Below are 72089 nucleotides of genomic sequence, written 5' to 3' on the forward strand. Positions count from 1 at the left end.
GGCAGCTGGAATTCTGGGCTGGAAAAGGAGAAAATATTAGAGACCTATTCTACACAACTCCAAAAGTCCTGAAACTCCACGAAAGTTATTTTTGGAAATAATAAAAAATACTGAGCGGAAGAAATACCAGAGGGGGCCCACACCCTGGCCACGAGAGTGGGGGGCACGCCCCCTGCCTCATGCGCCCCCTGTTGGCCCTCCGGTGCCCATCTTCTGCTATGTGAAGTCTTTCGTCCGAAGAAAAATCAGAAGAAAGCTTTCGGGACGAGACTCCGCCGCCAAGAGGTGGAGCCTTGGCGGAACCAATCTAGGGATCCGGCAGAGCTGTTCTGCCGGGGACACTTCCCTCCGGGTGGGGGAAATCATCGCCATCGTCATCACCAATGCTCCTCTCATCGGGAGAGGGCAATCTCTATCAACATCTTCACCAGCACCATCTCCTCTCAAACCCTAGTTCATCTCTTGTATCCAATTCTTGTTCCAAGTCTGGGATTGGTACCTGTAGGTTACTAGTAGTGTTGATTACTCCTTGTAGTTGATGCTAGTTGGTTTATTTGGTGGAAGATCATATGTTCAGATCCTATATGCATATTAATACTCCTCTGATTATGAACATGAATATGCTTTGTGAGTAGTTACGTTTGTTCCTGAGGACATGGGAGAAGTTTTGCTATTAGTAGTCATGTGAATTTGGTATTCGTTCGATATTTTGATGAGATGTATGTTGTCTCTCCTCTAGTGATGTTATGTGAACGTCGACTACATGACACTTCACCATTATTTGGGCCTAGAGGAAGGCATTGGGAAGTAATAAGTAGATGATGTGTTGCTAGAGTGACAGAAGCTTAAACCCTAGTTTATGCGTTGCTTCGTAAGGGGCTGATTTGGATCCATATGTTTCATGCTATGGTTAGGTTTACCTTAATACTTCTTTTGTAGTTGCGGATGCTTGCAATAGGGGTTAATCATAAGTGGGATGCTTGTCCAAGTAAGGACAGCACCCAAGCACTGGTCCACCCACATATCAAATTATCAATGTACCGAACGCGAATCATATGAACGTGATGAAAACTAGCTTGATGATAATTCCCATGTGTCCTCGGGAGCACTTTTCCCCATATAAGAAATTGTCCAGGCTTGTCCTTTGCTACAAAAAGGATTGGGACAAATTGCTGCACTTTATTTACTTTTGTTACTTGTTTCTCGTTACAAATTATCTTATCACAAAACTATCTGTTACCTATAATTTCAGGGCTTGCAGAGAATACCTGGCTGAAAACCGCTTATCATTTCCTTCTGCTCCTCGTTGGGATCGACACTCTTACTTATCGAAAGGACTACGACAGATCCCCTATACTTGTGGGTCATCAAGACTCTTTTCTGGCGCCGTTGCCGGGGAGTGAAGCGCCTTTGGTAGGTGGAATTTGGTAAGGAAACATTTATATAGTATGCTGAAATTTACTGTCACTTGTTACTATGGAAAGTAATCCTCCGAGGGGCTTGTTCGGGGTATATTCACCCCAACCAGTAGAGCAAAGAGTTGCTCCTCAACCTACTGAACCTACTGAAAGTGAAAATGTCTACTTTGAAATTCCTTCGGGTATGATAGAAAAACTGCTAGCTAATCCTTTTGCAGGAGATGGAACATTACATCCTGATGAGCACCTAATATATGTGGATGAAGTTTGTGGATTATTTAAGCTTGCAGGTGTGCCCGATGATGTTGTTAAGAAGAAGGTCTTCCCTTTATCTTTGAAGGGAGATGCATTGACATGGTATAGGCTATGTGATGATATGGGATCATGGAACTACAAATGATTGAAATTGGAATTTCATCAGAAGTTTTATCCTATGCATCTTGTTCATCATGATCGCAATTATATATATAATTTTTGGCCTCGCGAAGGAGAAAGCATCGCTCAAGCTTGGGGGAGGCTTAAATCAATGTTATATTCGTGCCCCAATCATGAGCTCTCAAGAGAAATGATTATTCAGAATTTTTATGCTCGGCTTTCTGATAACAATCGCACCATGCTCGATATTTCTTGTGCTGGCTCTTTTATGATGAAGACTATTGAATTCAAATGGGATTTATTGGAAATAATTAAACGCAACTCTGAAGATTGGGACCTCGACGAAGGTAAGGAGTCAGGTATGACACCTAAGTTTGATTGTGTTAAATCTTTTATTGATACCGATGTTTTTCGTAAGTTTAGCACTAAATATGGACTTGACTCTGAGATAGTAGCTTCCTTTTGTGAATCTTTTGCTACTCTTGTTGATCTCCCTAAGGAGAAGTGGTTTAAATATCATCCTCCCATAGAAGTAAAAGTAGCTGCACCTATTAAAGTTGAAGAAAAGACTATTACTTATAATGATCCTATTGTTCCTACTACTTATGTTGAGAAACCACCTTTTCCTGTTAGGATAAAAGATCATGCTAAAGCTTCAACTGTGGTTCGTAAAAGTAATATTAGAACCTATACACCTCCTGAGCAAGTTAAAGTTGAACCTAATATTGCTATGGTTAAAGATCTCTTGGCTGATAATATTGATGGGCATGTTATTTATTTTTGCGATGAAACTGCTAGAATTGCTAAACCATGTGCTAAAGATAAACATAGACCTGTGGTAGGCATGCCTGTTATTTCTTTTAAAATAGGAGATCATTGTTATCATGGCTTGTGTGATATGGGTGCTAGTGCTAGTGCTATACCTATTGACTTATACAAAGAAATTATGCATGATATTGCACCTACTGAGTTAGAAGAATTGATGTCACAATTAAACTTGCCAATAGAGATACTATATCACCAATGGGAATTATTAGAGATGTTGAAGTCTTGTGTGGGAAAACTAAATATCCTGCTGATTTTCTTGTTCTTGGTTCCCCAGAAGATAGCTTTTGTCCCATTATATTTGGTAGACCCTTCTTGAACACTGTTAATGCTAGGATAGACTGCGAAAAGGATATTGTCACTATTGGTTTGGATGATATGTCTCATGAGTTTAATTTCTCTAAATTTCTTAGACAACACCGTGAAGAGGAATTGCCTAGTAAAGATAAAATTATTGGTCTTGCTTCTATTGCCGTGCCTCCTAGTGATCCTTTAGAACAATATTTGCTAGACCATGAAAATGATATGTTTATGAATGAAAGAAGGGAAATAGATGAAGTGTTCTTTAAACAGGGACCTATTCTGAAACACAACTTGCCTGTTGAAATCCTAGGGGATCCTCCTCCACCCAAGGGTGATCCCGTGTTTGAGCTTAAACCATTGCCAGATACTCTTAAATATGCTTATATTTATGAAAAGAAGATATATCCTGTTATTATTAGTGCTAACCTTTCAGAGAAGGAGGAAGAAAAATTATTGAAAACTCTGAAGAAACACCGTGCTGCTATTGGATATACTCTTGATGATCTTAAGGGCATTAGTCCTACACTATGTCAACCAAAAATAAATTTGGAGAAAGATGCCAAACCATTTATTGATCATCAACGACGGCTGAATCCTAAAATGGAAGAACTGGTAAGAAAGGAAATACTGAAGCTCCTTGAGGCAGGTATAATTTATCCCATTGCTGATAGTCAGTGGGTAAGTCATGTCCATTGTATCCCTAAGAAGGGGGTATTACTGTCGTTCCTAATGATAAAGATGAATTGATTCCGCAAAGGATTATTACACGTTATAGGATGGTAATTGATTTCCGCAAACTAAATAAAGCTACTAAAAAGGATCATTACCCCTTACCTTTTATTGATCAAATGCTAGAAAGATTATCCAAACATACACACTTTTGCTTTCTAGATGGTTATTCTGGCTTCTCTCAAATACCTGTGTCAACAGATGATCAAGCTAAGACCACTTTTACTTGCCCTTTCGGTACTTTTGCTTATAGACGTATGCCTTTTGGTTTATGTAATGCACCTGCTACCTTTCAAAGATGTATGATGGCTATATTCTCCGACTTTTGTGAAAAGATTTGCGAGGTTTTCATGGACGACTTCTCCGTCTACGGATCCTCTTTTGATGATTGCTTGAGCAACCTTGATCAAGTTTTGCAGAGATGTGAAGACACTAATCTTGTCTTGAACTGGGAAAAGTGCCACTTTATGTTTAATGAAGGCATTGTCTTGGGGCATAAAATTTCTGAAAGAGGTATTGAAGTTGATAAAGCTAAAGTTGATGCTATTGAAAAGATGCCATGTCCCAAGGACATCAAAGGTATACGAAGTTTCCTTGGTCATGTTGGATTTTATAGGAGGTTCATTAAGGACTTCTCAAAAAAATTCGGCCTCTGACTAATTTATTACAAAAAGATATACTATTTGTATTTGATGATGATTGTGTAGAAGCATTTGAAATACTTAAGGAAGCATTGATTTCTGCACCTATCGTTTAGCCACCTGATTGGAATTTACCCTTTGAAATCATGTGTGATGCTAGTGATTATGCTGTAGGTGCTGTTCTAGGGCAAAGAGTTGATCAGAAATTAAATGTTATTCAATATGCTAGTAAAACTCTAGACAATGCCCAGAAAAACTATGCTACTACTGAAAAAGAATTCTTAGCAGTTATATTTGCTTGTGATAAGTTCAGACCCTATATTGTTGATTCTAAAGTAACTATTCACACCGATCATGCTGCTATTAAATATCTTATGGAAAAGAAAGATGCTAAACCTAGACTTATTAGATGGGTTCTCTTGCTACAAGAATTTGATTTACATATTATTGATAGAAAGGGAGCTGAGAACCCCGTTGCAGACAACTTGTCTAGGTTAGAAAATGTTCTTGATGACCCGCTATCTATTGATGATAGCTTTCCTGATGAACAATTAAATGTCATAAATGCTTCTCGTACTACTCCATGGTATGCTGATTATGCTAATTACATTGGTGCTAAATTTATACCGCCTAGTTTCACATACCAACAAAAGAAAAAGTTTTTCTATGATTTGAGACATTACTTTTGGGATGACCGACATATTTACAAAGAAGGAGTAGATGGTGTTATTAGACATTGTGTACCTGAGCATGAACAGGAACAGATCCTACGCAAGTGTCACTCCGAAGCTTATGGAGGACACCACGCTGGAGATGGAACGACAGATAAGGTATTGCAATCCGGTTTTTATTGGCCCACTCTCTTCAAGGATACTCGTAAGTTTGTCTTATCTTGTGATGAATGTCAAAGAATTGGCAATATTAGTAGACGTCAAGAAATGCCTATGAATTATTCACTTGTTATCGAACCATTTGATGTTTGGGGCTTTGATTATATGGGACCGTTTCCTGCCTCTAATGGGTATACTCATATTTTAGTTGCTGTTGATTACATTACTAAGTGGGTAGAAGCTATTCCAACTAGTAGTGCTGATCATAACACCTCTATTAAGATGCTTAAAGAAGTTATTTTTCTGAGGTTTGGAGTCCCTAGATATTTAATGACTGATGGTGGTTCACATTTTATTCATGGTGCTTTTCGTAAAATACTTGCTAAGTATGATGTTAATCATAGAATTGCATCTCCTTATCACCCACAATCTAGTGGTCTAGTAGAATTGAGTAATAGAGAGCTCAAATTAATTCTGCAAAAGACTGTTAATAGATCTAGAAAGAATTGATCCAAGAAACTTGATGATGCATTATGGGCCTATAGAACTGCATATAAAAATCCTATGGGTATGTCTCCGTATAAAATGGTTTATGGAAAAGCATGTCACTTACCTCTCGAACTAGAACATAAGGCATATTGGGCTATTAAAGAGCTCAACTATGATTTCAAACTTGCCGGTGAGAAGAGGTTATTTAACATTAGCTCACTTGATGAATGGAGAACCCAAGCCTATGAGAATGCCAAGTTGTTTAAAGAAAAAGTTAAAAGATGGCATGACAAAAGGATACAAAAGCGTGAGTTTAATGTAGGCGATTATGTATTGCCATACAACTCTCGTTTAAGATTTTTTGCGGGGAAACTTCTCTCTAAATGGGAAGGTCCTTAAGTTATCGAGGAGGTCTATCGTTCCGGTGCCATAAAAATCAACAACTTCGAAGGCACAAATCCGAAGGTGGTGAACGGTCAAAGAATCAAACATTATATCTCAGGTAATCCCATAAATGTTGAAACCAATGTTATTGAAACTGTAACCCCGGAGGAATACATAAGAGACACTTTCCAGAACGTTTCAGACTCTGAAAAGGAATAGGTATGTGGTACGGTAAGTAAACCGACTCCAAAACAGTTCTAATGGCAATTTTTCTCCGTTTTAGAATATTTAGAAAAATAGAAAAATAAGAAGCAGTCCGGGAAGGATACGAGGGCTCCACGAGGGTGGAGGGTGAGCCCTACCCCCCTGGGCGCGCCCCCTGCCTCGTGGGCACCTCGTGTGCTCTCCGGACTCCATTGTCTTGCACGTTACGTATTTTGGTCGGTAAAAATTCATTATATAATCTCCCGAAGGTTTTGACTCCTGTATCACGCAAATATCCTCTGTTCTTGTTTCGAGCTGTTTTTCTGACAGATCTAGATCATCATGACGTCTCCAAGTGCCCCCAAGGACAAGTTCTTCGAGAAGGTCATCAACCCCTACCTCACGGAGGTGCTGCAACACCCTCAAACCATTGAGATGCATGAGGGGTGCTGCACATCCGCGATGTTGAGGGACCAAGGAAGACCGGAAGCGTGGAGACAAGGCTCGAGGCAATGGAGCAACGAGTTTTCAAGTGCCAGGAGATGGTGGAGCATGGACTTGACTCCAATCACATGATGATCGCGGAGTTCACCAACAACCACAAGCTGGATGCCAAGGACATTGGGGAGGCCATCTTCAAGCTCCACGAGGAAATCGAGCACCTCCAAGCCCAAATCTATGACCTGCAAAACCAAAACTGTGAGTATGAATATAGATTCAAGAGAATGAGTTTGGCTGCAGATTTGAGGATCCCGGAGACTCGATCATCCTTCTATGATGGTGAGCCCATGACTTGGAAGATGGACGACAAGCCTACTTCAGCAATAACGCCATCACCACCACTTCTGAGGAAGGAGACATAATCATATGGGTATGGGCACTCCCCTTGGCAACTGCCAAGCTTGGGGAAGGTGCCCCGGTATCGTATCACCACCACATCTCTATCTTTACCGTTTTTCTTAGTTCGATCCTTTTAGTAATATCTCGATCTAGTAGAATAAAGTTTTTGGTATGATCTAGTTTTGAGTTTTGCTTTATGATCCCTCTATGTAATCGAGTCCGTGAGCTATATAATAAAGATTAGTGTTGAGTCAAGGGCTTGATTATTTTGCCATGATCTTGAGGGAATAAAAGAAAAAGAATAAAAATAAACAACGAGATCATATTGATCTTATGGAGAGTAATGACTTCACATAGAAAGAGTATGATGATTAAAAGTTGTTCAGAGTTGACAAACATAGCTTTGGTCATCGTTGCAATTAATAGGAAGTAATAAAGAAAGAGAGGTTTCACATATAAATATACTATCTTGGACATCTTTTACGATTGGGAGCACTCATTAAAATATGACATGCTAAAGAGTTGATGTTGGACAAGGAAGACAACGTAATGGGTTATGTTTTCTTATATCTGAAATAAAGTATATTTTCATGGATCATCCAACATGTTGAGCTTGCCTTTCCCCCTCATGCTAGCCAAATTCTTTGCACCAAGTAGAGATACTACTTGTGCTTCCAAATACCCTTAAACCAGTTTTGCCATGAGAGTCCACCATATCTACCTATGGATTGAGTAAGATCCTTCAAGTAAGTTGTTATCGGTGCAAGCAATAAAAATTGCTCTCTAAATATGTATGATTGATTGTGGAGGAAATAAGCTTTATACGATCTTGTGATGTGGAAGAAATAAAAGCGACGGACTGCATAATAAAGGTCTATATCACAAGTGGCAATATAAAGTGACGTTCTTTCGCATTAAGATTTTGTGCATCCAACCCTGAAAGCGCAATGCAACCTCTGCTTACCTCTGTGAAGGGCCTATCTTTTATTATTACCTTCTACCTTATGCAAGATTCATGGTGATCTTCACCTTTCCTTTTTTACATTTTATCCTTTGGCAAGCACAGGATGTTGGAAAGATCCTGAAATATATATCTAATTGGATGTGGGTTAGCATGAACTATTATTGTTGACATTACCCCTGAGGTAAAAGGTTGGGAGGCGAAACTATAAGCCCCTATTTCTCTGTGTCCGATTAAAACTCCGTAACCACTAGTATTGCGTGAGTGTTAGCAATTGTGAAAGACTAAATGATAGTTGAGTGTGTGGACTTGCTGAAAAGCTCTGACATGGACTCTTTCCAATGTTATGATAAATTGAAATTGCTTCAATGACTGAGATTATAGTTTGTCAGTTCTCAATAAAGTTTCTGATTCATACTTTGCATTGTGAATAGATTATTACTTGAGCATAAGAAATCATATGACAATATCCATATATGTTGCTGTTATAAGATTAACCATGATGCCCTCATGTCCGTATTTTATTTTATCGACACCTCTACCTCTAAACATGTGGACATATTTATCGTTATCGGCTTCCGCTTGAGGACATGCGAGGTCTAAGCTTGGGGGAGTTGATACGTCCATTTTGCATCATGCTTTTATATCAATATTTATTGCATTATGGCCTGTTATTACACATTATGTCATAATACTTATACCTATTCTCTCGTATTTTACAAGGTTTACATAAGGAGGGAGAATGCCGGCAGCTCGAATTCTGGGCTGGAAAAGGAGCAAATATTAGAGACCTATTCTGCACAACTCCAAAAGTCCTGAAACTCCACAAAAGTTATTTTTGGAAATAATAAAAAATACTGAGCGGAAGAAATACTAGAGGGGGCCCACACCCTGGCCACGAGGGTGGGGGGCGCGCCCTACCCCCCTGGGCGCGCCCCCCTACCTCGTGGGCCCCCTGTTGGCCCTCCGGTGCCCATCTTCTGCTATATGAAGTCTCTCGTCTGAAGAAAAATCAGAAGCAAGCTTTCGGGACGAGACTCCACCGCCACGAGGCGGAACCTTGGCGGAACCAATCTAGGGCTCCGGCAGAGCTGTTCTGCCGGGGACACTTCCCTCCGGGAGGGGGAAATCATCGCCATCGTCATCACCAACGCTCCTCTCATCGGGAGAGGGCAATCTCCATCAACATCTTCACCAGCACCATCTCCTCTCAGACCCTAGTTCAGCTGTTGTATCCAATTCTTGTCTCCATGTCTGGGATTGGTACCTGTAGGTTGCTAGTAGTATTGATTACTCCTTGTAGTTGATGCTAGTTGGTTTATTTGGTGGAAGATCATATGTTCAGATCCTATATGCATATTAATACTCCTCCGATTATGAACATGAATATGCTTTGTGAGTAGTTACGTTTGTTCCTGAGGACATGGGAGAAGTCTTGCTATTAGTAGTCATGTGAATTTGGTATTCGATCGATATTTTGATGAGATGTATGTTGTCTCTCCTCTAGTGGTGTTATGTGAACGTCGACTACATGACTTCAACATTATTTGGGCCTAGAGGAAGGCATTGGGAAGTAATAAGTAGATGATGGATTGCTAGAGTGACAGAAACTTAAACCCTAGTTTATGCGTTGCTTCGTAAGGGGCTGATTTGGATCCATATGTTTCATGCTATGGTTAGGTTTACCTTAATACTTCTTTTGTAGTTGCAGATGCTTGCAATAGGGGTTAATCATAAGTGGGATGTTTGTCCAAGTAAGGACAGCACCCAAGCACCGGTCCACCCACATATCAAATTATCAAAGTACCGAACGCGAATCATATGAACGTGATGAAAACTAGCTTGACGATAATTCTCATGTGCCCTCGGGAGCGCTTTTCTCCATATAAGAAATTGTCCAGGCTTGTCCTTTGCTACAAAAAGGATTGGGCCAACACTAGTAGAAAACAGGGCTTTGGTCACAGGGCAATATTCACATTAGTCCCGGTTCAGTCACGAACCGGGACTAATGTGTGCATTCGTCCCGGTTCGTGCGGCTAAGGCATTAGTCCCGGTTCACCTGGGCCCTTTAGTCCCGGTTGGTGCCACGAACCGGGACTAAAGGGTGCGATGCCCATTAGTCCCGGCTGGTGGCACCAACCGGGACTAAAGGTTAGACCTTTAGTCCCGGTTGGTGCCACCAACCGGTACTAATGGGCTTTGAGGCATTAGTACCGGTTCATGGCACGAACCGGTACCAAAGGTCCCATTTTCAAACTCTACCCCCCCCCCCCCCCGTGGACCGCCTTTTCAGTTTTAGAAAAAACAAAAGGAAATGATGGAAATGTCAAAAAAATAAAATAAAATAAGTTTCCCATGTGATATGTGGTCTAGTTGTTGGGAAAATTAACAAATATGAATTTCGACTTTATTTGCAAAATCTCTCTGGAATTTGTAAAATGGGCATAACTTTTGCATACGAACTCGGATGAAAAAGTTTTTTATATGAAAAATCATCTACTCGAAAAGTTACATCCGAATTTAACTGGGGGAACCCCGTTAAACATTTTCAAAATCCTCAAAAACCTAACAGAAAAAAGTTACGGGGCTTTTAAGATCTAGAGTGGAAAAAATCGAAAAAATTCGAACTGTGGTCAACAATGGTCAAACTAATTATTCTAGAATATTAGTGTTACTAAATAATTATTTCAGTTATTTTGAATTTTGGTCAAATCTGGTCAAACTGTGGTCAAACAATGGTCAAACTAATTATTCAAGAAATATTAGTGTTACTAAATAATTATTGTTTTTTAAAACAATAGTTTCAAACTCAAACAGTGAAATGTGTCACTTCATGCTCAAGCAAAATTCCTGAGGGTTAATAGGATTGACATCTTACTATTGTCAGGAAAACAACAAGTGCAGACTTGGAAACGAGGGAGAATAGAACCCGGAAGTTAAGCGTGCTCAGGCTGGGGGAGTGGGAGGATGGGTGACCGTTCGGGAAGTTAGATGATTTGGAATGATGAGGGGTGATTAGAGATTAGAGGATAAACTGAGCAGTGATGAGGGGTGATGATTAGAGATTAGAGGTTAAAATAATTTAGAAATTTGAAAATCAAAAAAAATTCAAAAAAAAAATCATAAAATTTCCTTTAGTCCCGGTTGGTGGTGGAGCTCCACGTGGCCGCGGCCTTTAGTCCCGGTTCGTGTAAGAACCGGGACTAAAGGGCCTTACCAACCGGGACAAAAGCCCCTTTTTCTACTAGTGCAACTTGCTGCACTTTATTACTTTTGTTACATGTTGCTCGTTACAAATTATCTTATCACAAAACTAGCTATTACCTATAATTTCAGTGCTTGCAGAGAATACCTTGCTGAAAACCGCTTATCATTTCCTTCTGCTCCTCGTTGGGTTCGACACTCTTACTTATCGAAAGGACTACAGTAGATCCCCTATACTTGTGGGTCATCAGTACACGATATAGACGAGACTGCGTGACATGCTACGTCCGCGCCTCTACTACGACACGTGTCGCTCCTTACTTGGCCACAGTTCATCGCTGCAGAGAGACCGATCGACCAGTATGCACATACACATTCGTGACAACGCTACGTATGCTTCGACCGGGTGGGTGCCAGCTATCAGGGAGGATCAGGACACACTTCCTTGCGAGCGAAGATATAGCTGGTGGGTCCCAGTTGTGAGGGGGAAGAATCATTTTTCTTGCCCGTAGTATGGACGCACTTCCTTGCGTGCGAAGATGTAGCTGGTGGATCCCAGCTGTCAGGGGGAAATGTTTTTTATCAAAATACAGAGTCCCTTCCGGTGGGTCCTTGCTGTCTGGTGGAGGAATAATTATTTTACGCGTAATAGGAGGCACTTCCTTGCTACAGTCATGTACCCACGTGTCAGCCTCTCCACGTATAGTCATGTTCCGATGGAAGTCATTCCTTGACCACGTTGACCACGCCACGCCGAGAGCACCAAGGCGATGGACGACGGCAAGGCCTAGGAAGGGGACGACGCAGAGCCACGCACTACAAAAAAAGACACATCCGTGACATTTTGGGCCGAACGATTTTTTTTTCTGTCATACATATGACACTTCTATGACGATAATTGTGACAAAACCCGGTATCATCATAGATGTGGTGGGCTCCTACTTCTATGACAAAAAATCATGACAGAAAATGGGCTTTTCGTCCTGGGCGGGCCGGAGACGCAGCTGCATGACATTCTTTGGGCCGTCCATGACGGAAAAAACCATGGTAGAAGCGAGGGGGAGGAAAATTTCAGGGAGTTCCCGGTTACGATGGGAGGTCGGGGGCCGAGCGATGCGCATTGCTCTCATACACGTATGCGCGTGTGTGCGAGGCGTTGGGCTCTAACTGAACCCGAGCGATTGCACTGCAGGCTACGCGTTACTGAACCCGAGCGATCGATCGATGGCTGTTAACTTAACCCGATCGAGCAATTCCTTCGCTACTGCTGCTAACTGAGGCCAATCGATTGGATGAACAGTGAGCGTTGCGGGGGGGGGGGGGGGTTGGATGAACAGTGAGCGGTGGCGTTGCCTCTGGATGAACAGGACCCCGTGGTGTGGAGGGCTGGATGAACAGTAGACGGTGGAGGGGTGCCCGTGGAGGGGTGGTTGAACAGGACCCTGTGGTGTGGAGGGCTGGATGAACTGTAGACGGTGGAGGGGTGCCCGTGGAGGGGTGGTTGAACAGTAGCCGGTGGAGTAGCGCGCGGTGGAGGCTGGATGAACAGGAGCCCGTGGAGGCTGGAGGAGGTCGACGGTAGCCCGTGGAGGCTAGAGGAGGTCGACAGTGGAGATGAACAGTATCCCGTGGAGTCCCGTTTTGCGGTACGCCACACCCCTCCCGATGAACAGGACCCCCGTTTCGACCGTCGGAGGTCCGTTTCGTCTGTTTTGCGGTACGCCACACCCCTCCCGATGAACAGGACCCCCGTTTCGACCGTGGGAGGTCCGTTTCGTCCGTTTTGCGGTACGCCACACCCCTCCCGATCAACAGGACCCCCGTTTTGACCGTAGGAGGTCCGTTTCGTCCGTTTTGCGGTACGCCACACCCCTCCCGATCAACAGGACCCCCGTTTCGACCGTAGGAGGTCCGTTTCCTCCATTTTGCGGTACGCCACACCCCTCCCGATCAACAGGACCCCGTTCCGAACGTAGGAGGTCCGTTTCCTCCGTTTTGCGGTACGCCAGGCCTCGTTTCCATCGCCTGTTCCGTCCAAGCCCTCCCGATGAACACGACCACGCATTCCGTTCCGACCCAGCCGGTTGGCTCCCACGTGTTTCGTTGCCTCCCGATGAACACGACGCATTCCGTTGCCTCCCCATGAACACGACGCATTCCGTTGCCTCAACATGAACACGACACATTTCGTTGCCTCCCCATGAACACGACGACGACGCTGTTTCTCCGTTCCGACCCAGCCATGTACACGAGCCCTGGCTGTACGTATGCGCGAGTAGGCGTTCGAGACCCCGCCCGTATGTACACATACATGGCCGTATTTTCTTTCTTGCACCCTGGCCGATGTACGTACGTGTACATGCTACGTGCGCGCCTCTACTACGACGCGTGCGCGCCTCTACATCCACCAGTAGATATGTACATACACGTTCGCGGCCAGAATGACAACGCTACGTATGCTTCGACCAGGTGGGTCCCGACTGTCAGGCACTTCCTTACGTGTGAAGATGTAACTGGTGGGTCCCAGCAGTCAGGGGGGAAACGTTTTTTTCGCGAAATACGGTGGCCCGTCCGGTGGGTCCCCGCTTTCAGGTGGAGGAATAATTATTTTGCATGTAATAAGGAGGCACTTCCTTGCTGCGGCCGTGGACCCAGCTGTCAGCCTCTCCACGTACAGTCCACGTCCGATGGAAGCCGTTCCTTGACCACGTTGACCACGCCGCGCCGAGAGCACCAGGGCGGTGGACGACGGCGAGGCCTAGGAAGGGGACGACGCGGAGCCGGGGAAGACGTGACAGTGGATGCCCACGTGTAGAGGAGTATGAGGGTTCACTGGTTCGCTGCGGTGTGAGGCTGCCGTCGCCGCAGCATAACAGGGGGTGTGGGTGAGTAGAGGGATGGCCTGGCCAGCGGTGGGAGTAGTAGGGGGCGGTGAGGCCTCCGCCGCATCGCAGCCGGCCACGGGAGGCAGGAGCACGAGGCACGACCGGCGCTGCTTTGGGCGGCTGGAGCAAGAAGACCAGAGGTTGAAGAAGCACTACGGCCGTTGGATGGACATCGTATGGTCACTGGAGCTAGAATCATGCATATTGACTAAGTTGACAAAGCCCTCCGTCCCCGTCAACTTAGTAGGCCCACAAGTCAGCCTGCCACTATACTGGGTCCCAGCTAACAGGGGGAGTATTCATTTTTTTGTGCGTAATAAGGAGGCACTTCCTTGCGTGCGAAGATATAGCTGGTGGGTCTGAGCTGTCAGCGGCGGTAACGTTTTTTTCGCGAAATACAGAGGCCCTTTCAGTGGGTCCCTGATGTCAGGTGGAGTAATCATTATTTTGCACGTAATAAGGAGGCATTTCCTTGCGTGCGGCCGTGGACCCAGCTGTCCGCCTCTCCACGTACAGTCCACTTCAGATGCATGTCGGTCGTTGACCACGTTGACTAGGCCGCGCCGAGAGCACCAGGGCGGTGGACGATGGTGAGGCCTAGGAAGGGAACGACACGGAGGCAGGGAAGACTCGGCAGTTGTTTCCCACGCGGAGGGGAGTGCGACTGTACGAGGGTTTACTGGTTCGTCTGCCGTCGCCAGAGAATAGCAACAGGTGTGGGTGAGTAGAGGGATGGCTAGGGCAGCGATGGGAGTACGGTGGGGCGGTGAGGCCTGCGTGGCAGCAGAGCCGACCGCGGGGAGGAGGGAGCAGGCAGTCCCGCCGGCGCTTGTTTGAGCAGCTGGAGCAGGAAGAGCAGAGATTGAAGAAGCACGACGGCCGTTAGATGGCCATCCAACAGTCACTGCTTGTGCGTCAACCTTTTTTCTAGGAAAGCCTCAAATCTGTGGAAAACAGCATACAACCCATCTGCCATTATTTCTAATAATTTACAGCCCATTTGCTAATTATTAAGGTTTTTTTGGAGCCCATATTCTTTTTGTTAGCATTACAACCCATATTGTGGCCACGGTTAAAAAATTATAAGAAATTTTGCATATTTCGGTGCGGTCCGAACTGTTTTCAATCCCGAAATTTCGACTCACATTCAAACTGATTTTAAAAATAAATGTATATCAATATAAAATCCAACAAATTCTCCACGCATAAAAATTAATGTAATTTAAAATCTTGAAATGAAAAAAAAGATATTTGAAACTAATTGCCGGTTTGATGTGTTTTAAAAATGTACAACCCATTTCTCATTACTGATGGGCCATTTTCTCAGCCAGCCGAATGAAAGCTCTCCTCGTCTTGAAAGATTTCCAGCCCAACAGGCCTGACAAAGCGACTTACTTGGCAAATCACAAAAAAACTGGCTGTGGCCATGGACCTAGCTGTCAGCCTCTCCACGTACAGTACTCTTTCGATGGAATGTCGTTGACCACGTTGACCACGCCGCGCCAAGAGCACCAAGGCGGTGGACGATGGCGAGGCCTAGGAAGGGGACGACACGGAGCCGGGGAAGACACGGTAGTGGATGCCCACGCAGAGAGGAGTATGAGGGTTCACTGGTTCGGCTGCGGTGTGAGGTTGCCATCGCTGCAGGGCCTGGCTAGCGGTGGGAGTAGTAGGGGGCTATGAGGCCTCAACGGCAGCACAGCCGGCCACTGGAGGCGGAGCAGGCGGTCTCCCCGGCGCTGGTTTGGGCGGCTGGTGCAAGAAGAGCAGCGATTGAAGAAGCAGCAGGACCGTTCGATTCAAATCCAACGGTTACTGCCGCTAGAATCGTTTGTTGACTAAGTTGACAAGCCCTGCATACGCGTCAACTTAGTAGGCCCACAGGCCAGCCTCCCCACCGGTGCGCCCCAGATGTCAGTGGGAGGAATCATTTTTTTCGCGTAATAAGGAGGCAGTTGATTGCGTGCGGCCAGGCCAGCGGAGGGAGTAGGGTGGGCCGGGGAAGCCTGCGCGGCATCACAGCGGGCCACAAGAGGAGGGAGCAGGCAGTCCCGCCGGCGCTAGTTTAGGCGGCTGGAGCAGGAAGATCAGAGATTGAAGAAGCACGTCGGCCGTTGGATGGACATCCAACAGTCACTGCTGCTAGAATCGTGTGTTCACTGACAAAGCCTTGCGTAAACAAGTCAGCCTCGAAATCTGTGGCGTGTACAGCCCATTTGCTATTATTTTTATAATTTTTACTCATTTTCTAATTCATATGGAATTTATTGCAGCCCGTTTTCCATTTTTAGAATTGCTGGCCATTTTCTGGTCAGTACCAGGGTCAAAAAATTAACTAAATATGTGGGAAATTTTGAAAATTCTCAAATTTTTGCTGGGGAACGAAATATTCTTAATCCAAAAATTAATAGCCATGCTAAAACAAATTAGTACTATGTCATGTTAAATCCAATGAAATTCGTATAGGATATCAGTGAAGAACAAAACAAAAAAAGAAACTTATATCCCATTTGCTATAATTTTTTTGGAATTTTCAACCCCTTTTGATATTACTTTTAACAGACATTGACCATACTCTTAAGCCAGGCCGGAATGCATCACTCCTCGTCTTGAAAGATTTGCAGCCCAGTAATTCGGAGAAAACAAATAGGCCTAGCTTGGGTATTCTTCAAAAAGAAATACTGGGCTACCTATTTTCCCAAAGAACTGGTGCATGAGCATTTAGCTTTATTTATTTATTTACTTATTTATGTTTAGGGGACCATGAGCATGTACGTGGGCCGGATTCATGTGAGAGCCTCCCTTCCAGTTAATTATGGGCTTCTCTATTGGGCCTTCATCAGTGGGCTGCATGTTATCAACAAGTGGAAAATGTGTTCCGTACGAAAAATAGTATGCGCTACGTATGGTACGGGGCACTAAAGGATCGAACCGTGCAACGACTTCCAAAACATTGTGTTTGTCATTCTAACAACACATTTATTCAACCAACAGACGAAATATACTACTGATTGTACATTGAAAACAGCAGCAACAGCAACCAGGGCTGGGGGTGCAACAGAAGCAGTAAGCAGGCCAGAAGAGTGAAGACGCAGCTCTCTCTTCCAAACCAAACATCAGCCATCATTACAAAAGGGCTACCAAAAAAGAACAAGTGTATGCATCAAACTAAATAAAGATCCTACTACACCAAGTGTACGCATCTAACTAACTGGCTCAGTTAGACGTTACTATTTATTAAGCTGTGGAGATTGGCTGACGGCTTGAACCAGATGGGTGCCTGACGGGGGAAACTCCAGCCAGCAGGTCGAAGTCTGATACTTGCGACCCTCTCTCCTACTTTGGGCTGCAGAGCGTGGCGGCACATATCAGGGTATGGTGCATGCAGAGACGCATGGTACGCTGTGTACACACAGTTTTGCCTGATGAACGAAACCGCGCTGCCATCATGATCCTTGCCGTCGGTTATCTCATGGTTCATCAGATAATTCAGTCCGACAAACAAAGAGCGTGTACCAAGGCTACTTACCAGCCTCCAGTGAAAAATCCCTGAAGGCCCAGAGAAGCTGGGATCCTGCTCAAAGACCTTGCAGTGACAGTGATTGTATTCCGCGAAACAACACGTCCGGTACGTGCGAACGATCATCAATCTTTCGCCGTCGTCTGATCGAGCCAGGAACCACCTCCAACTGCCATGCCGCTTTTCTTTGAAAGGTTCTGGGATTAGGAAGGGTAGGGACACCAGGTGGCCTACAACATCATATCAAGTTGGACTCAAATAAAAAGGGCTCTTGATTTAGTCAATCTTAAGAACAACATGTTATGAGCATGAATATTTTTTCGGCAAATGTTGATAGTAATATAAGCAAGCCATCATGATATCATAGGAAAGTAACATACTGCTGTAACAGCCGTTTGTAGCGATGACTGGAGTAGGCCAGCAATACGTCCAGCCATAGAAGGAGTCGACAGCGTAAATGAAGCCCTTGTGTTCAATGGCATCAGAGAACCATGGAGGATGTATGATCCTGCGATGGACGTGCATATTTATCCACTTACCGCAGTGACCTGTCAGATAGGCGAGACCGCGGTTGAAGAACGCAATTAGCCTGAAGTCTTTATAATTCGCAGATCTTGTGGGCACTTGGTAGATTACAACCTTGAGCAAATCAAACTAGGTATCATGTTGGCTACTGTAAGATTCCGAGTATTCTGGGCCACGGTGCCAAAGCAGTGCAGTGTTAATCGAAGGAAGGGGGATCAATCGTCGGGTGTAGACCTCCACGAGCATCCAGCTGCCGCGACCGTCGACGAGCACCATCCAAGACGTGTTCATGCCGACCAAGTACATACCGTTAATGTAGTTGAGACTGACGGGGATCGGATCATAGTCAAGGGGGTTGATGCTCGCCACCCTACGATCGTTGTGCTGCGTGACACGCCGTTTCTGAAGAACAGTCGGCATCAGCAAGCAAGGAGCTGGCTTAAAAAGCTCCGGCCTGAGGGCTTTGAGTAAACGGTACAGCCCCGACGAGCACGCGGCGAGCGGCATGGTACTGAGATTGTCCACACGCGAAACAATGAGCTTGATTACCTCTGTGGGGAGCGAATTCCAGCCACTCTTTCGGCGGACGCTGCTCGGTTCTGCCATTGTTAGTTCTTGTGTTTCGGACAAGGGGGGAGGCGCCTTAGCGGGGATGGAAGATTGGACGAGATTATGTGCGGAAAAAGATGGAGAAGTGAATATGTGCTGCGGGAAGTGGACAGGTGATGATGACTACAGCATGCCGCTTGACTTACGAGACACATACCAGCAGCGTAGGGTCATGTCGATGCCAGACAACTTGCTTGAGTGATCACAGCACTGGTACTCCCTATAGTGCTATGCCCTAACTTGCTTGAGTAGAGTAGTAGAGTAGGACTCTGCTCTACTACTAGCACCGGAGGAGTAGTATATTCTAATCTAAAATAGTTACAAACTTCAATGCCCGAGCGTGGAACGACTACGAACCATGCTCAAAGACCGTGTCTACGTGGTGTTTGGACATGGGCGACAACCTCAACGCCAACGGTGCTGCTCCCGTTGCACCGTATGTGTTTCTGTCCTTCCTGTTTGAAATCGAGGTAGAATTCATGTTTCTATTCTGTATCCTACTACTATGCTAGTCCACATGATTAGTTTCATCTCTGTTATAGCCGTCATGATTTATTTTGTGCTTATTCGGATTAAATCTCGTAGTAACTTGCTCATATATTCAATTGGCGCAACGTCCCCTACAGCCACTCCCGTTTCATGGACGGCCTGGTCGATGCCTCCAAGGAGCCCTTCGTCCACTGCTATGAGTGCCCGATGCCGTTTTGTGGCTCGCCGGCGGACATGGTGCATCACCTCACGGATGCGTGCAGTGGTCACCTCATGGTGCACTCCGGCATGGTGAACGGGTAGCACGTCTTACATCTCCTCTGCCCGCTTGCAAGTCATCCTGATTTAATCCCTCCGTCTAGGTGTATAAGGGCATGGTTAATATCACTTAATAGTATAGCCAACTGTTGACTATAAGAAAGTGCCATGTCATCTGTAGCCAACATGTATAACAATCGATACTCAAAAACTAATTCTTAAAGATCATTTCTTGCAAAGCACAATAAGTGTTATTTCTTCACAAGTTTTGGATGCAGGTTGAACAGTTGAATGCTTTTGTTTGCAAAAGATACCTTTTTATCTATTTCACCCGGATGTTTGTGAGCTCTAGAGATGAAATAATATCCGAACAAACCTATCGATACCCGTTACACATGAGATGACCCCCACATCCTTTGTCAAAATAAACAACTCCCCGATCAATGCATTTCACTCTTCGGTGCAATGCACGGGCACCTTACTACTATAGATTAGTACGACCAAAAATTGAACTAACATTATATATAGTACGATAAATGCTGATGCATGTCACCTAAAATTATATCATTCAAAACTATGTTCAAATACGAATCCAACGATATTGTTTTTGTTGACATGCACTAACATTTTGTCAGTTAAATCTTCAGTCAAATTCAATGGGGGACTAATAAACCACGACCGATGTAGTACAAGTGTAGAGGACGGTGCTGCATGGGAGTCTTACCTCTCACCCCGCTCGTGGCGCGGCAGTAAAGCCGTCATATCACAAAACCCAACCACTCCCAGTAATAAGTGGCCTGGTAAAATAAACGGACAAGCAACCATCACATCCCTCCGTCTTTTTTGCATTTCATCTCTCTGCATTTACTTTCTCCGGTTCATCTCGCACACTCGATCCCTAGCTACTACTCCTAGGGCCAGTTCTTTTGGCGGCTTCCCCAGCTTTTCCCACAAGACTAGTCACAGTGGAGAGTAACAATAAGGCGCCTCACTCATTTATTTGGGCTTCTAAACTACTACTCCGTCCTGGTTTATTCCTCACCATTGTAATTTGTGCTAAATTTTGATCAAAGATTTAACTGGTTTATTCCTCACCATTGTAATCCCTCCGTCTAGGTGTGTAAGTCATCTTACGAAAACCAAATAATCCCAAAACACTTAGGCGCGGTGCATTAACTTCTACTCCGTACCTCGTTTCTTGTTTCTTGACATATCAACCAATAAGAGATAAAGAGTGTGCATGCTTTTAATGACTTGAGATGTCAAACACGACATGCAGTGGTTAGTTCATTGCATGCAATACTATTAATTAGCAAATAAACATTAACGTTTCTCATTTTCTCCTCCTCCTTGGTCACGATGCACAGCCTAAGATGACTTACTCACCTAGACGGATGGAGTAGTGCATGTGACATGCACTAACATTTCATTAGTTAGATTTATGATCAAAATTTGACACAGATTACAATGGGGACCAATAAACCAGGACGGAGGTAGTAGTTATGGGATTACTAATCTAGAAGCCTAAAAGAACTGGCCCCTGGTACTCCTACTAGTAGTAGTACTCAAGTCGGAATTCCAATTGCACGGCACAACTTGTTAGGCAAAAAATTCGATACAGGGTGTAGGAAGCGGTTTGGGAATTTGCATGCCTTTCCAACCAGTGAGATACTCCGTACAAAGTACGATAGAGAAATAACCACAGAGAAGGAAGCTAAAAGTAAAGAATCAAACAAGCATTTTTGCATTTGTTTTGCATTGAATCGTTTCACAAGCTTGACTAGTGCTATTTTTCTACTTTTACAAAAACCGCATCGTAATGTTAGAACGTGCATTTGCACGTACATAAGTAATAGTAGTACTCCCTCCGTCTAGGTGTATAAGTCTTCCCTCCTTCTTGGTCATGGTGCACAACTAAAGATGACTTATTGACCCGGACGGAGGGAGTAGCACAGTCTGCAAGCATATATCGAGAGAGACGTGTAGTGCGATAGTATATAGTAAAGTTTGTGCTATATGCACGTACTTGCAAAATGCGTACGAATACACAAGGTTTCCTGACTTTCCCTTTTACATACTTAATTAAGGACGCTAAAAATTCCTAAACGTTCGGGATTTATCATTTGCGTCCCAAAACTAATGAGATCGCCTTACGAAACAAAAATTATACTCCTCCTAAAAGCCACGGCGCTCGCAGGAGCGCTTGTGGCGCGCCACGAGTGCCCTGGCACGCGGCCGTTTCCCAGCGCGTCGACACAACACTTCTTCCTCAGCCTCGCAACTCGCAAGGTGCTGGTTGGCGGCTTGCCAGCGGGCGAGTGCGATCTCACCGGTGTGGTGATCGGTGCCAACAGGTACTCCTCCTCGCTGGAAGCGTGCACCCGGTCCACGTACCGCCAAGCGTAGATGAGGCGCTTGGGCCCGACTGCACTTAGGGCGTCGGCACGGGCGTCCTCCGCCACCCTCACGGCCCTCGCACGAGCCTTCTGCCAAAGAGCCAATTGCCTGACTCTCTCGGACGCGACATAGGCCTCCCAGGCAGCTTGTTCCGCGGTGCGCTTCTCTTCCTCGACCTTCTTCTCCGCCTCTATTTTGGCGCACTCTGCTGGAGGCAAAGCCTCCCACAAGGAGACATCCATTTCTTTACAAAGCTCCTCAAGGCTGGGGGGCTCGGCGGGCGGCGGGCATTCTCCTCGTAGCGGGGAGCCGACGCGTCCTCCGGCGCGCGTGCTGGCGAGATTGGCAACGCCGACGCGTCCACCTCGACGCGTCGCGGCGAGGAGCGGAACGCCGACGCATCCTCCTCGACTAGTGGCGGCGAGGAACGGAACAGCGACGCGTCGCGTCGTGGCGAGGAGCAGAACGCCGACGCGTCCTCCTCGACTAGTGGCGGCGAGGAACGGAACGGCGACGCGTCGCGAAGCGGCGAGGAGCGGAACACCGACGCGTCCTCCTCGACTTGTGGCGGAAAGGAACGGAACGACGACGCGTGACCGTCCGCGCGGTGCAGCGAGGGGCTCCTAGGGCTTGGGAGGGGCGATGCCATGGTGGTCGACATGAGAGGGAGGGGGAGGAGATAGCGATGAACGTGAACATGAGGGGGAGGAGATAGCGATGTCGTGGGAGGCGCAGTATTTATAGCGAGCAATGGCACACCTACGTAAGATATGGACTGAGCTGCACTGACTTAACTGCAGGTCCAGTTGCGTCACTGACATGTGGGCCAGACCCCTGTTGGGCCCATATGTCAGTGACCCAATGCACCTGCAGTTAAGTAACAGCTACGTGGGCATATTTGTTGGAGTAAATTACGGGGGAGAGAAGGGGTGGAAATATTGCTGGTCACAACGGATTGGACGAGCGTGGGGGGAGGAGAGTCATGCATGCAGATTTTTTCGCACGGGGTGGAGTGGTGGGACCGCCGGAAGGAGAAGGAGAGTTTGGCAGGCATATTGTTTCCACACATGGATAGGAAAAGATTTGGGGACGAAGGGGCTTCCTGCAGGTATGGGGAACGGTGCATAATAAGTCATCTTGCATGCCGGGCTAGGTATAGTCTCAAGTCATTAAAAACATGCATGCCCCACACATGTTCATATTTCAAGGTGCACTAAATTATTGCATGTGATGATTAAGGCTGGCCATAATGGTGGTATCTTAGCTGGTATCATGCACACAGGAATAGCAAACATGCTGATGTGGCAAAGAATTAAAGAAGAGAGGGGGGTTAGAGTAACTAGTGTTCATGCATGCATTGGTAAACACATTTTTTGTGAAGAACGACAGCACTAGTTGAGTACTTTTGCAGACTTCAAAAACTATTCCACCGCCTCTACTATCTTGTTAAGAGTAGGTGAAAATTTTGAATCGAGCCCTTTAAACTAGAAGGGAGGTAGTGGTACTATAAGGCTGGTCATAGTGGGGAGTAACTTAGACTAGTAACATGCATATGTTACTAGTCTATGTTACTACCTCTATAGTGCATAGTATCATAGATTAGTATCATAGGTGGTCTCATTTATTGCCATGCATGACACATAGTAGCATCACATTTATTATGTTACGTTATCTACCTATGTTACTATAACCATCTCTCTCTTCTTTAATTTCCTACCACATTAGCATGTTTGCGAGTCCCAAGTGCATGATACTACTTATGTTACCCCCACTATGGCCAGCCTAATAGCTAACCTTGTTGTGATGACAAGATAGGACATGGGACGCACCTGGACGGAGGAACTAGTCTGCATTGTGCATTTAAGTTTTGTATGAAGTCAATGTACCTCTACTTTCACCAGACTTATAGAAAAATGTGTCAACATTCACAATGTCAAATCAATATTTTCACACTCATTATAAAACGTAGTTCTTATACTCATTATAATCAGTATTGTAGATATTGATATTTTTAGTATAAATTTGGTCGTGGGATTTCATTGATGCCTGTCAAAGCATGGAGGAAGCGGAGCTTAGGGCTTGCATTGCCGGTCTCTACATAGGTATTTCTCTTCATAACCCTGTAATTTTAGAGACTGATTGCGCTTTTGTGGTAGCGTCTCTTGCATCGGGGGACTATGACAGGTCTGCTATGCGTGACCTGAAGATGAAAGCGTTGAGCATCTTGAAGTTGATCAACAATCTTCAATTGTCAAAGATTAGCCGTTCGGCCAATAAGGTGGCACACTTAATCGCTAAGTATAGCTTTGACAATAGATTAGATGGTATTCTTGTAAATAACGTACCGCCCTGTGTGGTGAATATTGTATCGAATGAGTGTACTGGTGTGGCTGGTTAATTAATATAAGGTGGTGTTCAAAAAAAGTATAAATTTGGTCAAACACTTTGCAAACGGTTGACGGGAGTAAAAAGGACCAGAGGGAGTATCATGCATGCGGAGTAGGCAAAAAAATTGCTTGTCTAAAAAAAGGCAAAAAAATTGCTCATTTATAGCCGGTCGAAGTCTCAAAGGGCGCGACCGCGCGAGGGAGGCGAAGGTCGTGGGAGGCGCGACGTTTGACGGAATTAAGTGAAGTTACATCCACGCGCCGGCATGGCGTGCGAACAGGCAGAAGCTATACCGTCAGGCCTACGATATGGGTCTAGTAGACATGACATCTAGTGGGTCCCGCATAGTTCTCGAGAACTCTTTGGGGGCTTGCAGCCGTTTATCCACCGGGCAAGCCAGCAACCCCACGCCGTTCGCACGCCCTACTCGTCCCCGTCTTCTACCTTACAACAGTTCGCTCCCAGTCGTCCCGTCCTTTCACATTAGTTCGCTCCCAGTTTTTTTTGCGGGGTACAACAGTTCAACTTCTCCTAACCCTCCTCCAAAATCCATGGCCTCCCAAATCTCCATGGTCGCCGCTGAGTACCAGGTTAGAGCCATCACCGGCGATCAGTTCATCGTCATCTACACACGTGGATCCGAGACGGTGAAAGCATGGCTTGCTCGCTTCCTACGCATGTTCAACAGTTCAACGGATGAGTGGGTCGCTGGGCTAGATGTTGAGTACACCACAGTCCTGGGACGAGAGAAGGATCTAAAGGACGAAGAGAGGAAGAAGCCCGCCGTGATCCAGGTTTGCGTACATAACGTTTGCTTGGTCTACCACATATGCCATGCCGACGTTGAGTGCCAGGATTTTAAGAACTTCCTCAAGGACAAAAGAGTGAAATTCGTTACTGTAGGCTTTAAGAACGACAGGGATGTCCTGCGTCGGATAGGTCTCGTTGTAGGCCAGCCCTTCGATCTCCAGAAGGCAAGCCTGGTGTCCTCCTCTCAACCTTCAATGCTGACCCTGGCAGCAGCCATGATTGATCCTTCGTACGCTAAACTGAAGAAACCTCATCACGAGTTTCATCATGCATGGGAGTCGAAGACATTAGATGAAGATCACATCCTGTACGCAGCAATGGATGCCTACCTTTGTTTAAATATCTACAAGGGTTGGATGAAGAAGCAGAGCCCAGTGTCCGGTTCAAGCAAAGAAGCGTCGGCGAAGAGGAAGAGGAAGAGGGACGAGGACGAAGTCGAGGACGTGGACTCGGACTCCGAGTAGGTGGCAGTGCCGTCGCTCATGCTGGTTCTACTGCAGTGTCAAGCGGACTAGTTGCTTAGTTTATTTTCAAGGGTGTGTTGTGCTGAGGCCCCAGCAGAACTATGTTTATGTTCTTTCTCGTTATTTGAACTCTTTAGTACGTACAGTAGTACTAGTACTATGTCTTACTACTGTTCTTCTTGCAGTTGGTACTACTGCTCGTATCTTCGTGTTCCTACTGTACTTAATACGTTCGTACTAGTAGTATAATTTGGGTCAGTCGATTTGTGAAAGAAGTTCGACGGAGCGAAGGAAGAAGACGACAGAAGAGGTGGAAGAAGCCCTTCTAGCCATCCATGTTGCATCAAACGGCTCACATGAGTCGACTGACGCAAATTGCTCCTTCAGATTGCAGGATCCACGTGGCATTAAAGGTCTCGAAGGTAGATTCCGCGTCCGCACCCGGTTTGCGGGCTCGATACACGCGCGACCGGCTTCCGCCGCGACAGCCACCATGCGCGCCTCCTCCGCACGGGCGGAGACGATAATGACACGCTAGTTCCTCCTCACCGGCGTGCTGGAGCACGCGCTCGTCCTCCTCTTCGTACGCTGCGTGCATGGACGCGGCTCCACCTGCTGCTCGCGTGCTTGGCAGTGCGGCGGCATCGCGAGGAGGGATTGCAGACGACGTGAGCGGGCGAGCCTTCGGCTTCATGGCACAGGGATGGTGCCGACACGGCGGTGATGGGCGAGAAATTGTTGGCCGGAGCAGGCGGGCGCCGGCATGCGCAACGCCGGTGGCGACATATTGATGAGTGCGCGTGTGGGAGCTTACTTTAGTTTTATATATAAGGTTGGTCAAACTTAAAAGAAAACCGTACTAGTACACGTAAACATTAGACTTAGGCAGCGCTTTTATTAGTTAGTACCACAGCCACGATACGGAATCCTGTGCAAGCGCGTGAACCGCGGCCGCGCGGTCGATCGAACGGTGCGTCACCGTGTCGCGCTCGAAGGACATTCACCGAACCTTTTTGTGTGTGTGAAAACAATCCTCGAATATTACTCAACTTTTTTTCCTGTGAAATTTCTTGACGCTGCAATATTTCCATATATTTGAATTTAGCTCCAGTTCGTGTTTATTTGGATTTGGACGTTTTAGGTGCGCCCTAGTTTTTTTTAATACTGATTTTGTGTGTGTGACTGAGAGAGAACGTGTGTATGTGTCCATATGTGTGTTGTGGCGGAAGGGCAATGTGGAGACGGTGTGCGTGTGATACAGACATAGAGAGGTGTGAATGTGCAAATGATCATGCATGAGTGAGACATAGACAGATGCCGATACGTTGTGTATACATGAGAGAACGGTCTTCTAGTTTACTTGTGTGTGTGTGTGAGAGAGAGAGAGAGGGAGAGGGAGAGAGAGACAGAGAGAGGAGCATCCGTAACACAACAACCATCTCTCTCGATTCGTCCGTCCCTCGCACGGTCGCATGCAACACATGCATCAACGCGCACATTTTGACACCCTCACCCGGCCCCTGCCCACCTCAAGGCCCGCACAATCTCTTCGTGAATACCCATTTCTCTCCTTAGGTTTGTTTTCTCTCAATATCTGACACACACACACACACACACACACACACACAGAGACACACGCAGCACAACACACACACACACTCCCCCGAGACACAATTCATCCCCATCCAAGGTTATACGGCGACCACTCTCGCTTGTGCTTCTTTGCACCCCAACATGCACAACACCTCAATCTTCAAAGAGGGCATCGAGCAGATCGAAGACGGCGACCACACTGCGCTAGAGAATGCGGGGTCATTTGGAAGCAGGGTGATGTGACGACGGCTGACTGACTCCTCCCCCCACCCTCTCTCTCTCTCTTGCACAAAATTACCAATCCCTCTCTCCCCCGCACAAAATTGTCAATCCCTCAACCCACGAGATCCTTCCCCTCTCGTCCATGTTTTTCCAGCTCTCTCATCAAACATGTTGTCTCTTCTCCTTCCACGTATACAGAATCCAGATGCACACGCATCTCATGTATATTACATGTATCCATCTTTCTCATAGACCTAACTTCTTCCTCTCTCTTTCTCTCTCTATCTCTCTCTCTGTCTCGTTAGGTTTGTCTCCTACTCTCTCGTCCACATACATACAATCTTTCCCGCCCTATCTGCTCCATCTTCAAAAGCTCTCTCTGCACGTTTCATTCACACATTGGGACAATGAAGTGACTCCCGTTGCCGACCATGACTCACAAAGGCCGCCGCGACCATCGTTCTCCTCCTCGATTGGTAATGTGTGTATTGAATCACTTAGCAGTACATGTGCAGTTACAATTTTGTTCATACCTACCCTTAAAATTTCCTGGGTGCTATTGTTCCCGTAAAAGTAATTGGTTATAACCTCCATTGTCCAACAGAATATCAGCTTGCAATTGTGCGTCGCTCCTGTATCGCGCTAGTAGAGAAGAGAGTAGAGAAAGCAAAGACATCGGGAAAGGATCGCGCGCGCAGGAAAAAGCGGCCGGGCGTGCGCTAGTTTTGGCGTGCGGCGTCCGGCGCGCTTTATAAAATCCAACGCCCTCCCACCGCTCTGTGCCTTGCCACCGCTCTCTCCCCGCTCTGTGCCTTGCCACCGCTCTCTCCCCGCTCTTTTTCGCCTCGCCGCCGCCCCCGCGCCACCATGCCGCCGCGTCGCCGGGAAACTTGGGGATACCTCGGCATCCGCGCGCGCCCCTCCGGCGGCTTCTCCGCCGAGATCCGGTTCCGCGGGATGCGCCTCGGCCTCGGCAATTTCGACACCGCCAACGAGGCCGCCCGCGCGTACGACGCGACGGTGTGGCGCCTCCGGTGGCCTCATAGAACATTGAACTTCCCCAACGTGCCGACGCGGGAGCGGGCGCAGGAGCTCGCGCCTCTGCCGCGGCTTAGGGCGCTGTGGCGCCAACACTTCCCGCAGGACATCATCAACGAGCGTGAGTTCTATGCGCAAAGGAGGGTGGAGAGGGATAAGAGGAGGGCGGAGCGAGCCGCCTATCGCGAGGACAAGCGTAGGCGAAAAGCGGACGCTCAATTCAACATGAGGCTAGGAGTAGCGTTGCCCTGGGAATCTGACGATGATCGGTATCTTCACGCCTACAGTCAGACGTCGGAGGAGGACATCACCGAGGAGGAGTCGGACGACGAGTAGTAGTTGAATTATCTTTTTTTGATCTATCTATGCTGAGAACTATCCTCTACTCTCTAGTATCTACTTCTCGATCGCAGCACTGTAAACGCTTTTTTAAAGCGCCGCGCGTTGCGATTCTGTTGGAGATGCTCTAACATGGCAGACGAGTGCTTTAATGTTGCCCACAAGATGCGCGAGTATTACTAGTAGTATATTTTTCTTGCCATGTTGAGATTTTAAAACCACGAGTGCGAACATGCAGAGGAGCAATGAAGACCAAACACGGGATATTCGGGACATCTTCAAGGAGCGTGGCAAGTTAAAGAGGAGCTGCACCGAACCTGTAAAACGAGCTTTGGTAAGTAAGACCCTTTCAATTACTTTCGTGTAGCCTCGTGTTCTTCGATGTGTATATGTTGTAGTTTCTGTTTCTCTTAAGCGTGGTGTTCTTCGATGTGTAATAAGAAGAGTCTTAATCGTCCTAATGCTTTCATTTTTAGCTTGATGTAGGAAGTGGGTGTTCTCACCTTGTAGTCTGTTTTTATTTTTTTTCCTTTGAATTCACTTCTCCGAGTTCTGTTTATCTGGCTTCTACTAAATGGATCTAGGTTGCTCTGAGTATTGATCTAAAAAAGAAGTAACCTCATGTCAGGATGCAGTTCCTGGGAGGAGGGAGAAGTATGGTCAACCTCGAGATCATGTTTCCAAAATGAGGCTGGATTACACACAAGGTGCCAGTTCCCTAATGATGCTGGATTAGACACAAGGTGCAAATTCCCAGATGATGTTGGATTACACACAAGCCAGGTGGAGTCGTCAGCTGTTCATGTCCTCATGGCATTAGTAAAGGCTGAAAGAAAGCGTGCAGCAGCCCTTGAGAATGTAGCTGAGTTCCTGAAGAAGCGAAAAGAGCAATCAGATGCTCTCTTCACCCAAGCCAAAGAAGAGATGGAAGAAGCCAGAAATAAGCTAGCAGAGGCAGAGCAGGCTAGGCGTCTCCTGCTATCTAAAACTGTTGTCAATACAAAATTTCCTTCATAATAGCTAGGTTCAAATGTTTATCCAGTCAGCATGCCTGTTGTGATGTCCGTGCATCTACTGATGTGGCACAAAATGTTTTTTTTCGGGTCATGTAATAACAGCAATTACTTTCCAAACAATAACAGATGAAGCATTGGACATGGTATAGTTCACGCGCAAGCCCGACATTCCAAGTTCAACTTCCACATCAAACTCATGTTCACAGATATCTGCACATTCATACATAATGTCCACAACCATGATTCACTTCAAAGCCAAAAAAATGTGAGGAGAGTTATAAATAAAGAAAATCCTCTACTAGTTCCTGCTACCAGTGCGAGCACAACAAGTCAAGACCATGCGTAAATTAATTATATTTTAGTCATTTTTTGTGTTCTAAAATGCCTGCCGGCTCGCGGAAGGACGTGTTGCCGGCACACGCGCGGATTCAATGAAGGCAGGCGGGGCAGTCTTAAGCTGGTTGCACGCGGCGAGGAGGCGTGCTCAGCCGGGCCTGCAGCGAGTGCGGCCCTCTTGGCCGGCGCGCCGGTTCAATGCCTGCGCTATGAGAGGTCGCGTCCGTGTCAGAGCAATCACTCCCTCCAGTCCTTTTTTGTTTGGGTATAACAAAATCTCGTTTTCCATTCACATTTTACAAGTAAAATTCGTGGACAAACTTTGACCCAAAGTACGATGGGGACTAGTAAACCAGAATGGAGGTAGTAGTTTTTTTAATCAAAGAAGGGTTTCCCCTTCCGATTTTCATTACTGAAAACCAGCATCTAAATCTAAACCATAGTATTTGCCCTAGAACTACCAGGTTCAACATCTCGCAACATAAACCCATACAACCTCCATCGCAAAAAAAACCATACAACCATACGCCAAGGAGGTACGTAGTACTATGAATTCCATTTTCGCTCCATACCAATCGTTCTAAAAACTACTTACTACTTATAACGCGCCATTGAAAATCGGAACTCTTAACCCCGCTAAAAAATGATATTTTAAACGTGGCTACTCGATCTGTGGCAACTGGCGAGCCACCGCGCTCCAAGTCGTTCACCTGTGGTCCCGACCATCAACTCCTACGGATCAAATTATCACGCGAGCTGACTATTCCTACAAAGGTGCTCCACCACGTACCCGGTACCCGCGAATGCAGCAATCGTGCACCTAGGGTTTTAGGGTTTATTTGTTAACGTCGCCTTTACGTAACACTCATGTGTGCGAGACAGCGAGAGGCCGACTGCGTGCGTGCGCCTCTTCTCTTCGTATATGTACTCCACCGTTTGTCTGGTGTCCAAAAAATTATAATAACTACTAGCAATGTGCCAATGCGTTGCCACACGATCAAAGTAGATTAATACATATTCACCGATTTGATAGAAAAAAAGTCTAGTTTTGAAATACGTATATCACTAAAAATATGTTATGTTTCACTCAAAATATATTCCTTTGGCGGTTTTGATGAGATAAGGGAGGAATGTTGTTGGTTTCAAGATTCGAGAAGTGGTATATGTCTAATTTCTACTCTTACTAGCAAGATGCCCGTGCGTTGCACGGAACATCAAGATCTTGTGGGAGAAAAGGATGAACGAGGGAAGGCCTTATCTGCAAATGTGGTGAAGAGTGCGGGTAAATTGCCATATTTTCCTTCCTATCCGTCAGATATAAATCGGACGACCTACATTGCAGGATGGCAGGCCCACCATCATCACCAACTCTATTTTTTATCCCTACTCTTATAAAAAGCATTGTCGGTGATGATCGTGTGCCTGCCATCCTGCAATATAGGCCGTCCGATCTATATCTGACGGATAGGAAGGAAACTATGGCAATTTTGCAAAAAGATACCCACACCCCTCTCCACATTTGCAAATAAGGCCTTCCCTCGTTCATCCTTTTCCCCCACAAGATAAACTACTCATACAAATGCATCTTGATGTTCCGTGCAACGCATGGGCATCTTGCTAGTTGTTGCAAAAAGCCCATGTGTGTGTGAGAGAGAGGGAGAGTGGAGGAGGACGGAGTGCATGTGTGACAAAGACACAAGGAGTGTGTGTGCGATAGGTATCAGCTTAAAATGAGGCGATAGTGTGTGTGTGCACGATCGAGAGGGCGTGTCTCAAGAAGGGAAGAAAAATCTACATAGATACAAGGAGCGGGAGAGAGACATGTATGCGATGGTGGAAGCACGAGTGTGCGGGTGTATAAACCTATCTAGAGGCTAGCTAGTCGATAAATGTTTGTGAGAGAAATACGAGTCGGGGTGCGAAAGCGAGAGTTTTGTGTGTGTGAGAGAGAGACGGTAGTCGGGAAGGGGAGTGGAAGCAGGAGTTGTGTGTGTGTGTGTCTGTGTGAGAGAGAGAGGAGACGGTAGTCGGGGTTGTCTGATCGGTAAACAAATGAATAATGTCAGTCTGGGATGGAGACGAAAAGGAGACCGCAACAAATGTTGTGTCTACAGGAGAGAGAGAGAGAGTAATTTTAGTGGTATGAGTCATATGTAGAGACATATAGGGTGTGTGAGAGAATCCCATAGAGAGAAAGACAAAGTGAAAGACGAGTGGAGACTGTGTGTGTGGCGGTGAAAAAGAAAGCTTAGGTACCGAGTGATACCAGAGAACAGTAGAGACGTGAGAGATAATGAAAACCGTGTAATGTATAATGATAGGGAGAGTGTGACACTTCTCAAGGGAGACGTCGAGAGACCATGTTTGCGAGGATAGGAGAAACATGAAGTGAGCGTGCGGGTGAGCTGGAGAAAAGAGAGTGATAGCTACCTGAAGGAGCATGCATGCGAGAGAGATGGGCGTGAAAGGAGTGAACAAAAAAGGGATTCAAATATTTGAATTCGAGATGATGATACATGTAATCCATACTCGAACCAAAATTGATCTATCAAACATGCATACTCATATGAATTCACGCACATCTATGTTATTTAATATGTAGATATTACTGATCCATACATTTTAGTAGAACATAATTTGGTTAAAAAATTTCGAATTCAACCTTAAGATTTCGAGATCGTTGTATTTGTAAATCATATTATACATATAAAGGAGCAGAATTCTTTGTTGTGCTTTTGAAAGTATATATAAAAAATGATGTATATAGAATGTAATTCCAATTGAAAATGGATCCCGCCCGAAAAAAATAGAATACAAACGGGATTCGAATTGAGTTGGCACGGTAAACGTGCACTCTGCAAAATTTGAACGAAGCGGGGAAAGTCGCAGTAACCGCCCGAAACCAAAATCTGCGAGATGGAAATCACTACTGCCTATCCCTGCCACGCAAAGCCTATCTGCTGGATTTCTATAGGTTTCGATAGGGGTAGGTTTGTAATTTCACCCAAACGTGACGTAACCGCCTCTCACCCGGATTCATACACGGTGGGCGCCAAAACACAGTGTGTCCTCGGCCGAAATCGACTCCCTCCCCGATTCATATTCATACACGGTGGGCGCCAAAAACAAACTCTCGTCGGCAAATATTCGGTGTATGCGAGATTACCGTCCTATCCCCAACCGACTAATGTTGCTGTGATGTAGTAGAAATTTGAAACGGGGGCTAAGTTTGTAAATTTCCTCGCATTTGAGACAAGCGCGCCCTGAATACATGGTTCCCCCTTCCTCTCTACCTCCCTTTTCCCCATTCGTACTCCGTGGGCGCCAAAACACCCTCTCCACCCCACCCTCCTCCGTCCGCCGCCGTCCGCCACCCCATCCACCGCCGTCCTCCTCCACCATGCCGGAGCTGATACCCCGACGCCGCCGTCCATTACAAGAGATCGACCTCTCTCATCCACGGCTTCGGACCGGGATCCTTGCATCCCGTCCTCTCGCTTCATCCCCGCCGTCGTCCACCTTGCCGGCGCCGCTCCTACGACCGTCTCGTCCACCGCGCCCCGCCGCCACCGTCTACCCTCCTAGATCTGCTTCCACGCCGCCGACAGCCATCGCTACCGCATCACCGTCAAATTCTCAGCAGATGCGTACACGGCGCCGCACCAGAGGCGGTACTCTTTCGTATCTGCTCAACTTATTTATCGCAGCAAGAAAATAGATCGCCACTGCTTTACTCTGATTTCTTGTCTTGGTTGCGAAGTTGCCTTTGTCCGGTTTGCACCTTCAGATCCGCCATGGCACGCTCAACACTATACTCCCAATGCTTATGGTTTTCCCCTTTTATATTCCACACTAGTTAAATCACAGTAGACTAAATTTCAAAATTGGGTCAGTCAATTTTTCAGAGCTCGCCGGAGTTCGCCAGTGCGATCGAAGGGGCTCGGGTGGTTTTGGGGTCTTGCCGAACGAAGAAAACTCGATACGGGGGGGGGGGGGGGGGGTGGCGGAGGAACACAGGCGGTGGGGGCCGGTGGTCCGGCCGGCGGCCCGTGCGGTGTTCTGTATGGGAAGAATCAGAGACGAGGAAGAAGAAGGGTTAGGAGACGTAGGATCTTCATCCAACCGCCTGAAATGGTCGAGAGACAGCTGGGAGTTGCATTCTTAATGCGCTCTGGTTCATCATGTGTGGGCACTGCGCAACCAACATTTTATTATCCAAAATCTGCTTGCTCTTCTTTACCATGTTCCTCTTCCGTTCTTCTTTAATATGTACTCTCTCCGTTCCTAAATACAAGTCTTTGTATAGATTCCACCATGGACTACATATGGAGCAAAATGAGTGAATCTACACTCTAAAATGTATCTGGATACATCTGTATGTGATCCATAGTGGAAATCTCTACCAAGACTTATATTTTGGAACGGAGGGAGTATGATAGTAGTACAGTATGTTCCTTGTACTGAAGATGAGCAGGGACATTTGCAGTGTAGAGGTCTATACGGTCGGTTGTGATGGACACTTTGAGCCTCTTTGATTCGTAGGATCTTGTAAACATAGGAATAGGATTTGTAGTGGCCTGCCCACTTGAATCCTATAAGAATAGCAAGGAAATGCGGGGAGCTGTGTCGCCTTTGAGAGTTACACTGATATTAACAGTACCGCACCTTCACTTGAAGAGAGCTGGTATCCGAAGCCTTTCTAGCCGTACCGGCAATACTAGCACATATATTCCAGCAAGTTCCACTTTGCTGATTTTACTCTGATGCTTAAGGTTTTCCCGTTATATCTACACTATGATCTGTGTAGCTGCTTTGTGTCGCACTAGCAGCAGTCCACTCTTGAAGCTAAACACTGCAATGACTTACAAAATTGGCACCAAGGCATTGAGTGCCATTCTGGATGCAATGAAACTCATACGCTCCCCACCTGTTGATTCTTGTTCAGAATATGATCCTAATGACTATTCTAACCTCGAGGAGTCAAAGGCAGATGGCCTGTCCTGTTCACCCATCAAGGTGCCTGTTCTAATTTGGCAATGTTTTATTGATTGCGGGTATCTTGCATATGTTGTCTTGCATTTCTTCTACTTTGTTGCACCGCCATCTGCTTAGTTTACTCATCATATATGTCGAGATGCCATGCCCATCCATTATCAATACATATTCCATCTGTCATCATACCATGTTTTTCCACTCAAATGCTGTTCTTGTGCATCAGACATCAAAAAGGAAGAGGGTGATTGCCGAACCTGAAGGAGCACCAGCAAAGTCCTTGAAAAACGTGGTGGTGCCGGAGAAATCAGACAGCACCCCACTTATATTGGCTGTACAACCAGTGACACAAAACGTAGGACCGACTCCAGCAGACTGTACCCATACTTCACTGGCCACACCACTAGCCCCACCACACAGGACCTGCACTCCAGCAAAAGGTATACCGATTTCATTTGCCATAGCACCAGCTGTACCACAGAAAAATCCCACTCCAGCAAAAAGTACAGCAAGTCCACCGGCCGAAGACCTATCCCAACTGCAGAGACGGCCAATTCCTGCAGATTGGAACCCCATTCCATTTATTCCCAGTTTAAAAGACAATGCTTTCAATGTTGTTAGGGACTACGTGCATATATTCCCATCATGGGAAGATTATTGTGAAGACAAACACCATTTTCACATCTTCCTGTCCAACTTACGTGTAAGTGCTATTATTCATGGTTATTATTTTCCTGTTTTCTGCTGATTGAACACATCAATGATTTACATTACATTGTTGTAACTAGGCGAGGGTCAATCTGGATAGTCATGACGAGCAAAGCTTGCTTGTGCTTTTCAAGGAAGCATTGCAGCAGTATCGGTGTTACCTGAGGAAATCACACTTTGATGGCAAGTCTATAAACGAATTTCCGGTGAAGTCTCCTGTGCTAAATTTAGAAGACATTGAATGGAAAAACCTTGTTATGCACTGGTCTCGTTCCCAGGATGAGGTACTGTCTATGAAATCACATGACAATTTGAACTTCTACTTTTCCGCATGTGCCTTACGGATCTTTTTTGCAGGAAATCTGCTCGAAGAAGAATTCCGGTTTGACAAGAACGACAGGATATCGCAAATATGCTGCCCGCTGCTTTGCTCTTGTTAGTACCTGTTGTCCTGTATCACTGTACTTGCATACATACCTGGTTCATTATGTGACAGCAGTATGCATGATAGCTTGCTTATCAATTGTTCGCTCCAAATTATCTGATCTGTATGAATGGTTACATTAGTGTAGAATATATCCAATGCCAATGTTTTTTTAGCTCTGCATTGTTCTTGTAAGTACATGCTGTCCTTTATCAGTGTACTTATAATGACAGGTAGTTGTTCATGTACCATCACTCTGCAGCTTATTTTCCTTTGCCCTCCATTTTCTACACATCAGATCTATATTTACTCTTACCATAAGGTTGGTACTGAAGAAGTTTAGCTGTGCATTGCTCTTGGCTGTACCTTTTGCCTGTATCGCTGCACTTACATTTATAGCTACTTGGTTATGTAGCATCACTCTTCATCTTATCTTAAATATTCTCCATTTTTTCGTATATTATCACATCTATATTTACTCTTAACAAAATGTAGAATAAAGGCAATGCTTTTGAAGAAGATTCTGTGGTAAACTTCTTGAATTGCCCCCCCCCATCAGCATGGACAAGGCCTTTATAGAGCCTGTCTTCACCAATAATGTAAGTTTGTCCATCTCAAGCCTTCAAACTTTGTTGTATATATTTGGTTAGGCATGACTGCAACAGCTGTTTATTTTTGGTGTTTGCATCAAATTGCTTGTTTAAAGTTTATTATGTAGTTCATAAACAAAAGTTTGTCCTTTCTCAATTTAAGTTTTCAGTTGTACAACCAAGTTCCTTCTTCATACCATGTAAATTAAACTATACAGAGCAAGTGATCTTCTTTTGCACTGCATGTATGCTTCTGTTCTTCATCCGTAATCCAGTGGTGTGGTGAACCTACCCACTACAGCACAATGTCATATTCTGCAATGTCTTAACTATGAACAATGTCATATCATTCTACTATTATTTAAACCGTCTCTTTATTTGCCAATCTGAAATGGTATAAATTGACAGCACACTAACCATTGATACTTATGAGTTCTTGATCTGTAATCCAGTGGTGTCGTGAAGCTGCCAACTCCTTCACAATGTCATTTCCTGCCATGTCTTGACCTGAACAATACCATATTGTGTTAATGCAATTTTAAACTGTGTCACTTTATTCGTCAGTAAGAAATGTGATGAATTGTCAGCACTGATACTTTTATGTGCAAAACCTGTCATCTGTCTGCTTGTTTATCTTTCAGAGTGAGGAAGATATAAGTGTTGAACAAGCGCAGTCTCATCATCTTGCTCAGCTGCTTGCGCTGCAGCTCCCCAGCAGGGCTAACCTTTCTTGAACTCTATTGAAGTGCTGTCGGTTTTGTATATTATTTTGTCGGCGTGTTTATTTGCACTGGTGGCGATCTTTGATGCCCAGTGTATGTAATCTGCTGTCTGCTTGTGCTTTATTATCATAGTGGCGAACTTTGATGCCCAGTGGATGTAATATGCCGTAATTTCTTTATTGTATAGTCTAGGTTTTTTCTTATTCACGATGCTGCAGTTATTTTACTGTATATATATCCTGTCTTCGCAGTAAACCGGCCAAACCGTAAAATTACGGTACATAATCGGGCCGTCATGCAATCACGATGTAGGTTGGGCCTGAAACGTGCCGAACAGCTCACGGGCCGGCAGCAGCCCGAAATGAACCCCGGCCCATGATTGTGCGAATCAAATCACGGGCTTTTAACAGGCCAAAATTGTCTCGGTCCTTGTTTGGCCCAATCAGATATCGGCTGCGAGCAGGCCGGATGCAAACCGGGCCGTAGTTAGGCCCAACTATATGACGGGCTTTTAACAGGCCGAAATTAATATAGGGCCGAAATGTTAAACGGGCCCTTAACAGGCCAAAACTAATATCAGGCCGAATTACTAAGTGGGCCTTTAGCAAGTGGGCCCAAAAGCATAGTGTCCAGTTGACGGGCCGAATCTGATATGGGCCATAATTGAGCCCAAAGCCTCTTAAAGGGCCGGACCTGATCTGGGCCGTAATTTGGCCCAGAACGTGGTAGGCTTTTAACGGGCCGGATCTCATATGGGCCACTATTAGGCCCGGAGCGTGGCAGGCCATTAATGGACCGGATCAAATATGGGCCGGCATTTGGCCCAAAACATGGCAGCCAGTTAATGGGCCGGCCTACTAGGGTCCTCAAAATCTTGTGGGCCTACAGCTGGGCCGGCCCATTAATGTCGGCGAAATCTCGTGGGCCTTTAGCTGGGCCGGCCCATTATGATCCGCAAGAATCTTGTGGGCCTTTACCTGGGCCGGCCCATTATGGCACACAAAAATCTTGTGGGCCTTTACCTGGGCCGGCCCATTATGGCCCGCAAAATCTTGTGGGCCTTTAGCTGGGCCAGCCCATTATGGTCCAGAAAATCTTGTGGGCCTTTAGCTGGGCCGGCCCATTATGGTCCGCAAAATCTTGTGGGCCTTCAGTTGGGCCGGCCCATTTAAACTTGATGGGCTGGTCCACGTGTCAACATATCATAGGCCCGTCTCGCCCATTGGATGAGTGACACCTGTGCCAACGCGGACCTGACACGTGTCTCCTCCAGCCAATGATGATTTTACACGTGGAAAATCCCCATTGGTCGGGGCTGTTAACGGGTTATCAGATCCAAAACCTGACCCGATAGCTTAACGGCGTTCCGTTACGGTGGATGCCACGTGTCGGTCACCCTTGACGAAAACACTTCTGTGACGCGCGATTTATCATCATGGAAGTGGACACTTCCGTGATGATAATTTTGGTAATGTCATGGAACACTTCTATGACACCACATGTATGACTATCTTGATTCTGTCATAAATTTTTCATGGATGTACATGCATGACAAAAAACGCGACCTACTGTGAAAAACATGTATCATCACGGAAGTGTATTTTTTTTGTAGTGAGGGAAGACGCCGCAGTGGATGTCCACGCGGAGAGGAGTACGAGGATTTACTGCTTCGGCTGCAGTGTGAGGCTGCCGTCGCCGGAGAATAACAGGAGGTCTGGGTGAGTACAGGGATGGCAGGCCAGCAATGGTAGTAGGGTGGGGCGGTGAGGCCTGCGTAGCAGCACAGCCGGCCACAAGATGCAGGAGCAGGCGGCACGGGCGGCGATGGTTTGGACGGCTGGAGAAAGAAGACCAGAGGTTGAAGAAGCACGATGGGCGTTGGATGGACATCGTACGGTCGTTGCAACTAGAATCATTTATATTGACTAAGTTGACAAATCCTGCATCCCCGTCAACTTAGTAGGCCCACATGTCATCCTCCAAATAAGGTGGGTCCCAGCTAGCAGGGGGAGTATTCTTTTTTTGTGCGTAGTAAGGAGGCACTTCCTTGCATTTGAAGATATAGCTGGTGTGGGTCCAAGCTGTCAGTGGGAGGAATGTTTTTTCACGAAATACCGAGGCCCTTCCCGTGGGTCCTCGCTGTCAGGTGGAGCAACCATTATTTTGCGTGTAATAAGGAGGCACTTACTTGCGTACGACCGTGGACCCAACTGTCATCCTCTCCACGTACAGTCCTCTTCCGATGGATGTCATTCGTTGACCACCTTCACCACGCCGTGCCGATAGCACCAGGGCAGTGGACAACGGTGAGGCCTAGGAAGGGAACGACCTGGAGCCGGGGAAGACACGGCAGTGGTTGCCCATGCAGTGGGGAGTACGAGGGTTTACTGGTTCGGCTGCCGTCGCCGGAAAATAACAGGAGGTGTGGGTGAGTAGAGGAATGGCCTGGCCAGCGATGGAATAGGGTGGGGTAGTGCGGCTTGTGCGGCAGCACAGCCGGCCATGGGAGGCAGGAGCAGGCAGTCCCACCGGCACTGGTTTGGGCGGCTAGAGCAAGAAGATCAGATATTGAAGAAGCAGCACGGCCGTTGGATTAACATCCAACGGTCACTGCTGCTAGAATCATTTGTGGACTAAGCTGACAAAGCCTTTCGTACACGTCAACCTAGTAGACCCACAAGTCATCCTCCAAATCTGTCCCAAATAGCATACAACCCGAAATTTCTAGCCAGATTCAAATTAATTTAAATACTAAACTTACCTTTACTTAAATCCAATGAAATTTTACCCGCACAAAAACAATGTAATTTAGAATATCAAAATCCGAAAGAAAAAGTATTTTGGAACTAATTGCCTCTTTGCTGTATTTTTTCATTTTACAGCCCATTTCTTATTACTTATAGCCCATTTTTTGTGCCCGAATGCATCCCTCCTCGTCTTGAAAGATTCCCGGCCCAGCAGGGCATAGAAAAGCAAGTAGGCCTACATTGGTTATTCTGCAAAAAAACAAAATAGTTGGCTAGCAATTTTTAGGAAGGAAAAAAACTGGGCTAGTCATGTGGTAAACATATGAAATAAAAGCCTGGGCTAGACGGGCCACAGCTCCCGCACAATCCAGTTGATACCCTTCTTCGTACCGAAAACAAAAAAATATTGTGCGCTCTGGTGGGCCCTGGGTGTCTGCCGCTCCTTGTGCAGTTATCTCGCTTATTGACTACGTTGATAGTGGCGTGCGACCCAGATGTCAGGAAACCATCAAGAGGAACCCTTTTTTTCTTGTAATAAAGGAGGAACTTGCTTGCCTACCGCCATGACCCTGGTGAGTCCCTACTATCATCCTCACCATGTACAGTCATCTCCTTATTCCTCTCGATTGTTGACCATGTTGACAACACCGGAGGGTGGTGCCGCGACAAGCGAACCAAGGCAAAGGACGACGGTGAGGCCTCGGACGGGAACGAACAGTTGTAGGGGAAGATGCGTAGAGTTTTAGGGTGCAATGTGGCCATGATGCGTGCGTGGCACCACAGCCAGCTGTGGGAGGCGTGAGCAGGCGGTCCTGCCGGCGCTGGTTTGGCTTTGGCGGCTGGAGGAAGAAGAGACTGAAGAAACACAATGGATGTTGAATGTCAATCCAACGGTCAAGGTTGGCACAATCGTTTGTTGACTAAGCCGACACCATGTAGCATACTTTTTATAGGAAGAAAAGAAAATTTGGGGTCGTTCGCCAGATAACATTCCCGAAACTGCGACCGTTTGATCTTGCATCGCAACTAAAACTGCCAGGAAAATGCGTTCGTTTGCCGTCATCCTCCCCGGGAACGTTCGCAACATAAGTGACTAGCACCCTTCCTTTTCAACCGAGAGGTCTTGGGTATCAGTCCCGGGAACCCTCAATTTTCTCCTCCTTCCTTCCTCGCAGAAAAATCAAAGACTTGAGAAGGCGTACAGAACAAGCTAGTGTACGAGTAAAGAGACGTTGCTGAGTTTTAGAAAAAAGAGAGACGTGCTCCTGTAGCTGGTTCGAATCCAAACATAGACTATGACTATATATGGTGCTATGCTACTCTACAAGTAATGAAACTGACATATCCAATGTTCGCTTCTCCTCTTCTCTACTTACTCTGCCTAGCATCAGAAGCTCTAGCCGCAACAACCATGTCCGCTGGCGGCTCGTCCACCTGCTCTTCAGCAGGCAACAACCAGATATGCACCAAGTCGACACCCGTACCATCGCCTGTGGGTCTCATCACACCCCCGCCGGCACACGCACCGCAGCCGGTTGCTCATCGCAACCTGCTACCGTTGGTGTGGTGCCACTGCTGCAAATCATGGAGAGTCATCCGTCGCGTCTCAACCACAATCCTCAACCTTGGCCGAGTCTTCTACAAATGCTCGAATCATGGGGTAATAATGTGTTTAAGTGTTGTTCCGCTCCTTTTAGTTGCTTGTTTTTTTAATAGTTTGGTTGATCTTCCAATTTGATTCATGTAAAAAAGGGAAGATACGTGTGATTTGTATTTCTGGGAAGTTGCTGATGTGGGGGAATGGAACTATGATGGTTATTTGGTTAGCCGAGGAATCCCAATACCAGCAGGTTGGGGTGTTGGACAAATAACTGAAGGAACGGCAGAAGAGGAAGATGCAGAGCAGAAGGTTAAAGATGCAGTTCCTCTGATCATGGCCAAGCCACATCTTCTTAACGGCCTTGACAACAATGAGGAGATGAAAGAGCTTGTGAAGATAATGGGAAAAATCGACGTGCTCTGTAGGATGATTGTCTCTTTATTTGCAGTGTATGTAGCACTCGTGATGTATTCAGTGGCTATGACATGAGCACTTTGCTGAAACTAGTAATGAATGAAACATGTTTAACAGGCTTGGCGTAGTGTTGTGAACATCTAATGATTTCTATTAATGGAAATTAGGGGTATCCCCTTTTGCTCATAAATAAATAAATAGTAGAGGCCCTTTTGCTAATAAATAAATAAATTAGCAGAGGCCCTGTCGGGTCAGCTTCGTTCCCATTCGAAGACGTAGAGCAAATTGCAGTCCAACGGCAAACTATGTAATCAAATACAAGTTTCACAACCAAATATGAGTACAACTAAACAATAATGTCATCATGTTTTAGTCGTCATACAATGACCAAACACAAATCAACATACATAATAAGTGATGTTCTCACAGCAAAATACTAAACAACAACTTCATCAGGTTTCAGTTGTCATAGCAAACACAATTTCACATAGTAGATAAAAAGTCGTCTTCTGTCAGGCAAATACGACAAAAGCAATCTAATCATCATCCGCAGCAGCAGCGTCAACATCTTCGCCATGTGTATCAGTCTGAATAGTAATTCCCCTCAGTGTCATCTTCTTCTTCATCCTCAATGTCCTCGAACGTTGGCGTCTTATTGATCAACTCGCGTATGTCCACAGCCCGACAGGCAATCTTTTCGCCAGTGTTATTGACGTGATGGTTCTCAAAGATATTAGGAACATCTGTGGAATCTTCTACATCTTGTTATGCAACTTCATTAAATGAATTCCTTTGCTCAAACCTTTGCAATACTATCCAGTCATCGCTACGTGGATATGTGTCTTCCAAGAAAAATATCTATGTTGCTTGATTTGCCAAAATAAAAGGCTCGTCGGTGTGGTACGCCGCCTTGACATTGATGGATTTGAAATAATCATCAACTCTGGATTTTGCGATCCTGGAAAACAGGTTATACCAACGACAACACAACAGAACCACACACCGATGAACCTCGAAGCTGGAGATATACTGCAATTGAACAATGTCTGTTATGTTAGCATACATTTCAGTTGTCTCTTTGTCGTACGTATCCGTGCTCATGATGTCATTGTTTTGTGTCTTCCTACCTTCATCGTGTGCAAGGGTGTTGTAGCGCACATCTCCAACAACGCAAGATTCATAATGTCTTACCCGAGTATCAGGACCCATTGCTAGTGTGTAAAGGGCGTCATCAACTGCCTGCCCATCCTCCCGCATCTTCTTAACCTATGGTTAGAAAATAGACAAGCTAATCATCTTATGTACTCAATATATTAAAAAACTGGCAGTGCAATTCAAAAGCTTGCATGGCTCTTGAACCATTTCGTAAATCTTGCCATAACCAGTTTGTCAATGTTTCTTGGATTTTGCGGCAGTAACTCCTTTTTGTAGATGCTGCACAACATAGTGATCGCGTCAAACATCTAAATATATAAGAATGTGCTGCAAGTTTAGTAGATTACGATGTATAAGTTGCAATACTTAGCACTTACGTGATATAAGGTAGAATCTCAGGACAGTTATTCAACACATACCAAACCATTTTGTCCAAATCTTTAGGTTTGTCGTCTTGTCGACTCTTCCTTGTAACTCAAACAGAACAATCGAAAACATTGACCTCGGGATTGTCTTCACCCACCTCTTTGCTAAGCTGATCAGTTGTTTCAATGTATTTTGAACAGAATGTCAGCACTTCTGTAGCAATGTAGGCCTCTATGATGGAACCCTCGGGTCTAGCTCTGTTCCTAACATAGCCCTTGAAAGTGCCTAGTCGCCTTTCAATATGATACATCCGGCCATACTGTACTGGACCTCTAACTAGTGCCTCATCGGGCAGATGAACAGCCAAATGCACCATCACATCAAAGAAGACTGGAGGATACATCTTCTCAAGGTCGCATAGGATAGTTGGTATCTTGTCTCTAAGACGCTCCAAAGCATCTATCCTGATATTTCTACTGCAGAGTTCCCTAAAGAATTGTCCCAACTCTGCAACTGCTCTGTATAAGTCAGGGTGGCCCAATCCTCTAAGAATAACAGGTAAAACCCTTTGAAGTAGGACGTGGTAGTCATGACACTACTGCAGGATGCTGCTAATGCGACACTATGATCAGAGACCCTTCGACAAAACTGTGTGTGATGCAATAATCGCAAATGGTGGTGTAAAAAACCGTCAAAAAAGGTGCAAATTTTTTGCGATGATGGATGCATCAAACACGGTTTAGATTTTAGTTGCATGTGCGATGCAGGGCATACGATTCAGTTCAATTAACTGTTTGCGATGAGGAGGAACAAAAGAAACAGGCAGCCAGATGAAGGTGTGTGCGATATACAACATACGGTTCACTCGGATGAACTATTTGTGATTAGGAAACACAAAAGAAACGGTCAGCCAGATCAAGGTGTGTGCGATATACGGCATGCGGTTCACTCGGATGAACTGTTTGTGTTGAGACAAGAGAACAGAAACGGTTCAATATAACAAGATGTGTGTGTGATACGCGGCAAACAGGTATGTAATCTGAAATGTGTGTGAAGACCGATAATAACACAAATGATTGCTTCTAATAAGGCGTATGTGATATGTTGTGTCTACACAACATCTATTGGCCATTGGGCGACGGGCGGTCATCCAGGTACGCAATAAGGATGCGAAGAGGCATCCTATATCAGTAAGGACTAGCTGTTCCACCAATAGCTCATGTAAGAGAACTCTCAAGTTAACTGTGCTCAGGCTGGAGCAGCCATCAGATGGGTGACTGGATGGGAATTTGCCTTCATGTTAAATTAACTGATGGGATGGGTCATACATGTCAAATTAAATGACCTCTATGATCCATCCCATCAGTTAAATTAACCTCAAGGTCCTTGTGTTTTTAACACATGTTAAAGAAGATCTACCGCATTACTTTCTGACAATGTGCGATACGTGGCATATAGTTGATCCATCCGACCTGTTTGTGATGGAATAAGCCGTGTGTGTTGAGGGCAAACCCTTTCTAGTATACAATCGTTTGTGATTGATGAATTCATCACCGACGGGTTCCCTAGTGTGGTCTGTGTTCATCTAATCATCATCTACTTCTTGTGCTAGCTCGATGTTCCTTATATGCTAAGTTTCCATTAATTGATGGTGTTTTATGAACGCGCCACCGTTTCCTGCCATTTCCTCACCTGTTCCCGCCACCCAGTGATATTGTGCATAAACCTAGGCGGCGCACGACGCACGGAGGCAACAAGCACAGCCTGTAGCACATCCACCTTTTCCAAGCATGCCAACCCACCAAAGCGCCACCTCTCCCATCAACCTCGTCGACGAGGAAAACGAGCAGGCGCCACGGCCCGTCGAGGCTGGGCCACTCCCTGGCAACGCGATGGACGACGCCGTGATGCACATCATCACCAGGGTTGAGCAGACCCTTGGCGCATGGCGCTTCAGCGCCGCGGATCAAGATAGGCATGTCAGCGCTGAGAGGCTGTAGCTCGCCGCACAACATGATCGATGGCGCGCCGTAGAGCAAGCTAGGCACGTCCGCGCCAATAGGCTGCGGCTCGCCGCACGGCGAGACCGTTGGAGCGCTGCAGAGCGAGAGGTGCGGCGTGCCGCACATCAAGACCGGATCCATCGGCACTTTCCTGCTATCAACAAGGCGTCGCAGCTGGGTACACGTCCCGTCAGTACCCCCATTCCTCGCCAGGAGTGGGCAAAGGCCCTCTGCGTTGTACTTGCACCAGAGGCCGGCCGCGCCATACTTGCACTGGACGCCCGCCGCGCCGTTCGCATGGGTCGCGCCGTTCGCATTGTCCGCGACCCGCTCGATGCCAACGCGCTGGTCGGTAGGCTCGACCGCCTCCTTGGCCCAGTTGTCCACCTGGGCGCAGTAGAGGAACATGGTCGTCGCATCCTCGAGTTGGTGATCTCCGGTGAAATAGCCAACTTGGAGCTCGAGATCGCGCTCCAGATGTACCGCGAGCGTGTCAACCGCTTGGACGAACGCCTGCACGAGTTCAAGCAGAGCCAAGAGCTACCGTAGGCAAGGGCTGTTGGTCATGGTCTCATGGACGCATTTTATTTTGTTGAGTCGTTTCGACTAGGATAGCTGTGTATGCACAACAATCATAGCATTGCTCTGTTTCAATGTGTGTACTCTGTTTTCCGTTCTTATATGTTCTATTTAAATGTGTGTATTACGCTTTCCATTCTATATATGTGGATGATAACAGCTAGATTCAAATTAGTATAGAAAAACATATAGAAAATGGAATTCATAATATATTAATTGTTCATTAGTTCATCACAGAATACACAATATATTAGAGAAAAACAGCTAGATTCAAATTAGTTCATCACAGAATATATATAATATCATCACATATACGTGATGATACTTAACTACTAGGTACGATGCATAAAATTGAAAACGAACAATACTAAAACTAATAATCCCTCCTCGGGCCAGTATTCTGGCAGCCCCTCGCCAGCAGCTCCCTAGTGTGCGGCGTCTTCCCAGTGCGGAGGCAGTACTTCGCCTCCTCCGCCTCGCAGCGCTTGACGTACCGATCTGCCTCTTACTGGCGGACCAGCGCGAACGATCTTGCCATTTCATTGGGCACCCACCGGAGCTCCTCATCAGTGGCATGCTGGAGTTTATCGGCCCACCTCCACGCAGCGACGAGGTGCCCAGCACCTTTGACCTTCCTCGCGAAGGTCCTGTCTTCGTACACCTCCTCCACATGACAATGCGCCCGCCCCCAAAGCTCCTCCACCTCCTTTTTCAGGCAGCATCACAAGCTTCACATGTCGCCTAGTCCCTGACTTCCTCCTCCGCCATCTCCTTCTTGAACGCCACCTGCCTGGCTTTCTCAGCCGACGGCAGCGACTTCCACAGACAAAGATTGTACTGGCCCCAAAACCAATCCAAAGTTGGGAGATTCGGCGCAACCTCATCCGGCGGCGCGTAGGGGTCCTCTTCGCTACTATTCGAGTGAGCGTCCTCGGGGGGCGGCGAATCCTCGTCGGGGCATGGGCAGACCGGCGGCGCCATGGCAGAGATTTGAGAGAGAGAGAGAGAGGGCAAGCGAGGGGAGGATGTAGATGAGAATGCAGGCGGGACGACGTGAGCAAGGTAGCATTTATTGGCGGCCGGAATCTAGATCGACGGGAATAGTACACACGTCGGTCGCCGGAATTTACGAGTACTGTAGTTTAAATTACACACGATTCCCGCAGCAAAATCCGTGTGTGAACTTAATAGCTAACGGTTTCCAATATAGAACAGTGTCTGATTAATGAACCCCGCCACTCACCGACCAAACCTCGAGTTGTGAAATGGAGTGCCAATCGTGTGGGGGCCAGTTGTCCTGCCAGATCTTTACATTTTCTTTTACCAGATATTTACATCATTTGATGATTTTTTAACTCGCACACAAGTACACAAAAATATGATTTTTCAAACCGTTATGGTTAGCCGTTGCATGTAGATGTAGTACAAATTTGAATATACAATAATTAAATTGCTAGAAAATCACTTAAATGTCTTTAAAAGGTCAAATGACCCCTAGAATTTTCCAAATTTTCACATGGCAGTTGTAGTAGTGCATGTTAAACATACAAAAATTGAAAGGCCGTAGATGGAAGCTATCTCCCGTTCGTCATCAAACATGCATTGTTCCCTCTCGGAACCACGAGCGTTCTAGTGAGTTGCTCCGGTTTGTGAGGGGTGTGTGTCCAAACTTTCGTCAAACAGGCCATTTTTTTACCACATCATCTTGGTGGCATGACATTACATCAAACAAGGTTTTATGTTTTTCTGATCATTTTTTAATTTTTTGGAATTAAAATGCCATGGCACTCCATGCATGTGTCCATGCCGTGAGACCAATATGTTTGAAAATTCCTTCTAATTTACTGCACATGGAAGTAACATGCACACAAGTAAACAAATATGGTTTTTCAAACCGTTATGGTTAGCCGTTGCATGTGGATGTAGTTCAAATTTGAATTACGGTCATTAAATGGATAGAAAATCACTTAAATGTCTTTGAAAGGTCAAATGACCCCTCAGATTTCCCAAATTTTCACATGATAGTTGTATTAGTGCACGTTAAATGTAGAAAAAAAATTGAAGGCCATCAGAGGAAGTTGTCTCCCGTTCGTCATCAAACATGCATTGATCCCTCTCGGAACCACGGGCCTTCTAGGGAGTTGCTCCGGTTTGTGAGGGGGGTGTGTCCAAACTTTCGTCAAACAGGCCAATTTTTTTACCACATCATCTTGGTGGCATGAAATTACATCAAGCAAGGTTTCATGTTTTTCTGATCATTTTTTTATTTTTTGGAATTTAGATGCCATGGCACTCCATGCATGTTTCCATGCCGTGAGATCAATATGTTTGAAAATTCCTTCTAATTTACTACACATCGAATTAATATGCACAAAGTACACAAATATGATTTTTCAAACCGTTATGGTTAGTTGTTGCATGTAGATGTAGTTCAAATTTGAATTACGGTCATTAAATGGCTAGAAAATGACTTAAATGTCTTTAAAAGGTCAAATGACCCCTGGAATTTTCCAAATTCTCAAATGGCAGTTGTATTAGTGCATGTTAAATGTAGAAAAAAATTGAAGGGCGTCAGAGGAAGTTGTCTCCCGTTCGTCATCAAACATGCATTGTTCCCTCTCGGAACCACCGGCCTTTTAGTGAGTTGCTCCAGTTTGTGAGGGGGTGTGTCCAAACTTTCGTTAAACAGGCCAATTTTTTTACCACATCATCTTGGTGGCATGACATTACATCAAGCAAGGTTTCATGTTTTTCTGATCATCTTTTTATTTTTTTGGAATTTAAATGCCATGGCACTCCATGCATGTGTCCATGCCGTGAGATCAATATGTTTGAAAATTCCTTCTAATTTACTACGTATGGAATTAACATGCACACAAGTACACAAATATGATTTTTCAAACCGTTATGGTTAGCTGTTGCATATAGATGTAGTTCAAATTTGAATTACGGTCATTAAATGGCTAGAAAATGACTAAAATGTATTTAAAAGGTCAAATGACCCGTCGAATTTTCCAAATTCTCACATGACAGTTGTATTAGTGCATGTTAAATGTAGAAAAAAATTGAAGGCCGTCAGAGGAAGTTGTCTCCCGTTCGTCATCAAACATGCATTGTTCCCTCCGAGAACCACGAGCCTTCTAGTGAGTTGCTCCGGTTTGCGAGGGGGTGTGTCCAAAATTTCGTCAAACAGGCCAATTTTTTACCACATCAACTTGGTGGCATGACATTACATCAAGCAAGGTTTCATGTTTTTCTGATCATTTTTTTATTTTTTGGAATTTAAATGCCATGGCACTCCATGCATGTGTCCATGCCGTGAGACCAATATGTTTGAAAATTCCTTCTAATTTACTGCACATGGAAGTAACACGCGCACAAGTAAACAAATATGGTTTTTCAAACCGTTATGGTTAGCTGTTGCATGTAGATGTAGTTCAAATATGAATTCTGGTCATTAAATGGCAAGAAAATCACTTAAATGTCTTTAAAAGCTCAAATGACCCCTGGAATTTTCCAAATTTTCACATGACAGTTGTATTAGTGCATGTTAAATGTGGAAAAAAATTGAAGGCCGTCAGTGGAAGTTGTCTCTCGTTTGTCATAAACATGCATTGTTCCCTCTCGGAACCACGAGCCTTCTAGTGAGTTGCTCCGGTTTGTGAGGGGGGTGTGTCCAAACTTTCGTTAAACAGGCCAATTTTTTTACCACATCATCTTGGTGGCATGACATTACATCAAGTAAGGTTTCATGTTTTTCTGATCATTTTTTTTTATTTTTTTGATTTAAAATGCCATGGCACTCCATGCATGTGTCCATGCCGTGAGACCAATATGTTTGAAAATTCCTTCTAATTTACTGCACATGGAATTAACTCGCACACAACTACACAAATATGATTTTTCAAACCGTTATGGTTAGCCGTTGCATGTAGATGTAGTTCAGATTTGAATTATGGTTATTAAATTGCTAGAAAATGACTTAACAACTCGTTTGGCTCCTATCATTTGGGTGGAAATTCGCGGATTTCATTTCCGAATTCCGATCCCAACTTGTTTGGCTATCACGGAATTGGACCTTGGAATTCATTTCTCAAATCCATTGAATAGGTACCATACCTAGACCAAAATCCCTCCCTAGACCCTATCATTTGCGTGGATTCGATGCAGCTCTCCTCTCCCGACGCCAACTACTCCACCCCGCCGCCACTCTCCTCCGGCAAGCTCACCCTCCCAGGTTCCCTCTCCTCCGGCAAGGTCACCCCGCCCCGCTCCCTCTCCTCCGCCACGGTCGCCCCGCCCTGCTTCTTCTCCTCCGCCAAGGTCGCCCCGTCCCGCTCCCTCTCCTCCGCCCAGGTCCTCTCCTCCGGCAAGGTCGCAAGGCAACATCGGAATGACACCGTTGCATCAAGGTTTCTCGTCCCTCTCGCCGCCGATAAGGCTTCTCATCTGCCTCTTATTCCCACTACCTTCTATCGCATCTCGCAACCTTAACCAGTTCACTCTATCGACAGCAGGACGGCATCCTCATCAATCTGCTCTCATCCACTGCAATCTTTTGCGGGATCCGTTCACCTCTTGCCGTCTCCGCTGCACATCGATCCATTGGCACTGCCCCATTCTATCTCCGCTGCAGATCCCGACCTTCAAGCCCACCTTCTTTCGGCACCTTGCAAGGTACATTAACAACTAGTACTAGAGGCTCATGCACTTGATTGTAAAGTGGCTCCATTGGCCATGAAGTACTCTTCTTTGTGTGATTCTTGCAACATGAATAGCATGGATGGACGAGAACGAGATATCACTTTTATCTTGTCCTGCTTTTCTAGAACAGACGATCACCAAGGCATCTATCTATATCTGTGTAATTAGTAGTACTTGGTAGTGCTTGTTCACATAAATAATGTTTGGTTGTTATGGTAGATGGTACCTGCTGTCTCTCTGGAGTTAGGAGATGGTCGGTGTTCATCACGGTTAATTAGGGCGTCTATTAATCTTGTGAGCATTGAATTATCATCATCGCAAAGCTGCTCTGCTTGCCTTGCTACATGGAAGCTGCTCTGCTTGCCTTGCTACATGGAAGCTGCTCTGCTTGGCCTCACTCTCTGCCTTTCCTGGATAACTGAATGATGGATTGTAGTTTCTGTTTGGTTTTCTTGTCGGAACTACTAAAACAGATAACTGATGTTTATTATTCCATAAAAAATCTTGGATTGTTTGTTTTAGTTACGAGTAAGAATCCATGACTAGATTAATCATCCCAAAGCGTTGCTTGGCCTTACTTCATCTCAGCCAGCAGCTTCTCAATCCTGCCTCACTAACTCACTCACTAATGAAGTTTCAGTACTAGTAGAACAAGGTTTGCAAGTTATGCCGCTAATCAACTGAACCATATTTTGAACATACATAACAAGGTTTATTGGTTATTTCTTGACCTGGTGTACGTATATGTATACTCTCTAACCTGATCTATAGCTTTTTGTTTACTCAGGTTGTAACTACAAATTGTCAGGTTGTACGTATAATGTATGGAACCTGATGCAATTACAAAGAGAATGATAACCTTACAAATTTAACCTGGCAATTTACAAATTACTAATGCTACATCTCTATATGGAACAAAAGCTATTGACCAATTTGTACATATTGTTATGAAAAATTTGGCAGTGTAATTTAAGTCTTTGTCTTGCTAACATTATATGTGAAGGGTAGGGTAGTATACTCTTTGACAATAATTCTGGAAGGAAACAAGCTATCCAGCAAGGTTATTTTCAGGTTTTGAAACTTCATATGCAAAGCAAAGTACAAACCACCTGGTCTAGTTTGTAATCGATTCCTTTCTTGCCTGATGTATAATGTCAGGTTAATTTTGTTCTTGTTATTATTGCTTAATTCCTCTTCAATTTATGTGCTTCTTTTATTTTATTTTTCACTACGATATGTGCATGTAGACAAACAATGATCTTGAGTTCTTTTTTGTGTATCACTAGTAATTGAGCATGAGTTTTTGTGTATCACGAGAAACCCTCCTCTCCTGAAGAAACACTTGATGCTCTCAATGCAATTGCTCCACTGGATCATGATGACTTGCTGGCAGCTTATGATATCCTCATAGCAGATGACCGCAAGTTCAAGGCCCTGTAAACCATGAAATGCACATATTTTGCTTGCACATAAATATTCAGTGTGTTTGAAGGTCTGTCATGAATTGGTCTTTTTTTCTTCAGTCGAGAAGTGGCATTAGTAGTCTAGAATATATCAACTAGATGCACTTATTTAGTGGCTGAACAAATATATGTGCTTACTATATAAATACCCTCTGTTTTATCTAGTCTCTTACCAACTTGGTTTCAGTCCTACTTAACCTACTCGGGTTGATGGTTTGTCGCTATTACCTTCGATTCATGATAATACACTCTGTCCTTCTGTATTCGGTTGTGGAAATGAAGTGCAAGATGACCTTTGAGCAATTTCTATGTGAAGTTGAGGTTTTTTAACCCTTCCTGAAGATTGTTGCCAAATGAAATCTAGATAGAGATTTCATTTCATTTCATTTCAGCCAAATGAAATGAAATCAGGGGAGCCAAACGAGCTGTAAATGTATTTGAAAGGTCAAATGACCCCTGAAATTTTCCAAATTTTTACATGACAGTTGTATTAGTGCACGTTAAATGTAGAAAACATTTGAAGGCTGTCAGGGGAAGCTATCTCCCGTTCGTCATCAAACATGCATTGTTCCCTCTCGGAACCATGAGCCTTCTAGTGAGTTTCTCCGATTTGTGAGGGGTGTGTGTCCAAACTTTCGTCAAACAGGCCTATTTATTACCACATCATCTTGGTGACATGACATTACATCAAGCAAGGTTTCATGTTTTTCTGATCATTTTTTTATTTTTTGGAATTTAATGCCATGGCACTCCATGCATGTGTCCATGCCGTGAAATCAATATGTTTGAAAATTCCTTCTAATTTACTGCACATGGAATTAACACGCACACAAGTACACAAATATGATTTTTCAAACCGTTATGGTTAGCTATTGCATGTAGATGTAGTTCAAATTTGAATTACGGTCATTAAATGGCTAGAAAATGACTTAAATGTCTTTAAAAGGTCAAATGACCCCAGAAATTTTCCAAATTTTCACATGACAGTTGTATTAGTGCACATTAAATGTAGAAAAAAATTGAAGGCCGTAACGGGAAGCTATCTCCCGTTCGTCATCAAACATGCATTGTTCCCTCTCGGAACCACGAGCCTTCTAGTGAGTTGCTCCGGTTTGTGAGGGGGTGTGTCCAAACTTTCGTCAAACAGGCCATTTTTTACCACATCATCTTAGTGGCATGACATTACATCAAGCAAAGTTTCATGTTTTTCTGATCATTTTTTTATTTTTTGGAATTTAAATGCCATGGCACTCCATGCATGTGTCCATGCCGTGAGACCAATATGTTTCAAAATTCCTTCTAATTTACTGCACATGGAATTAACACGCACACAAGTAAACCAATATGATTTTTCAAACCGTTATGGTCAGCTGTTGCATGTAGATGTAGTTCAAATTTGAATCATGGTCATTAAATGGCTAGAAAATCACTTAAATGTCTTAAAAAGCTCAAATGACCCGTGAAACTTTCCAAATTTTCACATGACAATTGTATTAGTGCATGTTAAATGTAGAAAAAAATTGCCGTAAGAGGAAGCTATCTCCCGTTCGTCATTTAACATGCATTGATCCCTCTCGGAACCACGAGCCTTCTAGTGAGTTCCTCCGGTTTGTGAGGGTTGTGTGTCCAAACTTTCGTCAAACATGCCAATTTTTTACCACATAATCTTGGTGGCATGACATTACATCAAGTAAGGTTTCATGTTTTTCTAATCATTTTTTACTTTTTTTTGAATTAAAATGCCATGGCACTCCATGTATGTGTCCATGCCGTGAGACCAATATGTTTGAAAATTCCTTCTAATTTACTGCACATGGAATTAAATCACACACAAGTACACCAATATGATTTTTCAAACTATTATGGTTAGCCGTTGCATGTAGATGTAGTTAAAATTTGAATTACAGTCATTAGATGGCTAGAAAACCACTTAAATGTCTTTAAAAGGTCAATGACCCCTGAAATTTTCCAAATTTTCACATGACAGTTTTATTAGTGCACGTAAAATGTAGAAAAAATTTGAAGTCCGTAAGGGGAAGCTATCTCTCGTTCGTCATCAACATTTTTCCCTCTCGGAAACACGAGCCTTCTAGTGAGTTGCTTCGGTTTGTGAGGGGTATGTGTCCAAACTTTTGTCAAACATGCCAAATTTTATACCACATCATCTTGGTGGCATGACATTATATCAAGCAAGGTTTCATGTGTTTCTGGTCTTTTTTATTTTTTGGGAATTTAAATGCCATGTCACTGCATGCTTAATTGTGTCAATGCCGTTAGACCAATATGTTTGAAAATTCCTTCCAATTTACTGCACATGGAATTAGATCGCACATAAGTACACAAAATATGAATTTTCAAACCGTTATGGTTAGCTGTTGCATGTACATGTAGTTCAAATTTGAATTCCGGTCATTAAATGGCTAGAAAATCACTTAAATGTCTTAAAAGGTCAAATGACCCCTGAAATTTACCAAAATTTGACATGACAGTTGTATTAGTACTACAAATTTTCTCGTACATTTAAAACACCAACCATTGCCACTTTACTCCAAATTCGTCTTTCACAGCTAATAAAAAATATCGAACATCACACACAATATTTTTGTAGGAACCGTTCGTGATGAAAATTCCTGGGTCTATTTAAGTTTTCCTCTTTAAGCTTCGCCGGCTCGTCTGCTCCAGTGCCCGCAACCCCCGAATCCACGAATCTTGATCCCCATTCCCGCACCCCCTTTTTGCAAAGATGATGCTGTGAAAACGCTTCATGAAGGCCCGTACGATGGCCGCATCCTCCCCGAGCGCTGCCGCCTGCGCCGAGAGCGCGGCCGCCTACGCCGAGAGTGCCGCCACATCCGCCGAGAGGGCGTCTGCGGTAGCCGAAGGGTAGCTGCAGCAGCCGAGACGGCTGCAGCTGCTGTTCGACGGCGGCTGCAAACGCCGAGAGCGCTCGAGCTGCCGTCCGTGCCACTGATGTCGCCCTGGCCCGGGTCGAGGCCATCCATGCAAAATCGAGGACGCACACGCCAAGATATTCTTGGCCACCTCAGAATCCAGTAAGCAACCCACGTATGAAAAGGCGGCGGTGGCCATGGAGCACCTGCTTCCTCATGAGATCGCCAAGCGGGAGCTCGAGATGCAGGAGGCAGCGGAGATTGAGGAGCGCTCGGAGGAGGAGTTGCGCGTGGCCGAGGTCGAGGTAGAGAAGAGTCTGTCCATCAAGGAATCGGTGATGGAGTACCAATGCGAGCTCTGGTGCAGCCACTACTACGAGCACTACAACCTTGAGGACGGCGCGGAGGACGAGGACGTGGACGCGGTCGAGTTCAGCAGGGGGGATGTGGAGTCCACCAACGGCGGCATTTCGCCAGGACAAGTCATCGACGTCTCATCTCACACCGGTGATGCATAGGCCGCCTGGCGGCGGATTTGTTAAAATTATGCGTACTTAGGCTTTGTTTTTAATGCTGGTCTTTTGTTAGAGCAATCTTTAGGTCAACTAGCTCTATTTAATTACTAAAATTGCTCGATTCAGGAAGTGTGGTCTGTGTGCTGTATGCTCTTTTGTGTGCCCAAATTAGCAAGCGATGTTAAATTATGCAATGACGTACCCAGGGAAATTTCCACAAAAATTTGAATAATCAAACTCATCCCATGCGTGTAAAGCAGAAGAATCGTTTGCAATGAACACAATCGTTCAAAGTGAATGGTGTCCGGCGGCACCCCGCACAAAGTTTCCCTCCAAATTTCCAAAATTTTGGCCTACCGCCAAAATATCTACCCCCGCCCCCTTTTCTCCCCAACCACAAGTCACATTTCCCCTATTTCCTCCTTCCTTCCTTCCTAAGCTATAGCCGCTTCCTCGCTTGCTTCCTCGCTCTCGCCGTCTCGCATCCTACTGATGGGGTCGCCATGGTCTTCTTGAATGACCTCTCCAGCGGTTCCTCCTCTAACGATGACTCCTTCACCACCCGGGTACGCCTCTCTTCTCTCTCTCGGGCTATGACTTGGAATAAAGGATTTTAACCCAACGGTCGATTTGAGTCATTTCTTCCTCTTGTAGCTCCCTAGGACCATCAGTTGCAACGAATGGGGTGGGGTGGCTCAAGATCTGTCTGCTCGTTCTCACCATCAATCTCCATGCATGAAGCTAGTTGCGTTTGAATTGGTGGACAGTTTGAGGAAGTTTCTGGCATGTGCAAAGAAGGTGAGACCCTCTTTCGTTGTTACAAATCATTTGTTAGATGTGATTCAGACACTGTCACGGTTCCAACCCATTCAAACCACACCTTCAACCAAACGCATCCTAAGACAGTGTCACAGTTTGTATCTAGTATCTAAAAATGTTGCCATCTCATTAGCGGTGCCATTAGAAAATTATTTGGCACCGCTTCAGCAGTTTGTGCAGGCAACTTTGGTCCACACATCCGAGCAGCCAAGCAGTAAAATATTAAATCTTTATGGCATGAAGGAACTGGGCATCGGAGCAACTAGGTGCTCTAGAGTGCTGGTCCCTGATTCTTTTCTGCTGCATCGGCTCGCCATTGCAGGGCACTGGTGCGAGATGCAGCAACAGTTGTCTTTACACTGGTTTTGGCATACATAGTGGACGACCTTAGTGCTATTAGTTCTATGTTACTAAATTTGTGCATGTACACACCTATTAGTATCAATTTGCTGTCATCCAAACACTGTCGCTATGCTGTTGCAGTTATACTTACCTTCCTCATAAAATGTTCAATTTGTTGTTTATAGTACATGAGTAAGAACTTGTAGCATTGTTGTAGTTAATTATAGCTTCTGATGTTTCAGAATTTGGTTGTTGTCTCAGTAGCAATTAATTCATTTGCACATTGATCTTTTTCAGAAGATATGTCATAATTAACCTGTTTCTTCAGTTTTTCAAAATAAGTATTGGTGATTTTTTTATGTTGCTATAAACCCATTTCCCCTACAATTGTTACTGATCTAGTTTTAAATATTATAGGATGAATGGAAGTGTTCTTACTTGGAGTGGGTTGATCAAGAGTGGCCACAGTCTTTGAAGATGTCCCTAGCAAAGCTCTGGAGCATGTATGAGGAAGAGAACAGAGGAAGGCTTAGAGAAAGTGTTGTCAACGCTGAAGAATATTTGAAGATGCGGGATAAAAAGAGGAAGGTGGAGAATGAGCTCAATTTTTTTTAAATCACACTTTGCGAAGATGGTGTTGGCGAAGGAGGAGGCACTTTCCCAGTTGGATAGTGCAAAACAGTTTCTTACTGAACTAAAAGCAGAGGTGGATAAGACGTGCCTGGATGATCTCGATTAGGGAAATGTATATATTGTTCTAATATTGTTCTTATGAAGTTGAACTAGCAATATGTTGTACTGTGTTGTTTCCAGGTAGCTATCGTACTATGATGTTAAAATATATTTATGTGCCTCATATGAAATTGGCAAACGGTTGTTCGATATGAAATGTGAATTTGCGTAATACTGGAATTATTTATTGTAAACTAATAAACCTGTTAAATGGGTCATGGAACTTTGCAAACGGTTCTGGCAATAAAAGCGCTTGTGATGGATAGCCCAATGCCACACAGTTTTCTTCATCAAATCGTGTGTGATGTAGTTGATAAAAGCAAACGGTTAACAAAGGCAGAGCGTGTGTGATAGTTACACCTTTCACACACGAGCCTATATATAAAACTGTGTGGGATGTACATATGAACGGAAACGTTTTCCCTGGATTGACTGTGTGGGATGTACATAAGAACGGAAACATATTCCTTGGATTGACTGTGTGTGATATACATACGAACGGAAATGTTTTCCCTAGATTTTTTTTTGACTATGTACTGTGAAGAAAAAGCTCCACAATCTTTTATTTAATATTAAAAGGATAGAGGTCCGCCTATATACAAACTAGAAAGGCAGAAAAGAAACTTACCTACTTACCTATGCTACAAAATACAACAATCTAAGGAAGATTATTAACCCAAGCTAAGAAAGCAGGTTTAACACTCTCCCTCACTCTATGGTACAACAAGTTGATATCATGTACAAATTTACCCCTCCACACGCCAAACGAGGCCCTCTCTGATCTGAAGATCTTCCCATTCCTAGTAGTCCAAATGCACCAGGCCCCAGTGAGCATAACCTCAAAGAAGAATGGTTGCTGAAAATTCTTCTTGGCGTGCAAAAGGCAGAAGGTCACATCATGTCCGCCCAACCAATCAATCTGGAGATAAGACCAGACCCGTTGACTGAAATTGCAGTTGAAGAAGAGATGGAACCTATCCTCATGCAGACGGGCGGGACAAAGTACACAAAGGTTAGCCTCTTGATCAGTCCTCCAATGTCTCCTAAGAAGGAGGTCTCGAGTGTTTAGCCAATCAAAAAAGAGCAACCAACCAAAAACCTTGATTTTCATCGTGCATGAACTTCTCCAAAGCCAAACACAAGGCGTAATTGTCGAAAGGTGTGTGTGCATTATGGTGTAAAAGCTCTTAGCAGAGTAACCAGTCTTTGAAGGCCAAGACCACACATTAGGAGCAGTAGCATCTCTTTGCAACATAGTGACCCAAAGAAGGAGGTGATCAAGTTCTGAAGCTGCTGCGCTCGAGATTGGCAAATGAAACATTGATGTCACATCCTCAGAATCCGGGAAATCCATGGCAGAGATCTTGTCATCCTTGACAAAGGAGAATAAGTGAGGCAGCCGGTCCCGAAGTGGTCTGTTTGAATTGTGTAGTATCCAACTGTCAGACCAGAACAAAATAGAATCTCCCTGATTCACAGTGGCTGTAGAGATTGCTCTGTAAGAATCAGCCAGCTTGAAAACGTCCCTCCACCAGAAAGAGCCACACAACACCGTGGCCTGGGGTACAACACCATCATAATAAGAGTTCCAGATAAGAGAGACCCAAGGGATGTCTTCCTTATTGAAAAACTTATGAAGATGCTTAATGAGTAATCCTTGGTTCTGAAGGTGCAAGTTAATTATGCCAAGACCACCTTTATCCTTGGGCCTGCAAACCAACTCCCATGTTGCAAGTGACTGTTTGGGTGTGTCTGAATTGCCATGCCAGAGGCATTGTCGTTGAATTCGTTCCAGTTGCTTAATAATGCCAATTGGAATGTCCAATGATCAAAGGAAATAAATGGGCATAGAGGACAACACAGAGGTCAGCAACTGAAGCCGGGAGCCTTGATTCAGCATGGCAGAGCTAGCAGTAAGCCTTCTTTCCATCCTATCAACCAAAGGCAAAAGATCAATAATCCTTGGCTTAGTAGTTCCCATGGGGAGACCTAGGTAAGTGAAAGGAAGCGTCCCCAAAGAGCATCCAAACACAGCCGCAAGCCTAATGGCCTCCTCATTGTCAATGTTAAGGGGCACCATTGTGGATTTCTGGAAATTCACTTTGAGGCCAGTTGAGGCATAGAAAACATCCAACATTTCCTTGAGAGCAATGAGCTGGGAGTCCACTACAGGTACAGTTAATATAGTATCATCAGCATATTGGATGATTGGAAAATGTGGATCATGGGAGGGAATTGGTAGGGTGAGGACTCCATCAACCAGCATTCTGTTGACAACTGATTGCAGAAGATCGGCAACGATTACAAAGAGCAGAGGAGATAAAGGGTCCCCTTGCCTAACACCGCACTTGCACTGAAATTGTTTGCCTGGCACTCCATTTAACAAAACCGAAGAAGAACCAGAAGATAAGATTTCCTTAACCCAAGCTAGCCATTTGACATCAAAGCCCTTCTACTGCAGGATTAACAATATTGCTTCATGCTTGATCATGTCAAAAGCCTTGGCAAAATCCAGCTTCAAAATCAGTATAGGTCTCCGAGATTGCTTGACTGTGTGGGATATTGTTTTCCCTAGATTGACTGTGTGGGATGTACATAAGAACGGAAACGTATTCCTTGGATTGACTGTGTGTGATATACATAAGAACGGGAATGTTTTTCTGGGATTCACCGTGTGGGATGTACATACGAACGGAAATGATTGGGTTTCGATGCCTCGCCTAATCGCACACGAGCTCATTTTGCCCCAGCCTGTGTGCCAGGAGGGCCTATCCCCGGCGGTTTCTGGGTCGTGTGGGAAGGACCCCCCTATCGCCCACACTCACTTGGCGACGGTTCCAAATGTCATCGCGAAAAGGGGTTAAAAACCGTTTGTATAGCACTGATGCGTACCAGTGTGAGTTTTCAACCCTTTTACCTTGTTTGCATCTGCACTGACTCTCCTTTCAGGGTTGGAAGCAAATCCATGTGGGAATCTCACACGTGATAGGACCTTGCAGAATTCTTTTCTATTTACCTTGTACAAGACGTACACAGCTGGTGCCATATCCCGTGGTTTACCTTCATCTTCCACCTGCAAATCCTTTCTGATACCCAGGTGTGTCAAATCAATATTAGATTTTAAGGTATCTTTCGTCTTGCCTTCAGTATTAAGAAGTGTGCCGATAATGTTGTCACATATATTTTTCTCGATGTGCATCACATCAAGATTATGCCGCAGATCCAAATCTTTCCAATACTACAAGTCCCACAAAGTGGACCTGTGGGTAAATAATAATCTCTCTTCTGCCCTGCCACGCTTCCTTTTCCTGCTACCATTATCAGGATGGTTTCCTGGTGTAATATGCCTGACCTTCTCTAATTCCACTTGCACCTCATCGCCGGTGAGCCTCTTTGGTGCATCACGGTTTTCATGCTTTGCATTGAACAATTTTTTCGGTATTTTGTAGGACACGGCTTGTCCTTGGCAAGGAAACTGTGGTGTCCAATGTAACAGATATTGCTAAGTATTGCATATGACAGCGGATTCTTGTCACAGCGAACACATGCATTGTAACCATGTGTCGTTCACCCTGACATAGTGCCCAAAGACGGATAATCATGGATGCACCAAATTATAACAACACGCAGAAAGAAATCAGCTGGTGAGCTGCTATATAGGCTTGAGTGAGAACACCCCTCCATAGCTATTGAAATTCCTCCACAAGAGGCTCCATGAATAAATCAAAATCCTTTCCAGGACTTTTTGGACCTGGGATGAGAAAGGCCATCATGTAGTTTGATTCTTTGGTGTAGACATTTGGAGGCATGTTGTAAGGGATAACAAGCACTTGCCACATGCTATATGTGGCGCTCTGGTGGCCAAATGGGTTAAATCCATCTGTAGCTAAGCCAATTCTAATGTTTCTCGGGTCAGCAGCAAACTTTTTGTGTTTTTGATTGAAGCTTTTCCAGTCACTACCATGAGATGGATGGCTCATTACATTCTGATCTCTGTACTCCTAGTTCCTAGAATGACACACTACATCCTCTCTTGTTTCAGCATCATGAAACAACCTCTGCAATCTTGGTATAATTGGAAAATGTCTGTGAACATTATGAGGAATCCTCTTCACAGCATCGCCACCTTTCCATCTTGATGATTTGCATTTTGGGCATTCACTTAAGTTGGCATAATCCTTCCGGAATATAACACAATTATTCTTACAAACATGGAACATATCATATCCAATGCCAACTGCACGAAGGAAATTCTTCATTTTATTGTAGGTGTGTGGCAGATCAGACGCATCTGGGAAAGATTTGCGGAAAGCAGCCAACATCGCATCGAATCATTTGTTGGTCATCCGCTCAGATGTCTTCACCTGAAGAAAGGTGACCATAGTTGAGAATACTGACGGCTTATTTCCTGGGGTGACAACCATGTTGCATTGTTCCAACATGCGGGCCCACCGTTTTTCTTCTGCAGGTGAAAGTGCATGAAATGCGCGAGCATTTCGTACATTGTTTCAATGTTGGTAAAACTCACTGGCTCCGCCACCACCACCTCCTCCTCCTCCTCTTCCACCTGAGCATCAGGCAGATCAAGATGGTGATCTGCTGCTTCCACATAATCAGTAACATTGACGTTCACAGCTTCCCCATGATGAACCCACCTAGTATATGTGACTGACATCCCATACAAGTGTAGATGATTTTGCATAGTTGACTGGGGTCTTGTAACCGAATTCATACAACTGCTACACGGGCAGAGCACATCTAATTTCGGACCACCGTACTCACCTCTGATAAAGTTCATGAAGTTTTCAACCCCCTCGACATATGCAGCGGAGAATCTTCGAGCAGAAGTTATCCAAGTCATGTCCATCTATTAGACATACAAATTAGTTCTTCTACTAGATATTACAGGAAAAACAAATATGCTTTTTTATGAAGTCGAGAAAAAATACCTAGGTCGATGTCTAAAGCTATGGAAAGATATTTGGACAATCAGATCTAAGTAACGAAATATATGTAAAGCTAATTCAGCAAACAGATTTGAGTGCTAAATTATGGCAGCCTATTTCTACAGTCAATGAGGCCGAGCACGTAGCCATCGAAGGCCATCTTAGCACAAAGATCGAGTATACAATGGTGTAGCACTATTTGAAAGGATCGAGAAGAGGTGTCTAGAGGGGGGTGATTAGACCCTCAACAAAGAAAAGTAGCAGTTTTTTAATTTCTTCAAGTTAAGGTGGAGTTTTAGCACAAGTTTAAACATTCACAATACATTTCAAGCAAGCATCACTACAAACAAAAGACACATCCATGACATTTTGGGCCGAACGAATTTTTTTCTGTCATACTTATGACACTTCTATGACGATAATTGTGACAAAACCCGGTATCATCATAGATGTGGTGGGGTCCTACTTCTATGACCAAAAATCATGACAGAAAATGGGCTTTTCATCCTGGGAGGGCCGGAGACGCAGCTGCATGACATTCTTTGGGCCGTCCATGATGGAAAAAACTATGGTAGAAGCGAGGGCGAGGAAAATATCGGGGAGTTCCCGGTTACGGTGGCCGGTCGGGGGGCGAGCGATGCGCGTTTCTCTCGTATGTATGCGCGTGTGTGCGAGGCGTTGGGCTCTAACTGAACCCGAGCGAAGCGTTGGGCTCTAACTGGACCCGAGCGATTGCACTGCAGGCTACGCGTTACTGAACCCGAGCGATTGATCGATCCCTTGCTGTTAACTGAACCCAAGTGTGATTCCTTCGCTACTGCTACTAACTGAAGCCTATCGATGCTGCCTCTGGATGAACAGTGAGCGTTGTTGAGGGGTTTTGGATGAATAGTTCCTGGTGGGGGTTGGATGAACAGGACCCCGTGGTAGTAGAGGTCGTTGCCGCTGGATGAACAGTACCCCCGATCGATCGAGCCGGTGGATGAACAGGACCCCGTGGAGGGCTGGACGAACAGGACCCCGTGGAGGGCTGGTTGAATAGTAGCCGGTGGAGGGCTGGATGAATAGTAGCCCGTGGAGGGGTCGTTGAACAGGACCCCGTGGAGAGGGCTGGTTGAACAGTAGCCGGTGGAGGAGCGCGCGGTAGAGGCTGGATGAACAGGAGCCCGTGGATGAACAGTCGCAGCTGGAGGCTGGAGGAGGTCGACGGTGGATGAACAGTAGCCCGTGGAGGCAGTCGACGGTGGAGATGAACAGTATCCCGTGGAGTCCCGTTTTGCGGTACGCCACACCCCTCCCGATGAACAGGACCCCCGTTTCGACCGTAGCGCTCCAACACAAGTCAGTTTCCTCCGTTTTGCGGTACGCCACACCCCTCCCGATCAACAGGACCCCGTTTCGACCGTAGGAGGTCCATTTCCTCCGTTTTGCGGTACGCCAGACCCCTCACGATGAACAGGATCCCGTTTCCACCGTGGCCGGTCGAACACAAGGCCGTTTCCTCCGTTCTGTGGTACGCTAGGCCTCGTTTCCATCGGCTGTTCCGTCCAAGCCAGTTGGCTCTCGATGAACAGCACGCGTTCCGTTGCCTCCCGATGAACACGACGCATTCTGTTTCCTCCCCATGAACACGACGACGACGCAGTTTCTCCATTCCGACCCAGCCATGTACACGAGCCCTGGCCGTACGTATGCGCGAGTAGGCGTTCAAGACCCCGCCCGTATGTACGTACGTGGCCGTATTTACTTCCTTGCAACATGGCCGCTGTACGTACGTGTACATGCTACGCGGGCGCCTCTACTACCACACGTGCGCGCCTCTACTACCACAAGTGCCTTCCTTACACGGCCACGGTTCATCGCTGCAACCTGCAGACAGATCGAACGACCAGTATGTATGTACACGTTCGCGACCAGAATGACAACGCTACGTATGCTTCGACCGGGTGGGTCCCAGCAGTTAGGGGGGAATCATTTTTTTCGCCGTAATATGGACGAACTTCCTTGCGTGCGAAGATGTAGCTCGTGGGTCCCAGCAGTCAGGGGGGAAACAGTTTTTCGTGAAATACGGTGGCCCATCCGATGGGTCCCTGCTGTCACGTGGATGAATAATTATTTCTTGCGTAATAAGGAGGCACTTCCTTGCTCCGGCCGTGGACCCAGCTGTCAGCCTCTCCACGTATAGTACTCGTCCGATGGAAGTCGGTCGTTGACCACATTGACCACGCCGCGCTGACAGCACCAAGGCGGTGGACGACGGCGAGGCCTAGGAAGGGGACAACGCAGAGCCGGGGAAGACACGGCAGTGGATGCCCACGCGGAGAGGAGTACGAGGGTTCATTGGTTCGGCTGCGGTGTGAGGATGCCATCGCCGCAGGGCCTGGCCAGCGGTGGGAGTGGTAGGGGGAGGTAAGGCCTCCGCGACAGCACATCCGGCCACGGGAGGCAGGAGCGGGCGGCACGACCGGCGTTGCTTTGGGAGGCTCGAGCAAGAAGACCAGAGGTTGAAGAATCACAACGGCCGTTGGATGGACATCGTACGATCACTGCAACTAGAATCGTTTATATTGACTAAGTCGACAAAGCCCTTGGTACGCGTTAACTTAGTAGGCCCACAGGTCTGCCTCCGAAACGGTGCGCCCCAGATGTCAGGGGGAGGAATCATTTTTTGGGCGGTTGAAGCTAGAATATCCGAGATTAAAGAAGAAGCACGACATCTGTTGGATGGACATCCAACGGACACTGTTGCTAGAACCGTGTGTTGACTATAAGTTGACAAAGCCTTGCATACGCGTCAACTTAGTAGGCCCACAAGTGTGTGGCAGAGAACTTATAGCCCATTTGCGATTTGTAAGAATGTATAGCCCATTTTTGAATTCTAATGGAATTTACTACAGCCCATTTACAGTTTGTTAAAAGTACAGCCCATTTTCTAGCTAGGACAACGATTAATAATTTCAACCAACCGTTCAAAACAGAATTCAATAAAATTTCCCACATTTTAAGGGGTCCGAAATATTTTTATCCCAAAATTTCTAGTCAGATTAAATACGATTTCAATATGAATTTGTATTACGTAAAAATCCAAAAAAAACATTGCGCGCACAACAATTAATGAAATTAAAATTTTCAAAATCTAGAAATATTATTTTATAAAGTAATTACGTGTTTGGTGCATTTTTTTATATTTACTGCCCAGTTTTTATAATTACACCCCATTTATTATTTCTTAAAGCCCATTTTCTTGTTAAGCCTAATGCATCCCTCCTAGGAAAGATTTGCAGCCCAGCGGGGCGGAGAATAACAAGTTGACCTTGCCTGGGTATTCCTAAAAAAAGTATAGCTAGGCTAGCCATTTTCAGCTTGAAAAAATTTAATATCTGGGCTGGATATCTGGCCTAGGCTAGACGGGCCACAGCCCGCCCAGTTAATACCCTGCTCTCCTTTGAACAACAACGAAAACATCACTCAAGAAAAACTCTGCAGTGCTCACACCTCAAAAAGACAAATACTGCTCGAGCTGCTTGGTCCCAGTTGTTGGTCGCTCCTTGTGCAATTCTGTAGCGACCAGACCTCAGACAGTCTAGTCTCTGTGCATTAGTGTCATCCCTGGATCGGTAATGCTGACACGCACAGTACTTGAAGGATTTATAACAGAGTAGCAATCACACACTTATTACATCGAATATCTCAAAAGAGAACTTAATACAATAAATACGGCTTAAGGCCATCTAAAAACGATAACAGCGGAAGGCTTGGAAGATAGAGTGAGTCCATCAACTCCAACGGCATCACTGAGTATAAGACCACGACCTATGGCACCTTACTCGTCGTCTGAAAAGTCTGCAACATGATACGTTGCAGCCCGAAAACGGGTCAGCACATGGAATATGCTGGCAATGTAACACATAGAGAGTAATGAACAGAATAATGCTATCACTACATGCATATTTGGCTGGTGGAAAGCTCTATGGTTACAGTTTTGCGAAAAGCCAATTTTTCCCTACCACAAAGGAATAAATTTTATTTAACTATCATGGTGGTTGTTAAACATTGAGAAGGTACCTCCAACTCAATCCCAATTAAGAACGTGATTAACCCAATCAAATTAAATTAAGTAACATGATGATGAGATTCACATGATAATCCAAGAACTAGATACTCAAGATGTCCATAACCGGGGACACGGCTAACCATGATTAGATTGTACACTCTGCAGAGGTTTGCGCACTTTTCCCCACAAGACTCGATCGCCTCCGCTTGATTTCTCGCACTACATGGTGTTTGAGAAACGGATGACCGAGACACAGTCTTTCAGAAACAATACTCTTTACTCCGGGTGGACAGTTACACCTACTTTCCCCTACATCTGCTAGCCCACCTCTTCAAGAGGTCATGTAACCTACTCAACTATGCTAGAGCCCATAATAGCTTGTGGCTGCACACGGAAGTTTCTAGCATGAATAATCTCATGATCCCTTTGAGTCTGGGTGGCGGTCCATAGGATGATCACACGGGTACTCCGGGATATCCAAAAATACAGGCAACACTGGGTTCTCCAGGTGCCTCAATCCACCCAGATGTAAATTAAAGTAGCCACCTTAAGTTGAACCATTAATTAACAATCTCACATCTGTCATGGAAAACTCTCAAACCCAATCCACGTCTACGAGCATAGCATAGCAATATAAGCAAACGTAGAAGTAACTCCCAATGGTTTGATATAAACAGGGCAATAGGTACTACCTCAACTACTTCCCAAAACCCACATTTTAATCAGATCCTAATCATGCAATAGTTTGAGGATTAATCTAATGCAATAAAACTGGGTGGTAAAGAGGTATGATCAAAGTGTTACTTGCCTTGCTGATGATCCGTGAAACCTAGAGACTCGTAGTAGCACACTTCGCACTCCGGGTACTCTATCGCAAACAAATAATACATAAGCAATCAAGCAAGGGTGCACCGATAAAACTCAAAATAAGAGATCTAACCAGAAAGTTCAACTTAAGAACTCCGGTTTGCGAAAAGAATCAAATCGAACGAAGCAACGAAACTCAAATGGCGAACGAAACAAGCTTCATTTACTAATCTGGACCTAAGTCAAATTTTACAGTACCAAAATCTTGTTCAAGTTGGTTAAACAGAAAGAGGGTTTCGAGAGACGAAACTCTAGGTGCTTGAATCGCCTGATTCCGATAAGCACCGAAAAGTTATACTAAAACGAAAAACAGATCGGAAATCGCGATCGAAAATAATCGCGAAAAATCCGAGAACAAGAAAAACTAACGAACAGGCTAACGAACGAACGTTCGTTGTCTGTAACTATCGGGGGAAAACCGTTCGTTAAAACGAACGTACGGACGAACGTCCGCAAAATAAATAAACCGGAAAAAAAACTAAACCGATCTATATATATAAAAAAACAAACGCGGGTTTTATATAAAAACCGATCGGTTTTCCGGGAAAGACCGGCGGCGGCGGCTACCTCGGGTCCGGCGGGATTCCGGCGAGGCGCGGGACGACGGCGGCTCCGGCGGCGGGCTCCGGCGGGGTTGGCGTCGGGCGGCGGGGCGGCGGTGAGGGCGGGCGGTGGCGGCGGCGGAACGGCGACGACGGCACCATTCGGCGGCGCGGGCGGCGGCGTTCGGTGGCGGGGCGGCTCGGCTCGGGGTGGGCAAGAGGTGGCGGCGGGCGGGGTACTTAAAGGGGTTGGGGGCGTCCGACTTGGGGGAGGGGGCACCCCCGGGCGGCGACGGCGGCGCTGACCCGGACTCCGGCGGGAGTCCGGCCCAGCCATGCTCGGGCGAGGCGGCGCGGGCAGATGGGCCGGCTGGGCCTTCGGCCCAGTTCGGTCCGCGGGCGAAAAAAATATTAAAAAAAAAACAATTTCGCCAAAACTTAAATAAATCCTAGAAAAATAAATAAAAATCTAAAAATGCCAAAACAAATTTTCTCCGTCTAAATAAAATAGTTAGAAAAAGATGAACATTTATTTGGGCCTAAAATGCAATTTTGAAAAACGCATATTTTTTCCTAGTTCAAATAAAATCAAATATTTGTTTTTAATATTTTTCCTCCAATATTTCATTATTTTTGGAGAAGTCATATTATCCCCTCTCATATAATTGATATGAAATATTTTCGGAGAGAAAAATAATTAAAACAAATGATCCTATTTTCAAAATTTGAGAAAACCCAAATATGAAAATAATGAAATCCCCAACTCTCTCCGTGGGTCCTTGAGTTGCATAGAATTTCTAGGATCGCAAAACAAAATGCAATAAAATATGTTATGCAAGAATGATCTATGTATAACATTCCAAATTGAAAATTTGGGATGTTAGAAACCTACCCCCCTTAAGATGAATCTCGCCCTCGAGATTCGGGTTGGCTAGAAAATAGGTGAGAGTGGTCCTTCCGTAGATCTTCCTCTCGCTCCCAGGTGGCTTCATCCTCGGTATGGTGACTCCACTGAACTTTGCAAAACTTGATAACCTTGCTGCGGGTGACTCGGCTGGCATATTCGAGAATCTTGACTGGTTTCTCCTCATAGGTCAAATCGCTATCCAGCTGAATCGCTTCCAATGGCACTGTATCTCTCAGTGGTATCTCAGCCATCTCTGCGTGGCACTTCTTCAGCTGAGAAACATGGAACACATCGTGAACTCCCGACAATCCTCCGGGCAATTCCAACTTGTAAGCAACTTCACCCATACGCTCCAAAACTTTGTATGGTCCTACAAAACGTGGCGCTAACTTTCCCTTAACTCCAAAGCGCTTCACTCCTCGAAGTGGTGATACTCGAAGATAAACTCTGTCTCCGACTTCGTAAACTGTCTCCTTGCGTTTAGAATCCGCATAACTCTTCTGCCTGGACTGGGCTACCTTGAGCCTATCGCGAATCAACTTCACTTTCTGTTCAGACTCTTTAATCAAATCTGGTCCAAACAACTGGCGGTCTCCAACTTCGTCCCACAACAACGGTGTCCTGCACCTCCTTCCGTACAGAGCTTCAAAAGGGGCCATCTTCAAACTGGATTGATAACTGTTGTTGTAAGAGAACTCTGCATACGGCAAATTGTCGTCCCAACTAGATCCATAATCTAGCGCACAAGCTCTCAGCATGTCCTCCAAAATCTGATTGACTCTCTCGGTCTGTCCGTCTGTCTGTGGATGAAAGGCTGTACTGAACTCTAGCCTGGTACCCAAAGTTTCGTGCAATTGATTCCAAAACTTTGAAGTAAACTGGGTTCCTCTATCTGATACAATGGTCCTCGGAACTCCATGCAGACATACGATCCTGGTCATGTATATCTTTGCCAACTTAGCACTTGTATAAGTGGTCTTAACTGGGATGAAATGAGCTACCTTCGTCAAACGATCGACTACAACCCATATCGAGTCATAGCCTGAACGAGTCCTGGGCAATCCTGTGATAAAATCCATGCCTAGCTTATCCCACTTCCATTCGGGTATCGGCAATGGTTGTAGCAATCCTGCTGGCTTCTGATGCTCTGCCTTTACTCTCTGACATACATCACAAACTGCTACATACTCCGCAATATCCTTCTTCATTCCGGTCCACCAGAAACTGTCCCTTAAATCCAGGTACATCTTGGTATTTCCTGGGTGAATCGAATATGGTGAATCATGGGCCTCTTGCAAGATCAACTTCCTGATCTCCGGATCATTGGGCACATAAATGCGGTCCTCAAACCATAAGGTATCGTGCTCATCCTCACGAAATCCCTTGGCTTTTCCTTTACTCATCCTTTCCTTTATCTCGGCAATTTCCTTGTCTGTCTTCTGAGCTTCTCTGATCTTATCCATCAAAGTAGACTGAATCTCCAATGCTGCTACATAGCCTCTCGGAACTATTTCCAAACATAGTTCACGAAGATCTTCTGCTAACTCCTTGGGTAACTCTCCGGTCATGAGTGTGTTGACATGGCTCTTGCGGCTCAACGCATCGGCTACTACGTTAGCCTTCCCTGGGTGATAATGCAATCTCATATCATAATCCTTAATGAGCTCCAACCATCTCCTTTGCCTGAGATTCAACTCCTTCTGCGTGAAAATGTACTTCAAACTCTTGTGATCCGTGTACACCTCACAATGGTTTCCGATGAGAAAATGTCTCCACGTCTTCAACGCATGTACTACGGCTGCTAACTCCAAATCATGTGTAGCATAATTCAACTCATGGGGTTTAAGCTGTCGTGAGGCATATGAAACAACTCTTCCCTCCTGCATTAGCACTGCTCCAAGTCCTCGACGAGAAGCGTCACAATATACTTCATAATCCTTGCGTTGATCTGGCAAAATCAACACTGGCGCTGTAACCAAACGTTTCTTCAACTCCTGGAAACTAGCCTCACATTCCTCAGTCCAATTGAATTTGGTGTCCTTCTTCAACAACTCCGTCATAGGCTTTGCAATCTTCGAGAAATTCTCGATGAATCTCCGGTAATATCCTGCGAGTCCCAGAAAACTCCGGATTTCTCCAACTGTCGTGGGTGACTCCCAATTTGTCACAGTGTTAACCTTGGTGGGATCTACTGCTATTCCTTCTCCGGATATAACATGTCCAAGGAATCCAACTTCCTTCAACCAAAACTCGCACTTGCTGAACTTGGCATATAACTGATGTTCTCTGAGCTTTCCAAGTACCAAACGCAAATGCTCCTTATGCTCTTCTTCATTCTTCGAATAGACCAGAATATCATCAATGAATACTACGACGAACTTATCCAAAAACTCCATAAACACTTTGTTCATCATGTTCATGAAATAGGCGGGTGCGTTAGTCAGGCCAAATGACATAACGGTGTACTCATATAGCCCATACCTTGTGGTAAAAGCTGTCTTGGGTATATCCTGCTCTCGAATCTTCAACTGGTGGTATCCTGATCGCAAATCAATCTTGGAAAATACTTTAGCTCCTTGTAGTCGGTCAAACAGATCATTGATCATCGGCAGTGGGTACTTGTTCTTAATTGTTACTTCATTCAATCCACGATAATCAACAACCATCCTCAACGATCCATCTTTCTTCTCCACTAGAAGTACGGGTGATCCCCAAGGTGACGAACTTGGGCGAATATATCCTTTATCCAGTAACTCCTTAATCTGCTTCTTAATTTCTTCCAAATCCTTAGCGGGCATCCTGTACGGTCTCTTAGATATTGGCCCAGTGCCTGGCAAAAGCTCAATCAAAAACTCGATGTCTCTATCCGGTGGCATGCCTGGCAACTCCTCTGGAAATACGTCAGGGAAATCCTT

This window comes from Triticum aestivum, chromosome 1D, assembly GCF_018294505.1.
Source record: "Triticum aestivum cultivar Chinese Spring chromosome 1D, IWGSC CS RefSeq v2.1, whole genome shotgun sequence".
Lineage (NCBI taxonomy): Eukaryota > Viridiplantae > Streptophyta > Magnoliopsida > Poales > Poaceae > Triticum > Triticum aestivum.